At 40.2% G+C, this 62,102-nt stretch overlaps 2 protein-coding genes across 3 annotated transcripts; one reads left to right on the top strand and one right to left on the bottom strand.

Annotated features, from left to right (window-relative positions):
• Positions 1-9,222: 9,222 nt before the first annotated feature.
• cyp1b1 (cytochrome P450, family 1, subfamily B, polypeptide 1) lies at positions 9,223-15,039 on the top strand. Its single transcript, XM_084376057.1, has 3 exons — positions 9,223-9,606; positions 9,712-10,726; positions 11,611-15,039. Exons 2-3 carry the CDS (start codon positions 9,732-9,734, stop codon positions 12,197-12,199), a joined length of 1,584 nt encoding a protein of 527 aa, XP_084232183.1. The 5' UTR covers positions 9,223-9,606; positions 9,712-9,731; the 3' UTR covers positions 12,200-15,039.
• Positions 15,040-18,541: 3,502 nt separating this feature from the next.
• Positions 18,542-51,236, bottom strand: rmdn2 (regulator of microtubule dynamics 2). 2 transcript variants are annotated; one of them, XM_084375682.1, is made up of 11 exons: positions 51,187-51,236; positions 49,637-50,091; positions 39,178-39,355; positions 38,993-39,095; positions 37,155-37,215; positions 25,894-25,969; positions 25,242-25,319; positions 23,134-23,232; positions 22,001-22,054; positions 21,801-21,881; positions 18,542-20,973 (listed from the first exon to the last, which is right to left on the bottom strand). In XM_084375682.1, exons 2-11 carry the CDS (start codon positions 50,080-50,082, stop codon positions 20,920-20,922), a joined length of 1,230 nt encoding a protein of 409 aa, XP_084231808.1. In that variant the 5' UTR covers positions 50,083-50,091; positions 51,187-51,236; the 3' UTR covers positions 18,542-20,919. The 2 variants fall into 2 exon arrangements, with proteins under 2 accessions (XP_084231808.1, XP_084231809.1); XM_084375683.1 differs by having other exon boundaries at positions 51,192-51,236.
• Between the last annotated feature and the right edge of the window lie 10,866 nt (positions 51,237-62,102).

Here is a 62,102-nt window from a genome sequence, read left to right as displayed (position 1 = left end):
GTAAACAAACACGCTGCCTGCAACATTCACCTTCTTGGGCACTTGAATCAGATCATCCCTCTGTTGTAACTGGGCATTTTATACACCCTTTGTTTTCACATGACTGGCAAAATAAGTCACAGTTTAATGCTTCAGTTGACTGATGCTGGATTTGTTTGGGCTTTTCCAGCCATGAAGACACAAACATAAGACAACAATTTGTAACGTGATACAAAGACTGCGTGCTCCTGAATAACTGGGACATCTATTGAATGGCCTTTTATTTTTGGACCTTTTTTTCATATAAAGAGATTCTATTGAAACCACTTATCATCATTGTAAGTGCAGTTTTTAATGTTGTTTATACTTGAACTCGAAGGGGAACTGATTTTAAACATTAATGTGAGTTTACTTATTGCTCAGCCTGTGAAATCAGTTGTATAATGTCCTCTGGATCTTGAGGAAGCTTTCCAAAGTCAGAGAAAAATAGGCCTAATGATGTCATCAGGGTCATCTTGGCTTGGATTTTACATAAGACAAAGTCTATGCTACAAACTGAGGGGCTTGGAGTTTGAAAAAGAGGGCATTTACTAAGCAGGGAAGCAATTATTGCATAATTAAGCATTATGGGAAATGTATGATCCAGTGTTTTTGGAGCTTGATCCATAAAACGGACTAAGTTTGGCTATCTCAGCCTCTGCTGCTTTGATTGTGACCATTCTTTTTTAAAAATGCGTTTTTTGAATTCCCTAGTTTAATGGAAGTTCAATATATTAAATCAAGTGATATGCTGCTTTGTTGTTTTTTAGTATGAATTTGGCATGAATTCTTACATATAGCACCTTAAATCATTTCTTGAAAACGTTTTTTTAAAGTCTTTAATTGAGATCAAGGTTTTTTTGTATGACAGACAGGTTGTATATTCTAGGGAGTTCTCCATCCTGAGATCATTTGAAAGTGTTGCCCCTGAGCGCTCTGCTGGGCTAATTACTGCTCCTCATGGCTCCCTTCTTTTTTCAAACGTTGCTCCTTCTCTTCATATGCTAGACAGGAGCTTTGCCTGGGACGAGACGCAGCACCTCGCGTGACTTCCACCTCTGCAGGCCGCGGCCCAGCGTGCACGACTGTCCGTCATCATTACTTTCTTGTAAAAACACCAAAGACAGGCCCGAGGAGGGGGTCGCCGAGGAGAGGCCTAGCTCCCCTTTGAGCGCTGCTTCACCTCTGACCTCTCACAGGGGGGAAGAGATAAACACAAGGAGGTAGACAACTAAGCTTCAGTGACTTTTAATGACAGACTTGGTTTGGGTTAGAATAGCAACACTGTCGTCATGCAGAGACTAGATAAGATTAGGCCTCATCAGGCAAGGGAAGGAGACGTGGCAGGCTTTGGTGCAGAGGTTACTCGGTTCACCATTTCCTACAGGAATTGGCCATACGCACACCACTGCTAGGAGCAACATTTACTAGATGCAGTTTGATACAAAACCTCACAAAGAGCAAAAATATGTCCTCACCGATTTTCAAATCTGTGCTCCTGATCAAACTTGTCAGCAACAGCAACATTCAGCAACATTCATTTTCACATAATCCTCCGTTCATTCCTTTTACACAGCAATCTGCAAAAACAAAACACCACCGCCTTCATTAAAAGCTATTCACACTCTATTCATTGGGTATTTTCCATGGGCTTCTTGTCAGTCTCTTCAATTAGGCCAATAAAAACAATGAGTGACGTAAACAGTTACATAGATAGAAGCGGGCAGGACTTTTTTGGTTGGCGTCGATGTGAAAAGCGCAGTCATGCGGCTGAACACGTAATAAGCCTCCCATTCTTCCCAGAGAAGCACCGACAGTTCGACTGCACTCAACGAGCCCCTGAAAAGGTTTTCCTGCAGTCAGACAAAAAAATCGACACGCACGCCGATTCAGAATTCAGGGGGAAAATGCCCTTTTAGTGTGAGAATGGAGGGGAGACGCCTTCACGGGCTGCTGACTACGCTTTGGCAAGGGCCTCCGTAGCACTTGGCCGGACAAAAAAAAGACCATACAGATAGAGGTACCTCAATGAGCGCTCAGTTAATCTGCAAGGTCATTAGGATACTTGAAACACTCATTAGCATCATTCTTGTGAACTTAGATGGAGGGCTCTGGTTTTTTTTTTTCCAGCGTTGGTAAAGAAAGGAAAAATACAGGATTTGTGGACTTCTGGGAAATATCGGGGCGAGAGTCGTGCGGGTGGGGGGCGGGGGATTTGTTGTGGGACAGTTTGACATTTGGAGTCACCGGGGTCATTCAGTCGTAATGAGGCGCTCGCGGTCGGACCAAAGTAAAAGAGTTTGCCCCGGCGCTCAACTCTCCCTGATTCATCGCCAAGCCAGATGACAGTTTGGTTTGGTGGTGGTCAGACCAATCACACGGCGGCAAGTTGATTCATCTCTAATGGAAAGTAATTAACAAGACGGGGCCATACGAACAATCCTGATGTGTGTCTCTGTGTGTGTCTCTCTGTGTCTCTGCATGAGTGTGTATGCACTTGTCTATTTGTCCACACTGTATATTTTCCTGTCTGTTAAATCTTACAGATGGTAAAACTGGACAAAATACTGTAAACAGTTCATGAAAATTGACATCATCCTTGAAGAACAGACTGCTACAGTGGTGGGTTAAATTAAGTTGATACCAAGCAGCAGCATGTGTCTACTCATGATACATGTAGCCTTCTTGTCATGTCCCTGATGGTTCATCTTAACTGTAATGTATCTGTTTTTAGGATGTACTGCCACTTGGCGAAGCAGAACAAAGAAGTGTTTTTGCCATGAGCTGTCTAGGATGAGAGACTGTCCCAATTAGCATGGCATGCTAACCTTTGCTAGTTCAGGGGACCGATGGGCAGTGGAACAAACAAAACTGGCATATTGTCACTGTAAAGAAGACGAAGAATTATTTGATCACATCACACAATGTACAACATGGTGAAACTGGTACTCTGCATTTAACCCATCCTGAGGGAGCAGTGGCCACAGGTTAACCCCTCAAACCCAGGGAACAATTCCAGGTCTTAGCCAGTGCCTTTGGTCAAGGGTACCAACTGGAGAATCTATTTGTGCATGTTTTGATGGTGGGGGAAACCGGAGTACCCAGAGTAAACCCACACAAGCAGAGGGATATATATATATATATATATTATATTATATATGTATATTGTCTGCCGCTTGGTGCTGGGTAGGTAACGTACAAGTGGTTTATCACTCTGTTCACCCTGCTGCTGTCTGGAAAGAGATACATTAGTATCCGCTGCCGAACCACCAGACTACAAAACACCTTCTTTTCTCAGGCTGTGAGACTCCTTAACTCATCCTCTGCACTCCACCATACATCTTTTTTTTTTATGTCATTGTCTCTTAGGTTTGGGAGACAATGATCCACTGAGCCATTTTAACTCTTGCAGGTCCTCTCTGCAGCAGTGCAACTCAAGCACCAGACTGTACTGCTGCACGTCAGTGTTCGTTGATCGGTTTGTTCGAGTTGGTGGAGTTAAAAGCAGAGCTGTAGTTGACGACAGCATCCTTAGCTGTGGCCTTTAATGTGTTCCTTGGAAAAGCAGGACATTGCTCTTTCTGCAACAATGAAATTAAAAGGACCATAGACTTCTGTGATGATCTACAGGGATGTACGTCCGTGTGTGTGAGTCTGCTCATCTCAGAGCAACATAAAAACACAATCACCAACAGCTATGACAGCTATTTTTAATAGATTATCAGTGTGTTTTCTTGCCTGGTTAGCCCTTTGGCACGCACAATAAATAGAACCTTTCTTTTGCATCGCCAGCTGTGTCTCCTCTAGTGAACTCCACTTGACTCTCTGTGCAACAGTCTCTTAAACGGACAATCTCTGTTTTGTTTAGGTCATAATTTTCTTAATTTCGGGTATAAAGATGCTCAATGCTGGAGAGCGTGGGACCGCTGGGTCTGTGCATGCCGCCATCTTGGTTTATCATGACGGGATGTCATATGAGCAGTGAGACTGAACCAAAATGAGCAGCGGACTGTAAAATCAACTCAAACACAACTGAAAGACATTAAAATGCTTCGTAGAGCTGGGGGGAACTGCAGAGTTGATTCTTACCTCCACCAAGGAAGTTACGTTTTCCCATGTCTGTTTGTTGGTTGGTTTGTCAACAGGATTACACAAAAACTACTGAACAGATTTCTACGAAACTAACCCTTGGATAGAGGATTCGTCTCAGCCCGGAATAGACGACAATAACTTTTTGTGCGGATCCAGATAAAGGGATCACTTTCTTTAACATTGCGAGATAGGGTGTTTTTTTTCATATTTTCATTAATGTCTCACATGGATCTTGATGAAAACAATCAGGCGTATTTGGGTGGCTTGCATCCATGAGTGAGAACAAACAAGACTGGTGGGCCTAGGCGGAGGTATGCGCTCTACTGATTGCCATTCTAGTTCTTTGTGGGTTTTTCACTACAAGTAACCGCTCACACATTACACATATCCATTGTTAATATGAAATTATTGATGAGCGCAGCTTCAAATTATTCTATATTTCTCAAAAGAAAATATATAGTTTGAATACTTCCATATGATTTGATTTGAAAGACAAATTCTGCCAAATGTTTTTTTTTTTTCTTTTTTTAATTTTCCTAGTGTCTCTAACCGTGATAACATTCTTTCAGGGATATTTCCGAGAGGTGCTGCATTGTATTTGTTCTACTCCCTGCAGGTATCAAAGTCTCTAATGTTTTACAAGCCACTAAGATACGATAGCTGTTTCTTGTTACTTCTGGTTAAAAGCTGTTGATGAACTAATCCTGTGCAGTTGCACACATTAGCTTTGTTTGTCTCTCATGAAGCAATGCAATAAAAATCATTGTTATTTTATAAACCTTCTACATGATTAATAAAGCCTCATTGCACCTCATGTATTCCTGTTCTTTTTCGCATTGGGACTTAAGTGCATTGATAAATGAAAAGAGAACAAGAAACAAACCTCAACATGTTGAGCCAAGGCTCACATTTACTGTGGAATTAAAGGTTAAAATAAAATGAAAACTAAGATTTTGTATTTTAATTTTTGTTTTTGTTTGTCTTCAACATGCATTTGACCAAACTCTATTTGTTACTTGACACATTTCTCCGTGAATCTTCTCTGAGTCATGATAGCCATAGAAAAGTGTTGTTTAAACGCATGTATGTTTGAAAAGACCATCAGCATCTGGCTGCAAAGCACAGCTCTAATCTTAGTGGGTTAGCAGCTCTATTCTGTGCCTGTAACCCTGACAGACACAAGGAGGTAGACCTGTGTGTGGTGAAGTTGTCACCCCTATGATGAAGCACATGTGCGTGACTGCTCCGCACCTTCAGAAAAGCCTCGGGCACTCCCCTCTGTTCCTCTGTTTTCCCCAGCAGTTCACAGCATTGATTCAGGCGGTGAGATAAGCCCCGTAAGTGCTGTAAAAAGCGCGCAGCTCTTCCGAGGTCCTGTGCGTGCTTCCACTAATGACAGGCGTAAATCAAAGTAATGGCCCGTTTCGTTCCCCGTTCCTGTTTACAGGTGATGTAGCTTCCTGATCTGATTTCCCGCGTGCTAAACTATGCCCTGAATGTAAGAAATGCTGCTGGAATCAGACACGATCGCTGCCCTGCCAGGCCAGAGCCTCACAATGTTACTGTACCTCTACTGTCTGACACATCATCACCTGCACACACCCTCCAGAGCTCCGCCCTGACCTCCATGCTCACTCACACGCGATGAGCAATGGAGCTGTCAGTCACGCAGGAAGAGAAACCGGTGTTGAAAATGAACTTGTGAGCAGCGAGGAGCTTTGGGGGGCCACTGTGTGGGCCTGTCTGCCTGCAGCAGCTGAACTCACCTCACTGCACCTCTGAGGGGATTACCCAAACAATCGGCATCCAAACACAGGGTTAGATTGAGGAGTCAGAAGGGGAAAGACTTTAAAAAGAAGAAGAAAAGAAATAGAGAGACCCGCAAATCCATTGGATAGATCTCTGGATTTAAAGGCTACATTTAGTTTAAGTTAATTTTATTTTAAATGTAATAAAGATTACATAAAGGAAGTTTTATTATTAATATTAATGTAGTCAAATCTTTGATTTAGAAACATGATGTTCCACTTTTACTAGACAAACCAGCATTACTCCCATGTCTCTTAACAAAAATAGGCCTATTACATTATTATAAATAAAACTTTATTTCAATTGTCCCCAGTCGATGTGTTATCAATAGATACTCTTAATTTATGCAATTAAAGGGTTAGAAAAGGGCCATTATCTCTTCACATGACAGCAAATGCAGCGGTCTATTTTGAACCCATGTGGAGTTAAAAAGCAGGGGGACCTGCTGCCGGGGTTCGGTCTGATAACTGGGTCCCGCCAGTAAAGGAGGCTGGGACCAGTTGTTCATTCACTAGCTTGTCTCCACCCTCATGGATCCGTTTAGTAGCGCAAGATCACACACTGTCACCTTGTGAGAGACTCACCAGCCGGAGGGTCGGACACAGTAAGTGTGCTTTATATTCACATTTACTGTCTGATTAAGAATTTAAAACAGCAGGGAACTTTATTTATAAAGCTGTGAATTATCGTTTATTATAATGTGGTTACATTTAGATTAGAATTAAATGTGTTATAAATCATTTGCTGTTACCAATATTATTTAAAGGCCAATAATGCAACCGTTTCATCGATGCTTTGACAACATTTGGAGAAGAGCTGAATTATAGAAATCATATAATAAAGTTTAAACTGTTTGAAAATATCCCAAGAAGACCATGGCAGAACCTAAAGCAAATAGCCCAGTTAAAAAAAAGAATAAAGAAATAAACAAACAAACAAATAAATAAATAATTTCTGATGATAAATCTAAATGTTCTATTAAAGGAGCACTATGTAGTTTTGGGAAGACATAATGAATAAACTGAATAAACTGATTTTAAAGGACAACACACTTTCATACGGTTTTGCTTTGTTTATATGAGGCGGACCCTGCCACCTCTCTAGCTCCAAACAGTTATTTTCCTCTGAGAACAGCTTGTTTATTCAGTTATAGAAAAAATGTCTGAGTTTGTATTATTACCTCATTAATATCGTAAATATTAAAATTCTGAGCTTGAATTTCTTTTTCAGAACTACATAGTGATCCTTTAAGTACAAAAGGTAAAGATACTGTCTTTACTTTGGATGCTTCAATATAAAAGATTATTGTAGATTTTGTCTTTTGTTATCATTATTTTTAATTCTAAATAAATGTAATCTATTTGATTATTTTTATTAAACCTAAATTATAAATCGGTAGCATGTTGCTTTAGTTTGTATTGAGAGTGAAAGATGCCGGTCTGCAGCTCAGAGGAGCAGCTGCGGGTCAGAGGACATCAGCGGGTGTATCTGCGCCGCTGTCCGCGGTGCTGAAGCAGGATCCCCGAATCACATCACAGCCACACCAGACCTGAGCAGGAGGGCCGAGCAGAGGACAGAGAGCCAGATACCATCCGTACACTGACCCAGAAACTCATCCAAACAACGAGGAAAAACGCAAACAAACATTAATCAGTGTTTCTAAAATCACGCTGCGGGTCTGAACGCCTCAGATTCTGGTTTTGGAGGCGCACAGCACCAGAGTCAGGGCGAACAGAGGGGAGAGAGGTGTATCAACAATCTTCACCATCCCTCTCTCACCGGGGGCATCTAATCTATAAACACATAATGATCTGTCTGCCTTGATAACGATTTAGTTTCGCAAACTGCCTCCTCCATTCAGTAGCTTATTGTTAGACAGCATTTGAACAAGTCATTGAGATACACTGGGTGTAGTGTGGTGCAGGGCTGCCCTGGTGTTCACCATGATTGTTAATTAGGGGGAATTAATGAGTCAGAACACGGGGTTCGCCTCCTCCTGGTGGCTTGATGGGAAAGCGCACCCTCAATTGTAGCTTGATAAAAAAAAAAAAACATCAGACTGTGGCAACCACAGCATCAGAGGGAACACTGCAAACACTTCATGTGAGATAAATCAACGTGTGCAGGAGGGTGTTTCTTCTCTTTCCAGCAGATCACATGCTGCTCTGAGGGAGAGAGGCGTTGATTTATTTCTGTCACCGGTGTCTATACGATGTGATCAAACGGTCTGAGGAGCAGAAATATGCAGACGGACACGAGCCGAATCACCGCAGTCATAAAATGTGCAAAAATAAATAATAAATAAATAAAAAAATACAAATTGGAAAAGCATCACAAAGCTGTCCCCTCACACTGACGTCAAAGCAGCATTTATACATGATTGTTTACAATGGATCTGAGCTGTATAATTCATTCTAAACAGGTTGAACTCTGATGACTTGTGCTGGTATTACCTCGCCTGAGGCGGCGACGCACGTTGTTACAAGCGCTTTGACTTCAAGACTTGTTTTCTAACACTACTGAGGAAGTTATAAAGACAGATAGATAGATAGATAGATAGATAGAGCCTTGATATACTTTATGTTATTATTGTTATCATTATACATGTTTATTTTATCAACTGTAATAGTTATATATCACCAACACCTCCAGAAATGATGGTAATAATAATAATAATAATAATAATAATAATAATAATAATAATAATAATAATGCCATTTAATAAGTAGTAATTATTATTAAGTATTCAAGTTTAAATAACCACACATGTTAACATTGTTATATTCATATTATATTATATTATTAATATATATATTATTTATACATATATAATGTATATATATGTATATATTCCTATTATAATAATGAAAATAAATACTTGATAATTACTTCCTACAAACTACATTTAACTACATATAGCCTATATATAATGTATGTATATATATATAAATTATATATAATATGAATATACATATATACAGTGTTTTATACACAGACAGACACACACAAACATAGACTTTTAGGCAATGTATGAGGGTGGGGTCATGTGAGGTCAGAATAGATAACTGAGTGGGAATAAGTGGGAAAAAACTGCATAATGGCGCATCAAAGCTCATTAAATCTCATTCGTCAGTAAACATTTCTTAGTGTAAGCTTATTGTAAGGGAGGGAGGGGGAGAGAGAGAGGGGGGGGGGGGGAGAGAGAGAGAGAGAGAGGTGACACCCTTTGCAACAAACCTGCCCACTGTAACAAAGCTCGGGCACACAGACACACACACACACACACACACACACGGGCCGTGATGCTGTTCGGGGATAAATGACTTCAGCTGGTGCTGTAGGGCTTCAAAGCATGAGCAGGCTGCGGACAGAGAGCAGGCATCTCTCTCTCTCTCTCTCTCTCTCTCTCTCTCTCTCTCACACACACACACACACACCCACACACACACACACACACACGCACACGCACTGTCTGTGGATGCTCAACAGGCTGCACACTGTGTCAATGGTTGTTTATGTCCGGCTGCTGTGGTAGATGGTGGATGTTTTGTGTAGAGAAGATTGTTTCAGATTAATAATCAGAATATGTGTGATGGAGAAAATGCAGCCTTCTCATTCAGTTCATGGAGAAACAAGTTTGGGATTTAAAGTTTTCTCTTTTTCTCCATGATCCAAGGACATAACCAGGTATTTAATCAGCAGAATTGATTTGTCACACTTGATTTCACAGCCTACACTCACTACTGTCACACATATTTGAAACTTAAATTAATATGCTGATGTTAATGTCAGTCCCCTGCAGGATCCCCATCATGGATGTCACACCGAAGTGGATTAGCCTAGCGACTTCCAGAGCTCTGTTAGTGGGCTGTGCGACTCTGCTGCTGTCCCTCCACCTGTGGCGCTGGCTCCGGCAGCGGTCCACCGGCTGCCCGCCCGGTCCCATCGCCTGGCCGATCATCGGGAACGCTGCGCAAGTCGGCAGCTCCCCGCACTTGTATTTTATGCGCATGGCGCAGAAATACGGCAACGTGTTCCAGATCAAACTGGGCTCTCGGACCGTGGTGGTGCTGAACGGGGACTCCATCAAACAGGCGCTCGTCAAGCAGGGGCTTGACTTTGCCGGCAGACCGGACTTCACCTCCTTCAAGTACGTCTCCAACGGGGACAGCCTCGTGTTTAACACCATCACGGACTGGTGGAAAATGCACCGCAAAGTGGCTCAGTCCACCGTCCGCATGTTCTCCACGATCAACCTGCAGACCAAAAAGTCATTTGAGCGACACGTCGTCGGTGAGTTCAGAGAGCTGATGCAGCTGTTCCTGAGGAAATCTAAGACGGAGCACTACTTCCAGCCCCTGACTTATCTGGTGGTGTCCACGGCCAACATTATGAGCGCCGTGTGCTTTGGGAAGAGGTACTCCTATGAGGACGAGGAGTTTCGGCAGGTGGTGGGCAGGAACGATCAGTTCACCCAGACGGTGGGCGCAGGGAGCATAGTGGACGTGATGCCCTGGCTCCAGTACTTCCCAAACCCCATCAGAACCATATTTGACAACTTCAAGAAGCTCAACCTGGAGTTTGGCACGTTCATTCGAGATAAAGTCATCCAACACAGAAAGACAATCCAGTCGAGCACCATCAGGGATATGACGGATGCTTTCATAGTGGCGCTGGACCAGCTGAGCGAAAAAACAGGACTTGCTTTAGGGAAGGACTATGTGACCCCCACTGTTGGGGATGTGTTTGGAGCGAGCCAAGACACACTGTCAACCTCACTGCAGTGGATCGTCCTCATACTCATCAAGTAAGCCACTTCTCCTCTCTTTTACACACATAAAGGAAAGTAAATTATGACAGGAAATAACACTAGATAATAAATCAGTGTTGGCCCCCATCCTGCCGCCAAAGCTGCACAGACTTGAGGAAGTTCAGTAGCATTGGTGTTATGTAACAGCCAAGTGGGGGAACTGAGATGCAGGCAGGTACTGGCAGCATAACATAAAGAGCTGAAAGGACACACCAATATGAGAGAAAGAAGTGTCCTGTCAGCAATTTACAGGAAAAGAAGTAAAAAATTCAAACCTTACTTGACTGTTTAATCCAACCGCTGCCTGATACCTTGATCAGTAACAGGCAGGTGTCACACAGACACCCCGAGACACTATTTTTCAAAAGAAAAACATCCTTGAATTGCCAAAATAGAAAAATAAGGAGAGAGGGTCAGACCTCCTCTGACAAACACGTTCAATAACATCTGTTTTTAAGGCAAATTGTGTGTTTGGAACAGGCAATGTAAAAAAATAAATAAATAAAAAGAAAAAAACAAACTCAGAATATTTACAATATTAATGAGGCAGTAATACAAACTCAGAAATATCTATTTGTTTACTAACTGAGTAAACAAGCTGTTCTCAGAGGAAAATAAGGTCACCAGAACACTGTTTGAAGCTAGAAAGGTGGCAGGGTCCGCCAAATATAAACATATATAAAGTAACACAGTATGAAATTGTATTGTTCTATATAAGGTCAGTTTGTTTATTCAGTTTATTCAGTCATGAAAATGAAGAGTTTTTCTTATTTAGTTTGTTTAGGCATAAAAAAAAATCAGTCAATGAAGATCCTTTTCTCTTCTAAATAAAATGTCTGAGAAACTAATCACCTCAACGCTGGTTTCACCTGTTAATGCAGGTTTCCTAAGATACAGGTGCGTCTCCAGCAGGAGGTGGACAAGGTGGTGGACCGCAGCCGGCTCCCCTGCATCGAGGACCAGCTGCAGCTGCCTTACGTCATGGCCTTCATCTACGAGGTGATGCGCTACACGAGCTTTGTGCCGCTCACCATCCCCCACTCCACCACCATCGACACCTCCATCATGGGCTACAACATCCCAAAGAACACGGTCATCTTCATCAACCAGTGGTCCATCAACCACGACCCAGACATGTGGTCCAACCCAGAGACCTTTGACCCTGATCGTTTCATAGACCAGGACGGACTGCTGAACAAGGACCTGACCGGCAGTGTGCTCATCTTCTCACTGGGCAAGCGGCGGTGCATCGGTGAAGAGCTGTCCAAGCTGCAGCTGTTCCTCTTCACCACGCTGCTCGCCCACCAGTGCCACATCACTTCAGACCCAGCCAGGCCGCCCAAACTGGACTACAGCTATGGTCTGACTCTGAAGCCTCACAACTTCTACATAGCACTGTCTCTGCGTGAAGATATGAAGCTGCTGGATGCGGCTTCGAGTGAGGACGTCGAGCCGACATCAGACTCATGAACAAAAAGATAAATCAAAACTGTAACAAGCAAAGAAAATGAAGGCGGAAACACAAAAAGACGTATGAACTGAAGCTCACGTTTGTTGGCTGAAAACTGTATTTATAAGCTGAAATCTCAGGCTATCACTTATCACTGATTACTGACTCATTTTTAAGTGTTACATTGCCAGGCTGGAGCAGATGTGTCGTCTGTTTCACAGGGCATCTCACATGACCAGCGGTTCACCTCGGATGAATCGGGTCTCCTACAAACACAATCGGACACACTACTTTACGATTTATGTCGATGTCAGCTACACATCACTGGAGATCGGCTTCAACCGGACCTCAGTACAGGCAACATTGTGGTTGCGGGAGTTTTGAACAGCTGCTGTAACACACCATTGTAATTTTAGTGTGAATACCATTGCTTAAAGAATGTATTGAAAGAAACAATCAAGCTTACAGCGACATCATAGCGCTCTCATCTTGTCTATTAACATTGTTGGTATCAGATATAAAATGTTGCATTTCAAAATGTCCGCTTTTCAGGAATCCCCTTAAAACTTATTTTGTTTTATTAATGTTAAAACTTCAAACACACAAAACGTGATATTTAAAGGGGCTATATGTAAGAATTCTAGTTGAAAAAAATCAACATAATGACCAACAGAATGTGAATAAATACCAGTTTTGATGTTATGATGTCTATGTATTCAGTTGAAGAGATATCTACCTAAGTTACAGCTATCATCAGCCCAGTCCTAGTGGTGTAAACACTAACACTCCCCTTGTATCGGGTCCGAACCGCTAGCTGCACAGCTAATTGAGCTAACTAGCTAAAGGCAGCTCCCATTAGCAGTTACTCTGGTGATATGCTGCTCCTTATTTGTTTTGAGTACGAATTTGACAGTCGGTCAATTCTTACATATTGCACCTTTAAAGGTAAACAATCAAAGCAGGAGATTTTTATGTGACAACAGTAATGTCAGAGTCCGGACTGATGCAGTGACTCTGCACGAAGATGTAAATAAGCTCCATCAGCCCTTCATGCCTACTGTCTACTAAAACAAACTGTTCAGTACTAACATATAGTTTGTGATGTGTAGTGTAAAAGCTTAGTTACTCAGGAACCAGGCCTGTGATATGCCAAATATTATTAGGAAGCTTTTAAAAGTCATCTTACATCTTCTAAAACCTACTATAGACGTTTTTGTTTGAACGTACGAGGCAAAGGAGCGTACAGGGTACACCAAACAGACCTGCTGCATGCACTGTTTGTGTCTGTGAACTGCTGCCCCATGCATGTATGAAAAGAATAATATTAGATCAGTGTTATTTAGCCATCTCTCTCTCTCTCTCTCTGTTTTTGTTTGATATTGAATGTTGTGCAATGCTGCTCTGTGGAAAACCTTGGTGACACTATAAAAACAATCATTTATAAATGGTAAATGTATGGTTAATTAAACATTAGTTATTAGTTACAGTGAAATGCTTTTTAAACCATTTATTAGGCAATTGTTAATTGTATAGTTAATGTTTAGAATACCTTGTAAATGTCAGTAGTTCCTCTATAAACATTAGAGCAAGGCCACTGATGTTTATAAACATTTACAATTGCTTAATAAATGGTTTATAAGCATTTCATTGTTTGTCAACAGTGAAATAACTAATATAACTAATATTTAATTAACTATAATTCACTATTTATTTATGACTGTTGTTATAAAGTGTTACCAAAACCTTTCACGCTGTCATTTAATTTAATTTAATTCCTCAAGATGCCAGTAACCCAGTTATTTCTTCTTCATGTTGTTTTATTTACAGAAATATTCATGCTGTCAAATAAGAGTTGGGACACTGGGGGTGATGTTATTTCTGTAGACTCATCTAATTGCTGTCTCAGCATGGGGGACTAATGCACTGACTGTAAAGTCTTGGATTTGAGCATTTGTTGACTTCCTGTTGAAGCAATTTGGAGTAATTCAGGTTAATCTTTGAAATAACAGACAACTTCAAACACGTGTTAACAGACCTGGTATAAATTATTTGTATGGCTTAGTAACATTACAATTTATCCATCAATGGAGCCCTTTTATGATGCTTTATGACACATTTATGGCTGATAAAATGTTAACCTCCACATATTAGTCTTGTCATATATTACATACATATCATGTGACATATTTGGTGTAAAGTGCAGGAGAAGAAGAAAATACACTTTATAACAACCATCATTAATAAATGTGATTTTTATTGTTAATTAAACTTCAGTTAATGGTTATTTAACTGGTAACAAACAATGAAATGCTTTATAAACCATTTAGTAACCAATTTTATAAAGTATTATAAACATCAGTTGCAACTTCACAATAAACAAATGCTTATTAAACGCTTTATAAAAAAGCTTTTTGTTTGTTAATAGTGAAATAACTATTAACTAAGGTTTAATTAACTACAAATTTACCAATTATCAGTGATGGTTGTAATGAAGTGTTACTAATATCAAAACTGTAAGAAACAATTCAAGAAAACTTCCATTTGCTAAAAGTTCTTGTTAGCTGTTGCGAACAGTTAATATCCAGTTTAGTCAACATGACGGGTCAATAAATACCTAAAATCCAAACATTTACAGTGTCTTTACCTCATATGTGTCTTATATAGAACTATACTAAACTTTAATTAAACTAAAGATATTAATTACTGCTCACTTTAGCGACACAGTACTTTTAAAGCTTTTGACTACACATACTGTAACCGCAGCTGTGATGTTGCTCTTGTGAGTATTTCTTCAATCTGCTTGCCAGAAGTTGTCTGGAATGACATTATAGTTACATAATAAACGGACACTTGAACTATTCTTTTTGTTTTCACTGGTGAAGTTTTCTTTGTCGAACAATATCATTTTAATAATAACACATGTAAATTTGTTTTGGCAGCCTCCATACCTGATGCTGATTGACATTTCATACTGTCTCTGAACTCAAATGTGAACAATACCAAAAAAAAAAATGCTATGAAGTCTTGGCATGTTGCCATGTCAGGTGGGAACAAAAGGGAAGTGTTTGGGAGATCCCTTTCCCCGTGCAGCGTTTTATCTTGCCCTGCCAGAACATCCTGTACTTTTTGCAGCCAGCCAGCCAACTTTTCGAGTGCGTGACAATTTCAGATAAAGCTACAGTAGATGATACCGATATGGCTCTCTCTCCGTGCTCCCCTCTTCCTTTTTTTCAAGCACAAAATTAAATCTCAAGACTCAATCGTGCCAGTGAAGTCATGTGTGGCAACGCTCCAAGCATAATCTTTATGAATCGGAAGGAAAACACTGAATTTGCTTTTGCACCTACTCCTCTGAAATAAGGAGCCAAACTGAGCTGACAGATCGTCAAACCCAAATGAGCTAAAACATGCAGAGACACTCACAGAGTCACAGTTAATACGCCCGATTCAGTGTGATAATGACTTGAGTTATAATATCAGCCTTCAGGGGTCCTTGCCTTTGTTGCATTTCCCTTCTTGCATTACAGGAAGCTGCAGAAGGAAGCAAATCCTCCTAATATACAGCACAACCTGTCATATTCTGCAAATTATGGAGAAGTGTCATGCGTTGCATAGTACAGTAAAGCAGGTGTACGAGTTTGGCAGACGGGCAAAAGAAGAAGGACGGCTGTGGTGGAATGAGCCTGCTGAGAAAGATGAAATATCACATGAAGTCGTCGTAAGACACATCCTATGTCATTACAGCTTAGACCTGTCAAGACTGCATTAACAAGATTAGATTGAATCTCTGTATTTAAACTTGTATCCTGCATTGGCCGAGGAGCACGTACACACAAGATCCATCGCTGTAGACTGTAAGTTGTGTAACTTAGACATAGCTGAGCTTAGTCTGTGAATGGAGGGATATACAGAGATCTGAATGAATGTTAGCAAGACTGCAGAGACGTGACATTCAGAGAGTTCACTGACTGCTGAGTCCGACTGATAGCAGCTCAGGAATGAAGGAACAATCGCAGCGAAGTGCCGGCACATGGCTCAGGTCGACACTATCTGAGCTGAATCTGAGGGACTATCAAGACCAGGTCCAGGCCGGCTGGGGTCAAGACTACTCTGCTCGAACAGGTTGAGTTCAGGTCAAGACCAGTGCATGAAGCATGAAGATATACATTACACTTTTACATCTGAGTAATCAATGAATACACACAACGTTTAGTAAAGCAGGCAGCTGTTCTACAGCTGCAGAGCATCACTGGTTCACTGTGCGTCAACTAGTTTGTGGTAATTTGATTAAAGGATAAATAAATTCCTGTCATTATCTACTCACCCCTATGTCAGTGGAATGTGGGGTAAAGTTACGTAGTCTGTGAAACATTTCTGGAGCTTCACAGAAAAACAGCGTTACGGCATTCTCCTTAACAACTGGAGTAGATGGGGACTCATTTTAAAATGGAAAAAAAACTGGAAAAAAAAGGGTACCATACAACATGTCTGGTGTAATCCAAAATCTCAAATTGATTCAAAAAGACATTCTTTATGGCCCGGTTGAGCTCATGCGCCACTCCTGACATGGTGTGCGCTATCACTTTTAGCCTAGCAGCTAAAGTAAAGATTTTCGGCTTGAAAAAGGGTGTAAATAACATCTTTAAAGATCAATTCGGCATCTAGGGGTTTACAGAGACTTGGATTATGCTGGACAAGCTGTATAGAGGCATTTTATGTTTTTCCCCCCGCATTTTAAAACAAGTCCCCATCTACTTCAGTTGTTGAGGAAATTGCTGCAACATTTTTTTGCTTTAACCAAATTTCATCTGGATGCCCATCAGCATGAGGGTGAGTAGAGAATGACAACATTTACATTTTTGGTGAACTTATTATTTCAGGGTATATTTTGCTTACATTGCATGTATACCTTACATTTTTGGTAAACAAAGTTACCATAAACTACCAAATACTGTTATTTATGTATACAATGTACAGGGGTAAATCAACATTGTGTAACCATTTTACCTTAAAATATCTGAGTATAGTTGGTTAAGTTTAAAAATTACAATTAGCTAAATAACCCCAATAATTGTCTGGCACATAAACCCCAATACAATTAATTTCACACTTAACCCCTTTAATTAGAGAGCTTTAGAGGTGCTGATTGGCTTTTTTTTTATGTTGGTTTGTTTATTTAATTTGGAGGGAGCCAAGTTAGCCGTTACCCCAATTCCAGTCTTTGTGCTCTGCTAACCAGCTGCTGGCTGTGGCCTTATATTTAAAGGGTATATAAGAGTCGTATCAATCGTCTCATCTAAGCAACTTTCCCAAAAAATGTCAAGCTATTGTTTTAATCCAGCTTGTTTTGAAGTGTTTGCAGCACTGAGGACCAAAAAAACCCTCTTCAGTCCAGGAGCTCCAGAGACTGACACCAAATAGAAGCAACATACACAGAAGTCAGGAGAAAGAAAATCTGAAGGCTGCAGCCTCTAAATTCTTATACAACATAGGATCCTGTCTTTCAGGACGGCATGTACAGACATCAAGATTAGATGCAATCAGAGGCAGAAACATACATGATGCCTGTGAACAGCCCCGCCCGCAGAATGGAAATGCATCAACACATAGAACATCTGCGCTATTATTGACACCATCCTTTTTGTCACTGCTGGTGACTCCTTCACTGATGTTAGCTATGTCTTGGCTAGTTATATTCGTGGTAATGTGATGTGATTGATATCATTTTAGGTGAAGGGGTTTTCGATACAAAGCCATCTACATTTTACTAAGGCAATAAAAGGGTAAAATGATTATTTTAGTTGTTTTAAATGCACAATGTGCAACCTCTGCCCCTGGGAGTTTCTTTATCAAAACAAACAGCTCTGAAGAAGCAGCTGGGCCAAGAACAGCGTTCCCCCTTTTTTTGCCCCTGGTTTGTGGCTCTGCCTGCAAATAAATATAAACCATCAAAAGTTTCATTCATATTAAGGAAAAACAGCTGTCCAGTGAATTTTGAAGTTGTCTCAGCTGAGGTTTTTAATAAAGTGCAGACGAGGCTACTAAAAACAGTCAAGGAAAGGTGAAGTTTTCATGACTGTATAAACAAACACCTGTGCTCGTTTGGGAGGCACCCATTAGAAGTAGTCCTACCATAGAAAAAAAATGCTAAACATGACTAGACTGGTGGGAGGTTGGCCTGAATCTGATCCAGTAACAAATTCCCAATTGCCCTGGCACAAACTGTACAGTCTGGAGAAAAGGGAAGGTACCTAAAAACTCCACAACCATTGAAAGTCGTGCAAGAGCCTGCTTGTTACATCTTTAGTTGGTTTTGGATTTAGATCAGTCCACTTTTTATGACCAAAATAAAATTTAAAAAAAAATACTGAACATTTTAATAATAAGTTAGAGATTACAAAACTTTACGTGAGAGTGTATTGCTCATGAACAGCAATAAAACTAACAAGCACACAAACATGCTCAGGTACTTAAACAAGCAACACAGATGACAAACTGACAAATTATACCCTGATTGCACAGATTTAATTATAAACTCCAGTACCATTAATCATTCACAACTTATATCACACTGGCTATCAGAGCAATCAGACCTCTGAGAGAATGTCTGCTACACATACTGTAGATCGACTGGGAATACACAGTGTGTGTTATGATGAATCTAATCTAAATAATAGAAAATCCATCTCACAGATTTGATTATTTGACAGGGGAAGATTATAAATCTCACTTATTTTGTACAACCAGGTGTGAAAAGGGACAACTTCTATCACAATTGCACAGATTTAATTATAAACTTCAGTACCATTAAGCATTCAGTGCACACGGCATATGATACTGTACAGTATAATCTCTATGTAGTGTATCAGATATGATATTAAGGGAGGAGGGATGTTGTACTTGTTTTGGCATTGAAAAGAAATAATCAAATACATTCGTAGTGCTGGCACAAAAATCTGTAAAGTGACATAAAAACAAATCTTCTTGTTATTTTCACAATTCATGTAGCCTAAACAACATAAAATTAAATTAAAACTGATCACACTGTAAATCCAAAGGCTCTTCCCAAACAAACCTCAAGAGTAAACAAAATTAAACGCTCACAGTTTCGTTCGATATGCACGTCAGAAAAGCATCACACTTAACAAGAATGAGTGGAAACATTAACAAGTGTAATACAATTAGGAATGCATGAGACAGTAATAAAATGAAACATTTCTTCATTGTGATCAAATCACATTTTAGTGTCATTATAGTAACCTGGAATACAATCGTGTGCCCCATCACATCATGCCAAAGCTCTGCCATATTCATTATAGCTTTACTAGATGGCTGTCGGTCCAACAAGAGAAACACAGATGATGAAAAACCACAACTTGCTCTCCGGTTTCCCAGTCAATGACTCCATTTACATGCACACCAGTAAGGTCATTTTTAAACACCTCAATATAACTGTGTTATTAGTCCCGCAGTGAACTGATGAGGCCTGATGATGATGATCTTTTTTTTCATGTCTTTATGATGAAAAATTGGGTGGAATGTTTTTTTTACGTGAACTGAAACCTGACCAAAACCTTAATTGAACCTTAACCAGGATAATTAAGTGTAGTATATACAAAGTGTAATGGGACCCTTCTGTAAATATTAAAACCCTTTTTTAACTTGGCATGCTTCACATGCCTCTTTACTTTCTCTGACATTGGAAAAGTTCTTAATAAAACAGACGTCTGAATAAAACTGACTTCAGATTGAAAAACAATTTAAGACCAATAAAATGTAAGGGAGACAGAGCTCCATATAAATGTTCAAAAGGGACAATTAAAAAGGGGTCTTTGCTCCAAAACACTACGTGTCTACTACGTCTTCATGTTGGATCATTAGATTAACTGCAGTTATACTGGAGTGACATTACTGTCACAAGAGCGGAACGGAGGAGGTAAATAATGATCGTCTGCAATGGATAGACGCCAAAGTCAACAATCAGATGTCATAAAAGACATCATAAAAGATCATTTGTGCGTGTCAACCACATGATTAACTTTTACAAAGTCTGCATTTAAATGTAGTCAGAGAGCACTGACACTGTTTTGAATGGCGGCAGAGTGAAGAGGGCAGGAGTTCGTCCAGTGGTCACAGCATTCCAAGATCTTTGTTTGGGTGCACCATTGTCTGATGTGCTTTTGTGAGAGACGCAACAACAAAAAAAGAAAACAGGACGGAACAGGATGGAACAGCAAGTCCTGTGGGTCACTCTGCCAAAAAGTGACAAGTCTTTGTTGTCAAGGAAACTTGGTATCCTTGAGACTGTCGCTATCAGAGCAATCAGACCTCTGAGAGAATGTCTGCTACACACACATCGACTGGGAATATACAGTATTTATACTAACAGCAACACTGAATTTACCATAACTTATGATTAATCAAATTGCTGTCACAATTAAAATCAACAATTTACTTGATGAAGGGGAAATAACTCACTGATTTGGTACAACCAGGTAAGAACAGTTTTCCACTATTAAAAACAACCTTACAGTTAGTAAAATACAAGTCTGAATTAAAACTACATAGAACGGCTCTGACTGTGGTCGCCGATTGCTCCCATTGATGATATAATGCCACAGCACACCTCCCTCCACTCACAGAGTGAATTAATATGATGGCCACACACACACACACACACACACACGCTGTCCATAGCACATGGAAAACACATTTCCCAAATAATGTGCGACTGCTGTCGTCACATTCCAAGGGCCGGGCAGAGTATGTCCAGCTCCTTCTGTGCCTCTTCATCCTGAGGAAAAAAGGATTATTTGAAATCAAATAGTAATCAGCAGTGTATTATTTTGCCTTTACTTGGATATAAAAGGATAAATTCACCCAAAAATAATAATTCAATCATTATCTACTCACCCCCATACTAGTGGAAAGTCAGGTTTCCATTTCCATTTCTGGAGCTTCACAGCAAAACAGCCTTGCAGCGTTCTCTTAAAAAACTGAAGTAGATGGGGACTTGTTTGGAAACGTAAAAAAAACAACAGAAAACAAATAAACATAAAATGGTGCTATACAGCTTGTCTGGCATTATCCAACTATCTGGAAACCCAGAGATCCCAGACTGATCTGAAAAGACGCTATTTGCACCGTCAACACGCAGTCGAGCTTTGGCACCCACTTCAGACAGGTGTGCGCTTTTAGCTTAGCAGCAACAGTGAAGAGTTCAGCTTTAAAAATGTGTAAATATCGTCTTTTCAAATAAAATTAGGATTTCTGGCCTTCAGGAGAATTAGACTATGCTGGACAAGTCGTATGGAGCCATTCTATGGGTTTTTTCTTCTTGTTTTTTAACGTTTTAAAACAAGTCCCCATCTACGTCAGTTGTTTTGGAGAATGCTGCAACACTGTTTTGCTGTGAAGCTCAGGAAATGTTTTGTGGACTACAAAACTTAACCCAAGTTTCCTACAGCATTAGGGTGAATAGATAATGACTGAATTTCATTTCTTGCTGAAATTATTCTTTAACATTTCTTATTCTGGATGCATTTTATAAAGAGAGACAATAAAAGTCAGATGGAATATCCCAGTGAGATGGATATCAATACAGTTTGTGATGAGGTCTACCTCTTTGGACACAGCATTCATTGAACAAGCAGATTCACACATCTTCCTGGCGTTTTGACTCTGCCCCAGGTCTTTGTAGCACTGCCAAAGAAAAGGACAAAAACTGTTAATGGATTGTTTAGTCTCAGTATGATCCTGCAGAACATTGTGTCGTAACAAGAAAACAAAACAAACAAAAATTTAATTTGTCCGGTACTGACCTTAGCTAGAAACACATAGTTGAGTTTGGAATATCCTGGTTGGATTTCCTCAACCTGGATAAAGAAAAAAGTTTTCTTTCAGCTTTTGAAGACAGTTTATTTCTGTTCATAATGCATATACCACTATACTACTCTAGTGCTTATATCATAAAGAAAGAACAACAGCCTTTTTCTTCTGACTCATTTACTTGCTTCTCTTTCTCCTGCAGCTGCGACAACCAAAGCAGCTCCCCTACAGTTAGCCAGTTACAGATAACCACTGATTAGAGGCTGGGACCTTTATAATCTTGCAGGATGTTTTTTGTTAAAGCTTAACAGCCACACTGGAGGTTCTCCTTCAGGTCACAAGTGACATGTTGCAACAGGGACCACTTAGATCGAATTGATGGGTGAGATACACATAGACAAGAAGAAGAGGCATGCGCAGGAATATTGGCCAGAAGCTAAATGAATTTCTCTACTATATAAACATTTGAAATGTGGGAACACAGATTAAGCCTTTCTCAATATGGAGCGTTAGGTCTTTGAAGACTGGTACAGGAGCGACCTGGAGGCAAGTTGCTATTGAATGCTAGACAAACAAGAACACTGCACGACATGTTTCACTACTCAGGGCAGCTCAGGGGAGAATGTGCAATCAATTAAACAGTACTAGTACAGTAGTAAACAGCTCCTATTTTCGTGTAATTATTTTCTAGTTAATTTTGTTTTGTGGAAGCATTCCTAAGGCGTAACTATGCTTCAAATAAGGTGCTTGTTTGATCGTCAAACAGCATCTAAAACTCCCTCTGCTTTATCTTTCTAACATGGGAATCAGTTGGCTACGCATGTCAATTTCTGTAACTTTCTGAAACCAAAAGTTGCACTCAATCAATGCAGCGTTTGTCGCGGTGATAAAATAGGCATGACTTAAACGTCTCTTATTCTTCAGCACCATGGTTACCTTTGATTGACCCTCTTTGTGACAGCAGGCTGTTCACACTGAGTTTTTAATGTCGGGCAAAATGGCTACATTTTTTCACTTAAATGAGGAGACACTTGTAAGAACTAGTTCCTTTATAGCATAGTCTGGCCTTAAGGAATCGCACGTTAAAAAGTACAGAGGAGAATACCTGCAGAATGAATCACAGTACCTTTAGAAAATTCTTCAGTGCATCTTCAACCGTAGCACTTGGAGGCTCTCCAAATAATGTTGCAGCAACTTTTCTCTCAATCCATGATAACTGAGCCACCTGCAAAATAATAAGACAAATCTCAATTAGTTTAAGAGTAACTTAACACCAGGCTAAAATGCAGCGTCCACCTTCCCTCTTTGATCAAAGTTTCAAGCCTTTTTTAGATCACTCAGGTCAGCAACAACATTTTTCTGGGAATGTTAAATTACTCTTTCAGACATCAGAAGTAGCTGTTGGGGATATCGATGGCCATCACCAAGTTTTTTCTTCATACAAGTCCTTCCAAACAGGAAGTCCACTTGGCTTTCCAAAATAAAAACTTTTAAAATGACATGAAGTGCAAATTATGCTTAACTGTTAAATGTTAATCAGATTTTCTCATCAGCTCTCGCTTGAGTATATTGCTGCTATCTATCGACATATTAACGTAATGTGGAGGTTTTTTCTTTTTTGTATGTTAAATATTTGGTGTGTAGGATTTGAGGGATATATTGGCAGAAATGGAATATAATATTTATTATCAGAGTTTTCAATAGTGTATAATCACCTTAAACTAAGAATCGTTATGTTTTTGTTACGTTGAATGAGACTTGTACTGTATAGCTACAGAGGGAAGAGTTAGAAACAGTGTTAAAGGTACAATATGTAAGAATTTAGTTGAAAACATTCAAAAATGACCTAAATTTCCAACAGAATGTTTAGAAATAACAGTTAACAATGTGATATATTCTACTGAAGTAAGTGTGCTAACCACCGCCCTGCTGCTTCAAGCTCCCAGTCTGCACTGTTAGCTGCACAGCTAACTGAGCTAACTAGCTAATGGCAGCTACAGTGAGCAGCAGTTAGCAGCAGTTAGCTGTTAATCTTGTGATATACTGCCTATTTGTTGTGAGTATGAATCTGACAGGATCCCAATTCTTGCATATCGCACCTTTAAGTCAGTTGCAATCTGCCACCTCAGCGCTAGATGCCACTAAATCCTACACACTGGACCTTAAAAAGTAATTACTGTACGTCTCAGAGAAACTAATTGTAAAATTAAGTGTTTTAACAGCTAATGGAATCAAAGTTAATGAATTTTGTGGGTATATGTTCTCATAAGCGAGTACCCACAAAATTTCCTAGCTGGTTTGGATACATATCGTTTTTCAATTCCAGGCCAGAAAAACACACTCTCTCGACTGTGTCATTTCCAGTATTTCCATGACCACAGGTCCCCTCGTACACTGATACTTTTCTACTGACACTTTTCACAGAAGATGATAATGGCCAGGAGAAGCCTGGGTCAAACATGTAATGTTCCTGCCTCGCACCATTCATCATAGCAACGTCTAATTGCAGGTGTAGCATTGCGTTGGCGTCATCGCAGGACCTTTCAAACAGATCCGCTGGCTGAATGCAAACAGTAGATCATTGTTGAGTATGAACACACCACAGACAGCCCATAAAACTCAATCCCTGAAAAATATCAGGTGTTGCTGCTCCACTAAATTAGGACAGTCCTGCACTCATTCTCTGGTACCAAAGGTGGAGGTGAGTATATAAAATTTAAATCAGAGCACTCTGTAATAGCTTCCTTCCTTTAAGGCATTTAGCTTGACGACTGGCACTGAGTTACGTGATAAATAGCTCACAAAACAACAGAACGTCTGTAAACCTTTAAATCTAAATGAATGTAATAATCATCAAACATTACAATCTTAAAATCAGAGGTAATTAAATGACTGACAGACGAGACATGATAGTCAAAGAAACAATCATCGGCTGCATCAAAAACAGCTGCCGTTGCTGAAAGAACATGAGGTGAATAGAAACAGGATGAAAATATCTCTCAGGTACAATCTGATTCAAGGCAAACAATAGCTGGTGTTGACCTCCTGCAGCGCTTTCTGCGAATATCGCAGGGGGGAAAACAAACCTCAGGGAAACCTAAACAGTGGGAATGAATGAGGGGAAGCCGTGGGAGGGTGGGCAACATGTCAGCCTCCATAATTTCACTGTTTGCCTATGAGAGCAGAGATGGGAGAGATATGTGTGCTGTGCAGTGTGTCGGCAGGGTCACATACAGCGTAGCACCAGCGGCCCAGCAGGTAGTAGGACATGGGGTCTTGAGGCTTCAGCTCGATGGCTTTATCCAGATGATCCTGGGAGGGGAGGCAGGCAGACAGACAGGGAGAAGATTTTCACTGTTGATTCATGACACGGCTGCTATTTCCACTGCCTTCTGTTCTGACCTGATCTGTCCTGCTTCACCAACCCACAAGTATTTCACAAACACCTCTCACACACGCGATCTCGTAGAGCGACCACACACTCCCGGCTGTCACACACCCTCCCTAGTTCTTTTCCATTCTCCCTCTCTGTGATTCAGGGTTTTTTTTTTTTTTTCATATCTTCCCTCTTTGGCGCTCTATCTCTCCCTCGTTCACCTGTCAAGAGTTTTGAAGGTACACAGTGTTTGAGGGAAGCCGCTGACAGAAGATAAAATGCTACGTGCCGTTGTTCCACACTTCATCTTATGCAACTGACTGGCTGTATGAGGGGCCTACTGGCCTACTTAAGATACGAGTAGCCATTCCCCTTTACTATAAGTTCATGGGAGAAGCAATGCCCGATATATATATATGTGAAAAATGTATACATATAGATAGTGCAAACATTTCATTAGTCACATTAGGCTTCAGAGGACGAGAGTACTGTCGGTGTCAGACAACTTACCTTAAATATGTATCCGTTCTTTATCTTGTTCTGTACTGTGTCGTATTCTGCCATAATCCCGCACATGATGGCATACCTGTGGAGAGATAATATTCTGTTGATTGCTTGTATACAGGTCACTGCTCGGGGCTCATCGATTTGGGGTTTTAATGATTTTCACAGAGGGAAAAAAATTGACAGATTTATTAAAACTGAAGAAGAAAATGGTGTTCTGTTTTCTGCTTCATGAAGACAATTACCAGCATAACTGGCAGTAAAACTGCATCTTCTATCAGTATCTCTTGTATCATGACTTGTAACTACTAAAATAAACACAAACGAGACTCTTTTATACAAATACAACACAAACAGAAAGAGGAAATAATGACTTCTGATTATGGACTTTTGGGATCTATATGCTTGACTTGAACACAAAGCCATTTTTTTCTGTATTTATTCTGGCAAACTGAGTGGAGCATGCATTCGCTTCACATTCATTAGAAGATTAAAGGCGGCAGTTTGCTTCAACAGAAGCGCTTGTTGGACGGTTGAACAGCATCTGACATAAGAACTTTCCAAAACCTACAACAAACACACCCACTTCATGCAGTGATTGGCCAGCCGTGCAGAGGCGATAAAGTGGCAAGGTTTGAACAACATTGCTCTCAAAAATACAATAGTTGCTCAACAATATTTTTAAGAACAAGATTGTGCACTTTTATGCCAATATTTGAATTATTTTCACCTTGCCTTTGAGTTTGGCTGTTAACAACAGACTAACACCTTTGCCCTACAGGCCCTGACACACCAAGTCGACTGTCAGCCATTGCTACATCAGTGAGCGTCTATGGCCATAGTTTTTGTGGTGTGTCCCACACCATCGGCGGCTTTCTGTCTGAATGAGCATGTTAAATTTGCTGCAGAGCCGTCGGTAAGAAAAATCACTGGGATTGGCTATTCAGCTAAGCTAATCAGTGAACAATAATAGAAATGGAAAAAGAAAGTGATCCATGATTTCACCCATTTTGTCTGTAGAAGTGGGTATATAAGCTAGAGTGCTGTGAAAAAACACTTCATCATTTATCACTTAAATTTCTCTTTTTGAATGACGGTTTCAGATTACCGCAATCAGAAAGCAGGATGTACGAGCTAGTACGACATTGGCTCAAGTCTTTGCGGTTTGTTCAAATGCAGCTTTGCTGCCAAAACACAGGCAACGAGAGGCGACAAAACAGTCTGGCAGTTTTTTTTTTCAGTTGTGGATCGTGTGTCTCATACAGGGGCACCTCAACACCTACAATTAATCCCCCACATAGCTGATTCAGAAATTTGAACCACTGAACCACGTGCTTGACAAGATTACCTCTGTCCTTACTGTGCCTCTTCCTGGTGCAGATAGACTATCAGTGGGATTCACTGGACTGAAAGCAGAATGACTTGTTGAAGAAAGTAGCAGAAGACAGGAATGACTGTACCATTAGATCACAAAAAAACTTTAGTACCCTCAGTTTAAACTGTAGCTGTACGTTAGCTGAAAAGACCCAACTGGAAGAATCAAACATTTTAAACCTTGGAAATAATATGAAGTCTAAGAATTGCAATGATAGCAACAGTTTGGCATAGGTGGGGAGAAGTTGGGCATTACCTTTGAGTCACACCACCTTTTTTCTGGGTCACTACCACTAAGAACCCAAAGGGGAACGGACAAACCACCAAAACTCAACCTTCTTTGGCAAGACTCCTCATTAGACATCAGCAGAGATAAGCTGCTTCACCTTATTCCCTCACTCACTAATTAATAGACAGACTTGGACCAGTGGGCAGGTGGAGGGGAAACAAAGAGCGATTTCAGCTTCGGGATGTGTAAGTCAGCATGACGCTGTGGGTTTGGAGAGGAGAGGAGAGAGCTGATCAAAGTCTTTTCACCGCAAGGCTGCTTTAATCCTGCTGGTACTCTGTCAAACACCACAGAGCGACATAAACACCTTTTTACATGAAGGATCAGCGGGTACAGAGGTCATCTGACAGTGTCGTCTGACATGGTGGTGCTGATGGTAGGTGGAATCTGCAACTGTGCGTGTGTGTACTGAGGTGTCTGGTATGTGTGGACCGATTTTTTAACAGGGCATGATTTGGCGGTGGGCTACTTTTCTCTGTTCTGACTCTTTCTTGTCTCGATTTCTGGATTGTGATCAGGGGCAGCATGCCGACACAGATTACAACACTAGGACAAAAAAAACCAACTAATGTCAGATGTACTATATGATTAGAAGGTAATTACCAAATTACGATAAAGTAGGTACAATGACGTCAGTTAGTATGGAAGAAAGTGATTTGACTGACAAAGTTCCAAACATTAACTCATCAAAAAGTCCAATTAAAAAGATTATTCAGGTGGTTGTAATTGGGTGACACATCATGCAGACATCAATCTTTGTTCTAACCATCATCACTTCCAACAGCGTGTGGGCGAGGCGTAAAATTAACAATCATAAGACAAGTACTAACCACATCGCTTCTAAGTGCCCTAAATATTTGCTGGAAAGCAAACAAAGGCCGATGAATCGTGTGCAAGTGTAACCAAAAAGGTCTGTGTTTATTTTCTTAAAGTAGCACAGGGTGCGGCCACGCTGCCGCTGGTTGGCGCCCGATGAGTGGAGAGCTCCACAACATCACAAGAGCAGAGATGCTATCTGTCTGCAGTTGTGCTGCATAGCTTCCAATGAAAACAGACTGCTGGATGTAAAGGCTTTGAGCAAATCCATCACTGGAGACTAAATATCTGCTGTGAGGAAACACAGCCAGGACACAGTCAGTTTGTGGTTGGCCGCCTCATTTTAGTTGTTCACAGTATCCAGCGGCTTCATGATCTGGATGAATGAAAATCAAAGCAACAGTGGCTAAAAGGTTATTAGTGAGGAGTGTGAACAAGTCCCATGTGGAGCTGGTGTGTTGAAGGAGCATTTAATAAAAATACACTTAAAAGCCAAGGAACCATTTGCTTGAATAAACACTTTTAGCCACACTACAAGCAACAATGTTGGTTGTTCCACCACTTTGGTGGTATTGGATGGATTGCCATGAAATGGCTTTCACAGGTTGGAGACTGCTTACTTTGGCAATCCCCTGACTCTTCCTCTAGCACCACCAGGAGGTGTACAATTGTGGTCTGCAGTGAAATGACTCAACGACTATTCGGTGGATTATCATGAGGAATTGTAAAAACTTTCACTTTCCAATTAAGAAGTCAAACATTTGACTATTTGGGATTTTTTTTTGTTTTCAATTTCAAAGCATAAAGGTATCACACATACATATAAAAAATAGAAAAACAAATTTTTGCAATGAATAAACTGAACGCAAAAAGGGCCTACACATGAACAGAACAGAAAGACGCGAGGCGGGGCAGGATGGTGTGCACAATAAAAAGACTAGAAGTGGAAAGAGAACTGAGGGGAAAAGCAAGCTGAGCAGATTAAAGTAGTGATCACATGAAGCACCTTTAAAAAGCTGAAATAAGAAAAAACCTACTTGAGATCAGGTATTGTAGCCTTAGCTGGACCATATGTTTAGAGCTAACTAAAGGTTGACATGCTAACATGCTAAACTAAGACTGTGGTATTAGCATTGTCATTGTGAGCATGTTAGCAGACTGTCACTAGCATTTAGCTCAAAGCCTCACAGAGCTGCTAGCATGGCTGTAAACTCTAACTCTTGATAACACTATAGCTGAAATAATAGACAGTTGAATAAAGGATTTGCCAGTCAAAAGAAAAACTACTACAATGTTTTCACAATCAATGAATTAATACAATCAATATTTTTTTATATTTATAAAGTAAATTGAATATATTCATGTTTTGGGCTACTGATTAAACAAAACAAGCAATGTGCAGAAATCCCTGTGGCTGTGTGAAACTGTGACAACCATTTTACTGTAGTTCGGGACAAATAAATGAGAAATTATCCACAACCATCTGCAAATTCATAGCCAATGAAAATAAACTTTACTTGCAGCCTCACGCTATATGTTGATGACTTACCTTGATTAACAAACAAGGCAACCCTACTTCTCTTCATTCCTTGAAAATTGCCCCACAAGTCATTAGTCAAGATGTCAGCTAACTGCAATCTTCTTTCACTAGTTGCACTAACCAAGTAGTCATTCCTCTCTGTCTGTGAGCATGCTGTAATATGCTGATGTGATTAAATGCAATTAATCTTAATAGTGGTGAGGTGAGAAGAGCCGACCAGAGCAGCATACCAGAGGGTAATAGTAATCTATTTGAGGTTGAGCGATGCCCAGGTGTGGGAGAAGATTGCTCAACATCCAGGCTACTGCAACACATTGTTTTACTTCCCTCTGATGGGCCAACTCGAACATTATTCAACATGTAGCAATTCGGGCAGTGTTTACCGAGAGGTACGTTGGCCCACGCTGCTCATGATTCGGCCCGCATATAACAGTGTTTTATTTGTGATTGATCATCCTCAGCTGTGCTTCTGTCCTCTATTCAGAGATGTGCCGATAACATGTCTCCCTTCCCAAAACTGATTCCTGTACTGATCCAGTACCAGTGTGTTAAATAAGCACTGCTGGGAAGGAGCTGGGTCTCATTTCCAACAAATATATGATGTTGTATCAGATCAGTGCATAGACTTGTGTACCTCCCGATGCTGATTCCAGCATCTTAAGCTGTACTGGAGGCATTTCCGATACTAGTATCAGTATTGGGACAACCCTACTTCTATGTATAAATCCAAAAATAAATATCTAAAAATTCCGATTTTTATGTGTGTGTTGTTTTTGATGTTATGAAACGCATCTATTGTTATTGGGTAAAACAGCACCAGGCCTTCAGAGGACAGGCGGAGTGAGAGGAAGGGAGCGTATAAGGAGCTGGTATGTGGAGGTGTAGAGAGGTGTGTCAGGCCTCAGGGGCCAACGTGCTGTTGTTTATCCTTTCCTCTCTTCTCTGAAATGAAATACTATCTCCCCTTGCCTGTCTAAGGCAAGAAAAGGGAAATATCTAGACGAGGAGGAAAGGTGGGCGGTGGCAACACATGACATGGGGGGAAGATGAGAGGAGGACAGAACACTTAATTGCGCAAGGTCAGTCTGTGTTTTTATCGCAGCTCAGTGAAATCCCCCACTCTACTGGGCAAAAACAAAAGGGCCTAAGTGTCAGCTGCTTGGCGGAAACAGCAGATTGATTTCAGCCTTCAAATCCAAACATAGAGAGCTCATTCAAGAAAGAGAGGGCCAGGCAGGACTCCAGGCTAAAACTTGTACAGAAACAGGAGGAGGAACTCGAGGAATTCAAGGACAACCTGTGTGAGACAATGTGCGGGGGTGTGTGAAGTGCGCTGATAGCCCATGACAGAATGAGCTGATGCTGTTTTCTCTGTGGCCGTGAATCATGTGTTCCCACAGTGATGAACCTGAGCACAGTGAGGTCTGGAGTTTACGGACATCGGGTTTCTAGGGTTACTGGGAGAAGAGCACAATGCTGCCACGGTGACACCAACAGTGGCCGCAGCAAACACAGGCGTGTGTTTGAAATTAAAGTTGTCTTTGTGGAGGTCAAAGTGACCCCATCCTCCCCCCTCCTCTGACTGGCACTGCCACAGGCTCCGTGCTTAATCCGCGGGCCTTTGTACCATCAGAGAGGCCCTATAGTCGGGGATTTACATGGGCTGAATTCACACGCTGGGATCATTGAAAACGCACCTATAAACAAAGCCGGCGATACAAGAATGCAATCACATCAGCCTGCTGAGATTATACAAATAGGCTTCACACTTGCTGTCACGAAAGCACCATATGTAACCCAATGCATGCATATTGTGGGCTCACTCACACACACTCATACAACTACATACAAAAACATCATCTTACACTACATCCCATGCGGTCCACACATCAGCTCTCTTTTGCACACTGGTGTAATAGAAAGTTTTATGGCACACACACGCCACTAGAGTGTGTGGTAAAGAATGAAACACGAGAAGAGAGAGGAGGAGGCCTCTCACTCTGACATCCACAGAGAATCAAAAAAATTTAGGAGGTGACAGTGGGGAGAAGCTGATAGCGTCCATCTCAACGGTGCCTCAACACACATCCAGCTTCAAAGAGTCCTCCTTCACCTCTCCTGGGAAAAGTACAGAGATTTGGTGCATGACAGAGTGGGAAAGTATGCATAATCTCTTGTGAAGTGATGACTGTTACACGAACATCACATTCATTCATCACTTCAGGTCTTCAAACGGCCAGTGTGCGGGCTCAGAGAGGATGCTGCGTGTTCCTGACTGTGTGAGGCTCACAAACTGTAGCTGCACATCAACAGTTTTTAATGACTAAAAGCTTTTGGTTATTTAGTGTAATCCCTGGTTCTATGATAACAGTCTGAGATCTTTCACTACGGGCATCAACTTGAAGTTATACAGATAAAAACAAACAAAGACTGAGCTCCACAGTTTCTCAACTTGTAGTTAAATATACATTCTTGTGAATACGGACACAGTGCAGCTTTAAAATTACTAAACATTTGTTACATTTACATTAGATGTTTCCAACAATGTTAAAACCCAGAAGAATCCATGTTTTACTCAAGGTATCGGTGTGTTTCATTTGATCGCCTGTAGCTACAGTATAACTTCAGAGAGAGAGTCACAGAGGGAGGATGGAAGTCGATGAACAAGACTAAACATAATGTGAATAAAACTTTAAAGCATTACCCAATCCGTAAACGTTTCTGCTGAAGTCAAGTAGGGATATTTTGGCATTACACCAGTTGTTTACCAACGAAGTCAGCAACTCCCATGATCCCACACTACTTACTTATTCTGTTTCGTTTTGATTTAGTAGTGGCATAAATGACATTGCTACTTACTAGCCAACTTATGTGCTGATATAGATATATTTAAAGTATATTTCTAGTTAGCAGATATCGGTTCAAGCAACTGTTGCGCTGTTGAAGGCAATTACTCTTAGTATTATAGTGCGGCAGATAATACAAAGCTCTGACACAATAACATCATTATAATGATCATAATCGTATGTCTTCAGGATTAACAAGGGGCCATTGTGCAGCACACCTGTAATGTGGTATGAATTACAATCACTTTGTCAGTGCTGCGGTTTATGACCGAAACTAATCACATTCTCATCAGTCTCAGCAGTACTTTCTGTTTAGCGCTGACTAGCAAACAGTGTGATCAGTTATGGATTGTTATGCTTCACAGTATGCAATGGCTGTGTAAGTACATAAGTTGTGCCACAGGCTGGGTCCCATGAAAGAGGGTCCTTCAAGGGACCCAATGACCAGGCTGCACCTGCTCCCCCTCTCAAAGCAGGAACCCCAATGCACAATGAATTATGTGATGTGATTAGAGCCCGGCTGATATACGGTTGGCTGATATTATCAATCGATATTGAATCACAGATACATTGGTATTTGCCTGTATGTTGCCCGATATGTGCTGACATAAAAACTTTCTTTATTATTCAGAATGATTAAATTCCTAGTGAAGTTTACTGTTTCAGTGCACTGCTGTCATTTTAGACAGTACATTATATTGTTTAACTATAATATATCATGCTGTCATTTTGTTTTAAGTGTATGTAAATCTGTGCATATATCGATATCTGACATTTTTACCTCCTAATATTGAGTATCGGTCGGGCTCTAATACTAATGAGTACAAAGTATAAACTGTGTGTCCCTCAACACTTCATCAAAAATTTGGCAAGCTACATGAGCCTGTTAAAAAAAAATTGGTCCAAACTCAAACTTAATTGGCCCTTAAGCGGCTGTTCCTTTCACAGAGACACAGTGTATTCACCAACATCTACAACTCGCCCTGCAAGCTACAGATACAACAGAGCAGGTTTCAGAGCCTGTCCTCCTCACCCTACCTGTAAAGCTGTCAGTCAAAGATGTCTGAATGAATATGCATCAGTTCATTGTGGTTTACCAGCTACAATGCCTGAATATGAATATGTATATGTATATATATATATATATATATATATATATATATATATATATATATATATATATATATTATATATATAAGATTTTGCAAATTTCCACAAGTTAAAAACAACTAAAATCATTTCACCACTCATTTGGTGGGAATTAATATTAATTTGCTGTGATTTGACACTGTAATTGGAGATGTGTAAAACTGGTTTACAACAACAGCGTTTGAGTGTTGTGTAACTTTGATTTAAAGGTTTTAGTAAACATCCAATTATACCTGCTTTGCTAGGACTGTAGCCAGCTTTGTGGTAATGCACCATGAAGACTGAGAATGAATCAGCAGTGCAGGTCTTGTTTTGGTAACATAATACTGACGATATATAAACAAATTTGATTAGGTGTGTAAAAAATTGACACATTAAAACAATTGTATTGTTAGTTACAGTGCATCCGGCAGCAGGTCTCTTCATGCAGGGACAGATCAGGACACTGTGGTCTCATTTTTTATTGTCTCATCAAGCTGGAAGATTGAGAAGAATGAAAGCTCTGCATTTCTCTGTAACTTACAGTACACAGCATACAGTAGTTATAGTATGTGTGGGTGATAAAACGTATCGGCATATATTTTTGATACTAAAATAATTTTTTGTTGGGCCAATTATTTATTAAAATGCTCTTGCGTGCACATTTCAGTTGTGCAGGCTTTATTTTTATTTTTGTAGATCTAGAAAAAGCTGTTACAGAAATTCATTTAAACCCTTTCCAAACTCTACATAGTTAAAATTAGGGTAGATGGCAAAGCAAAGTAAAAAAAAAAAAAGCCATCTATTCACTTGGGCGATGCAAAGTAGTCTCAGTTAATGCAGTAATTTCAGTGGCAGAGCAGGAAGTGACTGGCAGTGCGTCTAAACATCTGCCAAATTGTGACAAGCGGGGCGGGATTCAGGAAAACAGGTGACAAGTTTTCTCACGGCATCGGTGCACTAAGTAAACAGTTACCTCAGACATAAACTTCCTTGCAGCACTGCCTGGCTCCGTCCCCAGTCCCTGCCTCCTCCCTTCTCAAAGTGCGGCTTTACCTACTTTGCCCTGTCCATTCAATTTAGACAGCATTTCTGCTCGGTTTAAGAATCTTACAAATTCCATTAGTGGATATAGGATTAGGCATTAAGCTTTTTTAAAGCTGTTGCTCTTAATTAACTAAACAAACACGGCCTTCTATTTCACTTGACGTCTCGAGTGCTGTGGTATGTGCATGAGCTAATGCTAATTATTCCCTAACGAAGAGAGCAAACAGGGCTGCTGGCTCGAGCAGGTTGTTTGGGTCTGTTTTCCATGAGAAAACTTCATACGCGTGTCTACAGAGTAACCACATGATCTCAATTACACTGGACACTCATTTAGGGAATGCAATAAAGGGTTACAAATATGTACACTGGGGAAACTATAAGCAATTGCAGTTTACTGTATGGAATACACATGCTCAGTGTTGAACATGACTCAAAAAGAGTTCAATAAAAGGGGCTTTGTAAAGTTTTATTGTGGCTGCATCTGAAGCAGATGTTACAGTTGTTTCTTAACCCCCAGAAGTTGCAAGCTGATCCCCGAGTTGCATCTGGTGCAATCTTCATCTCTCTATTCCAGCCATGGATTCCATGTATGATCAGCAGTCAAGTTTTGACATGAGCAGTGTTTCAGATGAGGAATGCACCACTGGGGCCTGCACAAATACAAACGGGACTCGTGCCATCAAGCCCACTATGAACAACTAATTAAAAGCAAGGGGATTTTTCCCTGAGTCACAGAGCAGCCAGGGAGGTATACACGGGGAGAGGAGGCTCGCCTGATTTCCTTTGTCTGAGAATGACCTACATCGGAAAAAATCCCCTTAACCGAAGGACCAATCAGAGAGAGAATTATGCGCCATTTTGAAATGTCCACTAGAAACAGATCGATGCAACAAAAACACCATGAACATTTGTTTTTGTAAATTCTGGGGAACAAGTCAGAAAATAAACCACAGCCACAAGAACACAGTAATGCAGACAAATGTTATGAGTTGGACGACAATGCCTTGGCGCCACATGTATCAGTATCATAACCCCAACCACAAAATATGTACAGCTCGTGCTGTGCAGCAACAACCAACATACAGGGACGGCAACTGCAACAACATAAGGCCATATATCACATGAGTTATTTCAGTGTAGCCGTCAGTCTATCTGAGCAAAGTTAACCCAGGTTGTGTTTACATTCCTCAAACTGGATGTGAAGCTATCAGGGGGGTGAAGGGGTGATATGCAGGAAGGAGATGCTTGTGAAGGTAAGCTACTATTAGCTGACAAACATGCATGTTTGCAAAGCACTGCTGAAAACCACAGATGTTCCAGCTTGTTACCCTGACGTTTAAAGTGAGACAACTAGGCTAGTCTAAAGGTAAGGAAACACTCAGGAAAACAGTCAAAATTGAGCGCAAAGTCGTGCATAAGGTAAAACATGGTCCATAAACACTTTGACATTTGAAGCTCACATTCTGCAATAAACAAAGGTGATTTTAACTCCCACTGAATTGTGTGGCATTGCAGTATGCATTATGAATAGTGCACATTATCCTACAAATCTTGACAACTCACTAAATATTAGTTAACAAATAACATGGATAGGTAACAACACTCAACGTACCTAAAAAATTCATTGGGTAATATGCCCGATTATTATAACAGCATTGTCATTAGGTGATTGCAATTGCATGGCAAATCTGTGAATACGAAGAAAAATGTGCTACTTTGGCACAGATGCAGCATCCTCTCCCTGTCTGTTGTAACCACTCTGTATTATATGTATATAATTGTATAGTGAGTAAGTTGCGTAATTGAGTAAATTGCACCAAGTTATTCTAGATTTTGAAACCAAGATTTCCATTATTACTGCAAATGTATATTGGTTCCAACTATGTGTCTTCTTGATTACCATTGCTCAGTATCAGTATCGGCCCTAAAGTGTACTTTTAAGTCACAGTGTTTTAATTTCTGGATTCATTCAAGTTACATTTGCTAAACTAACAAAGTCAAACATCCACTCAAACAGCTGCTTCAGGCCGACACATCACTCAAAACACCACTCATCTGGGGAAAGTCCCTGTTTTTATGCTTTCACTCTGTCTCATTGAATTCACTGATAGTTGGATTATAATTCAACCATATGGGATTCACATACTGGAACACAATAACTGAACAGACCGAAAAGTAACTTTTAAACCACGACATGTGAAAGGAGGGAAAAACAACTCAAACCTACCACTGATGACTCTCAGCACATGTCGGGTTCAGGGTCACTGCCTCCTCACCAACTTTCTTCCCTAGGAGGAAAGAGAAGATAAACAAGATGATGCTCTAGTGAAACACAAACTCAACATACGCAATTCACCTCAGATGCTTTTGTTCACACGACAAAAGAAGAGATTAGTGGAGTGTGTGTTGACTGAGAAAACATAACAGGATACACATAAATCAAGAAACATCAGCGGGCAACGGATTAAAGCGGTGAAAACAGAAGTTATATGAAACACAATCCAAGAAGGGAGCTCAGTTTTAAATCCTTCATCACTCAGTGGAAAGTGTCACATTCCACCCTCTCTATTAATAACTAAATGAATGTTAAATATGATGCCCTGATGCTTTAAATATCCATGTTGCTAATACTGCAAATGCTTTGACACAGGTGTCTTTGTAGGAAGCACCTGGCCACCTCTGATGAGAGGCACATGGATGAGGAAGGAATACAAAGAAACAGGTCAATCCAGTCTGAACTTCAGCACAATCACAAACAGCCTCTGTCTGAGGGAAAAAAGCATAATGAACCTCTGCTTTTAAAGAGAAAAAGGCGTCTTCAGACTGTGTGAGATGGATATCAATTTTTGTAAGATTCTGGTCCTCAACTTCTGACGCTTTGATGCTCTGGTTGCTGAAGCTCTAAATCTGCTGGTCAGTGGACTTCTTGTCTCACAGTGCAATCGAGGAACACTGTTTATGATCGACCACCAAAGATTTCACTACCTGTCTCTCATGACTGTCAATTTTGGTCTGGGAATTTTTTTTACATCAATTCATCATACAGTCTAGAAAACGTCATAAAAATTAGGATCTGTTGAGGCAGACCGGGTGATCACATTCAAGGACTTCACCTGTAACTTGACAGTAAATATTAGTGTCTTCTATCCACAATTAATAATCAGTGGGCATAATGAGATGGTTAATGTGGGGCTTTTCTACAGTTGTTGTACATTTAGCATCTGCACTGTGTTTTTACAAACAAATCTGCCATCTGGTGTCACTGCCATTACTGCTGTGGAAACTTAATGTCTGCTGCTGCCTGCTGACAGTGACAGCAGCATGTGTAGTTGGATTTAAGATGTTAGTAGTGACCCCCAATTACCAATGAAGGTACCTTAAATGGATAGCAATCTTAACATCAGTCAGTTTTGACATATTAGGTTTTGGTTATGAGAATAGTCGGAATAAATAATGGAGATATAGAGAAAAAACTTGACCATCCGCACATGAAATGTACAGATAACAATGTTATGTGATGAGAACTTGTATCTTGAAGTGAACATGTATGTAACGCTGTGATCCTACCCTCTCACTGAAGTTACATAGTGCAGAAACAAGTGATAGGGGGGCGGAGAGGCTGAGACAGAGACACCATTCACCCTCTTACAAGACACTTGTATCATCAACATGATTTTAAAGCTGTTATTTTAAAGGTAAAAAGTTGCATAGTGTTGCTTTAATAACGTGAATTACTCAAATATAATTATAATATTCTTGATCCACTTCTAGTGAACATCTGCACGGACAGGGAATCTATGTAAAGTGAAATCATCTCATGCATGTAGACTGTTACCACAGGCAATTTGTTAGTTGCCAAACATAATCTCTGTTACGGTCATTCATTTGTGGGCCGACAACTGAAACTAAGTGATCTCATTGCAGGATTACAGACTTGCATGGATCTGGGTTTTCCAGATGAGACACTGACATTTTGGGGCTTTGGCCAGTATACCCGCTGTGGTTATGACGATATAGACAGGGATGCCTTGTAAATGAGGTATAATATGAGGTTTAGTCTATTACCAGTTTCTGCGTGGGTCTTCTTCTCCTCCAGAGTGGAGCTGATGTCATGAACGTCACAGTACGCTCGGGTTAGCCGCCAAAGAAATGTTGAGTTCTGTCCAAACTACAGAAGTACATCAAAGTGTTAAGACATGATACGGGATTACTAGCATCTTTCATCTGAATGTATCAAAGGAGTTACACACCTCCTCTCTCTGCTCCATAAGCACGTTGAGACTTTCCCTTTTGTCAGATTCAGAGCCCTGATGCAAACGGTCGATCCTCTCCAGGAGGTCGGACAACTTGTCTGCTGGTTGTTCTTCATCCCTCTGTTCTACATTGCCTAGCTCTTCTTCCTCAGAGTCTGTCAGCGCAGTTATGTACCTGAAAGCAAACACAGGGCACAACGTGTAGTTTCAGTCAGCTGTCAGCATGTGCAATTAAACTTCACTGATGTGGATTAGAAAGCAGAACTGAAAAGCTAGGTGGTTTCTATTATCAGGCCAGACTGTCTCCATCCTGCCATCAGCAAGATGTGCAACATGGCCTCAGGAAGCATCAATAAACAGCCTAAATGTTGGCAGTAACAAGATGATGGAGTCTGTCCCACTTACTCAGCATAAAACCATCCTCTACTTGTGAGGCAGAGTGAAAACACCTCAGCTGAGAAGATTTTCAGATAAATCAAAATCCTGTCTTAACGAGAACTTTTTAAAATCAGTTTGCTGCCAGGTGATGATTATACAGGAACAATCTTCACTGTTTACACACAAATGGCACAGAGTTTGTTTACATATGTGGGTCACTTAATTGTTTATAAACACTAGCTGTTAAGAAATGCTTGACGTCTTAACGTGGCTACCTGAAGGCTTTTCAGGGAACACAGGCAGACTTGTTTGTCAGGGCGAGGCACGCAACACTCGCATTAGATGTTTTATGGTGTCTTTTCAACCAGTGTAAGTATCTACAAACACCTTAAGCTAACACTTAAAAAGCAGCAATAAAAAAACAGCTATACTAACAGTATGGGTAAAAATGAAAGACACAGACGAGGGTGAAAATATGAAAAGCCTCTATTAAGTGTTGGCAGCCGCTGCATGTGCGTCATTGGCGGTTAGTGGAATATTTTGGGCTGCGAGCCATGATTCTGGAGGGATGTGTCAGAGCGGGCCACAGATAGAAACACTGTGGACCCAACAGGTGCCTCGTGCCGGAGGCTGCTTCCTGACCCCACCCACAACACACACCTTCAACCCTGAGTGCTGTGATTACAGGAGGAATATGAGAGTGTTTGAGCTGCAGTCAATAAGGGAACTGTCAAGAATAACGTACCACAGTTGACAAAGTCAACAACTCAATTGAAGCCGCAACCGTGTGTCAGATGAAGGAATTATGTCCCATTTTACAGAACATAGTGTATCATTGCAATTCCAATTGCATTCTAATGCCAATGAAAATAAACATACTTTAAAGCTGCTAGATTAGATACTGTCATATAAACAATGGATCACATGACTTTGTGAATGTGGAACATTTGGCTCACAATGACAAACCAAAAGAGAAATAAACCCATCATTCATGTCATTTTCAGCAGCAAGCAGCTGTTTTCAGCAGAATACTGCACGCTACCCGCTCAGCACTTAAGGCAGATGGACTGAGTTAGCGACACACAAGGTGGACAAAGTGGAGTATTTAGCAGCTAAACAGCCATATATTTCCCTCCAGGGTGGATGGAGAGCAAAACAGAGCTAAAAGAAGAGTGAATATGATGTTGCTTGTTGTGTGCTTGGTGTGTAAATAAGCAAGTTAAAGGTGATTTTATGCCAGGGTTGTGTGGTTTAAATGAAAATAAATCTGCTTTAAAGCTGTTCTAGTATAAATAATGCATCAAATGACTTGTTTTTTCTGCTCCATCGTGGCCAAAACATTAGTTAATGCTACTACCCCCGACTATCAAACTGAACAAATGGCGCATTTTATTGCTTTAGTATTTAACCTTTTATTGTAAAAAGTAAGACTGTGTTAAGTAAAAGATTTGATAAAAGTCAGTTCAAAACTGCCATTTTTAAGACCAACTAATGCGAGCTTGACAAGACATCTAGTGATATAAATATAAGAACTCAAAGGACTGTACATCATGCAAATCCAGTAGCTTTGTAGGAAAATGGAGAATCACTGCAACTGTGAGAGAAACTAGACTTTACACTATCTTAATTTTAATCTCCATCTGTTTTTTTACCATCATTTGGAGATAGTGTGCAAAGCCTTTCTACAATCCTGCTCTCTGCACTAACTCCTGAGTAAACCCTAAAACCTGAAGGCAAGGCTCAAACCATTTATTGGTCAATACACCCCAGCTTAAAGAAATCTGAATGGACATGCTTTCGTGTTTACTCTGACTGTTGTGGTCTTCCTTTTTTGTCTGCTCGCACCATAGTCTCAAGCGCTGCTTGCAACAACCAGACCTGGCTTTTAACTTTGTCAAGACAGATGCATTATTGGACTTGGTGTCATTCATTCATTCATTCCCTAATTCATTCATCCTTTTGTCCTTTTATTCATTCAGCAGTCCATTTTCCCTCCCTCCCTGCAGTTATTTACCCAGTAGAGCTGGAGAGACAGGCAGCAGAGTACTGAGTGATCAGCGCATTCCTGTCACGCCATTCCACGGCTGATGAATCAATTGAGTTGAAAGAATAAAGAAGCCAAGGATCTATTGGTATTACTGTTCATGTTCATGTAGTGTATATACAGTTGTGCAGGAGCCATCATTATCCTTGCAATTTTACAAGCAGTGCATGAGCGCCCATCTTCAAAAGAACAAGTCTAAATATTGTCATTAGCACTTGAACACTGACTGGGTACATAATATACCTACTGTGTTTGACTCACACATGACGAGAAATGATCTTATTTTCTGCCAGCTAATTCAGTTTCTTCAGGCATCGACTCTGTTGTATTGAAAGGTGTAGCCAAAGCATTTGTCAGATACTCCGCCAACAATCTGTTCAACAAATGAGAGGAGTTGCTTTTCTCTATTTAATATCGCTGTAAATCTTATTTTTCACAACTGATCAAACAAAATAAGAAATTTGGAGAAGGGATGCAACTAACTATTTTCATTATCAAATAATTTGTCAGTTATTTTTTCAATGTATTGATCGGCCCTGTTTAGTCAATAGATTCTGTAAGAATTGCCCCATGTGATGTCTTCAATTGTTCTGTTTTGTTCCAACAGAGAGTCTAAGGCCCAAATGACTTTTTTTAAAAACTCCAGCCAGTTACAGCAAATTTTGGCATTTTAGCGTAATGCATTTCTTATAGAGCCACTCCAGACATGTATTAAGACATACAGTAAACAGATGCTCTGCTTGGAACGATAACGTGTCTGATAAGTTTTCTTCACAAAGTGACAAAAGAATTTCCACATTAAAACACTTAACCCTTTGAACTCTGCAATAGAAATAATCTGCCAGTGCCTACATTGGTATATTTGTCCTTTATCATGTCATTTCATGGAGTATTTTGTGGTATTTTACTGGTAATTGATAATGAATATAATAGTTAGATGCAGTATTTAACTCTGCAGACACTTCCAGTAATATAGCCGTTCTTACATACTACAGGTATTTCAGCACTGGCAGTTGGAAGAAACCCCTAAAGAATAAGCAAAACTCAGTTAGTGACAGAATAAATAATTGTGTCACTTGTCGAAAACACTGCCACAGTAACAGTATAATACATCGACCCATGCTGTGTCCAACCTTGTAACACTCTACGCGTTATGTAAAGCTGGAAAGTTTTAACCTTCATTTTCATCAGCCTGTGTGCTCACTTGAGGAGATCAGCCATTCAGACCCCAAGGGGCAATGAAGGGATCTCTCAATAGAGCTTAGCAATGGCTGTCTCCGCGGTTACACCGTTCAAAACAAACCCGAGTTACCATCCCAACATCAGAGGGCCTTGAAACATGCAGTGCAGCTTATTCAGTCTGTGTAGCTGTGGTGACGGTACTAATGAAAGCCTGCTCTACAACAATGGCTGACTGACTGGAGAGAGTCCAGTTATTTATTCTCTATCCCTCCCAAAAGGCTGGGCAGGGACGAACTCTTCAGATGTTAACTGATCAGCCGCTTAACCACCACCACTGAAACACCACCACTAAACCACCACCCGTGAACCACCGAGCTGACAACGACTCTGCGTTCCTAACAACGCCAAACTTTATGGAATTTACTGCAGTTGATAATACGGGTGTGGAAGACAATAACCTGTTATTCCTTCGTCACTGACGCATGACGACACACAAATTCAAAAATGAATGCATGAATTCATCTCACATCTTCATCTATAAATAGCACTTCTCTTAGGATGTTGTAACACTTTGTTCCTGAAATAGCAAGAGGAAGAAACAAGTTTGGAAACTTTTTTGGGTTTGTCCACAACTGTACACAAGTTACGTTAGGCTTGGTATTTTGCCAAAAGTAAAAAAAAAACAAAAAACACATGAACAGGAGATGGGATGACACCTGCTCAGAAATGTCATGGCTGTCATGGCTGGTGAGTGTGACCTAAAGACATGTTTACACCTCTATCAATGGTAATGATATTATATCATTGTGTGTCAAAATAGCCAAACATCCAAGGACACAAAAGCTCATAATTTTCATGCAGCAGCAGGTGAAAACAACACTCACTGAAAGTGAACCAAAACAGTAAAGTTGTGAACCAGAAAACCAAAACAATGAGCTAATAGGTGCTAAAGAGCTCCGTAGAGCTGAAAGCAACTGCAGACTCAGATAACAATTCTCACTGTCTCATCATTAAAGGTGTATTTGTAAAATATGGACAAAATTGGAACTAATCAACACCTGCTGCTCTTTGCTAGCTTTCCTTGGCGGTAGCTTGCTACCATTAGCTAATTAGCTCATGGCTCAGTTTGAAGACAGCGGATACAGTACAGAGGCGATTAACAGAGGCTCTGACAAGGACTGTGAATCCTGGGATGAGAAGAAATGGCAGGCTGGGACAGGAGAGGCATGAAGCAGCAGAGGAGAAAGAGATTTGGACATCAGCAGCTGGTGACAATGCCGTGTAGACCCGGAATATTTTCACATCTTACTCTATTAATTGAGGATTTATTTGGACAAAACCAGTAGTGATGTGGACACCAAAATAAGACTGTTTTGCTTAGTTTTATTTAGTTTTACAATGAGTTAATGAGGCAATTTAACTCATCTTAATTTGGTAAAAAAAAGAAACTTGATTTCAGAAGGTAACAAAGAAATGAAAATAGAAGTACGTTAATTTTTTTGTTGTTGACATTTTGTGAGTTTTTTTGTGAGTTTATTACACCAATAGTGGTCATATATCTCCCAGCTGAAACTACAGGTGCTATCAGACTATCACGCCTTGCCTGTACAAAGTGATTATGACAGGATGGGCTGAGGCTCGCTGGTTAGCATGTTTACTTCGGTAAACTTCTCTGCAACACACTACATAGATGTCTTCAATATAACATCATCACAGCTGTTTCTTCACAGTCTGTTGACAATGTTAGCTTATCTTTTGAATGTTTTAAACTGTACAAAACTTCTGGCTATATCTTAAAAATCACTCCATTAAGAGTGACCCATTACACATTACGCATGTAGGCATGTGATCCATTGCTAAAAAATATTGATTATAGCTGCTTTAATGTATCACAGAAAATAGAAAACATTTCAGGGGGGCATTATCAACAAGTCATTGACGCCAATACTTAGACGAGGGATCCTTTTGCACTTGAGGTTGTGGTTGGGAGGTGTGGGTGGTCAGACTCAAACTGACTCATCAGACAGCTGAACATGGCTGCTATGCACGGTATACATTGTGTGCAGTTAAATAAATGTGTTTGTTTGGCTCAAAGCCTTTCAGTAAAGTTTGAATCTGAGGATATAGACGTGAATGTCTTGGATACAGACAGCTGTGGAGCAACATGTACCATGACGTCACAGGGAAGTTAGACTAAAGCTTTTAATCGCAAATCAGACAATGAGCTCCTTTCTCTCTTTCTAAACATTTCACAGTGTGTTTGATCAGGCTTGCCCGTCTCTAAACAAGACTCCCGCTTAAATCTACTTAAATCAACAACTACCCAATAACATACATTTTGTTGGAAATAGAAAAAACAAGTGGTAATGTCCTTGAGCTACGGCGACGTGATGTGAATAAACTCAGTGGGAACTGTTCTAGGAATTACAAGTTCCTACAAGACACTTTTAAATGAGGCCTCTGACAGCTTGGCGCACAGACAGGATGATTGATGGGTCTCCTTAGTTGCAGAGAGGTAGCTCTGAGGAAGCCGTTGTGACACATGAAGAGTGAATAAACAGCTGGAACTTTCAACCTCTCAGTGCGTGGGGTGACATGTTCTTCCGTTTTGATCGACGCCACCCTGCTCAATAATTTTGCCATTATGTCACACTAATTGTTCTGTTGCTTGTGAACATTTCTGCAGAAGTTACATAAACTCAGGTAGAAGAGTGTCATCTTAGAAAATGTGGTCACACTTGAAATGTCTAACAAATAAACAGGATACAGCTGATTTATAAAAATAATAAATTGTGTTATTATATGTCATTAATCAACTGCAATTATGCAACTACAAAAACATTTCAACACAAATGTTAGAAAACCATTAAGCTTGCAAAAGAAATCAGCTCCAGAAGGGTTTAAACACAAGCCTTTGCCTATTCGTGATGTGCATCTATCATGTTCTGCAGCAGAGCTTGCATTAGGATTTGTTGAAGGCTCTGTTCATACTTGCATGATGCCCCCTGTTGGCACTCTGCTGCCCCACTAAAGCCTCTCTTTACCCAAGTTCAGATTTTTCTCTAATTTATCAATTTATAGCTTGCTGATTATTATAAGAACTGACTGTATGCAACACCTAAACATGGCTTCTTCTTCTTTTTCAACATGTTTGCAAACTTGCATTTAGCATCAAGCCACAAATACACTAATCTCGCTAATCTTAAATGTATTCCTAAGGCTTTAGATTTCAACAAACACGCAATGACTATTACCCAACCCTCAGCATCTGAGTTCTTATGGAGATATTGTGCTCCGAACACTTCACAGCCAGCAGAGCAGACATGAAGAGCCCTTTAAATGGATGTGAGGATTAGGGGTGTAACTGGCTCCTCTGGGGAGTGCTACACATTCCCTAGGGGCCTGAAATTTTTTCACTGCAGCCATTCCCACTATCCCCCCACACCCACTGCTCTTACAAATAACAGAGCGGCAGGAAGGGCTCTTTAATTATGGGAGGTGTGTGCGTGATGTGATTTCTTCTAAAGCTTAATAACCTGGGCTGTAATTAAAAGCATTTGATGTGGCCGACGGCTGTCATTCAAAACCTGTGAACCACATCTGCTAGAGGGCAGTCTTACACTTCCATCGGCTCCTCGAGCCAATGAGGAGGCTGATGGTAACATAAGTAGAGGTAGGTCGACCTGAAATGAAAGACGACTCATGTGATATGGTTGCATTACCTGTCTGCGAGCTGTCTTACCTCCAATGCCAACAAACGTACGTGACTTGAAATACCGGATATTCAGTTCAATGTCACTATGTCACGCGTTTTGCTAAGTCAGCAGTACTGAGGGAAGTTTTCAATTCATCTTTTTCAAACAATATATGTTTCTGGACACATGTATAACAGCTGACGTTTAAATAGTTAAAATGCTAAAAACAAACAAAAAACAACTCTGACTCGACCCAACCTTTGCGTGGAATGTGATTCTTAGACGAAACAGACTGTAAAACACAAGACTGATTAATAATCCTGGTTGCACTGGATGTTCAGGTGGCCTACGTGATGTTGGTGTAGTTGAAAAAAATGGCTCCAAGGCAACTGATTAATCATTGCGAGGACAGTAACAGAGATGGGGAGGAGCTGTACAACTCTGATCTAAGGCTCACTGCACACCTAAAAACTGTGTGGTTAGGATTTGAAAGCGGCTGCACGCATTGTTTTGATGTCTTCTTGGCACTTCACACACTCTACTACTTCCTACACAAACAAAGTATAGATTAATGCAGGTTAATTAAGATGAAATGTCCAACCAAATGTTGCAAAGTGCTGCAGTATCCAATCTCAGCAGTCTCCGATCTGGAACAATTTTTGAATCGCGTGTTTAAAATACATTCAGTCACGTCCAAGAACAACATTAAAGCCTCAGCTTAATCATCATCATTTAACCATTGATATTTGCTTTTATGACATGAGATTCAAAATGATAGTCCATTCAAAAGAAACACATCTGTTGTTTATGTTATTCCAGGCTGGCATCAGTTCAAGGCATTTGGCTGAGGATGGAGGTGGATGACTGGGCATGTGGTGCTTGATTAGTCTGCTGCTCTCTGCAGCACCTAAGGCAAATGTACATTCTGCCAGAGCTGTAATTTAGCACATAAAATGAGCAAGCGAGTTTAGCTGGTAAAGTAGGAGGGCCACAGGATTTTTGACGCACATACCGCTCAAAAGATAATATTGTTATAGAGGGAATTAACGAGCTCAATTTACAGTTTACCACCGCTTGAGATAGTCATCTGTGGTTCTTCTATCTTGTGTTTATCTTGAGAAACGTATGGAGCCTGCTGAAGTTTTGTGGCTGATGCTCATATTGATAAATCACAGAAGAAGAAAAAGATTCAGAATACTGATCTAAATCTATAGGAGTTTTGTTTTCAAAAGAATGTAACAAAAATACACCAGAGGTAGATATATAGAGCTATTTTAAAACCCTTTACAACATCTGCTCAGCTGTTACGCTGCCAAATCACAAGCAGCAGCTTAGTACCGTAAACCGTGAAGTCTGCTGGACAGACTGTGTAACGATGACAAGTACATTATTACGAGCTCTGTTTCTGCAAAATGACCTAAAAATGTATTTATTTAAAGCAACATTATGTAACTTTTTCACCTTAAAATAACAGCTTCAAAATCATGTTGATGGTAAAGTGTTGTTATGTTGTTATATGTTGTAATATGGTGAATGGTGTCTCTGTCACAGCCACTCCGCCCTCTGCTCACTTGTTTCTGCGTTACATACATGTTTACTTCAAAAAACAAGTTTTCAAGACCTAACATTATGATGATGAAATGAGTAATGTTTGTAGTTAGCACCTATACTACGTCTGACAAATTGTTAGAGACATGGGATTTGTATTTACGACAGTGGTGTTGCACTCTGGAGGGTGCCAAATCCCACAAAATGCCAATTTCTACTGAATGTTGCTTGTATTTGCAAGTATTACAAGCTCTGTTTGGCAAAATGGCCAAAAAATTGCATTTACTTAATATGAGCATCTACTTGCTAATATAACATGTGACAGGCCCGACTCTAAACTTGATCAAAGTAAAAATCTTAAGCATGTGAAATGGTGCATTTGATGAATCTTCACACTTTGATCTGACATCCTTCTGATCGGAGTTCAAATCTTAAGACTTACAGGACCAAAGAAAACCACAGGCTGCATTTTGTCTTGTAAAATGTGTCTTTGTAAAGCAATAAACACCTTTTACCAACATATTATCATCACGGTTCCTTTGGCTGACTGACTGGCTTTAACACACCCTCAATTACTTACTTATTTTCCCCTTGACGTTCACATCTGGGTATGAACTACTCATTAGTTAGAGTTTAGAGAAACTGGTAAGTGGATTACCTACAGTACAAGCAGTCATGCGCAGCAAATCCACCTCTATGATAACTTTTTCTTAATCGCACAGACTCTCTGTATCCTCACTATATAGATGTGTAAGTATCATTCATGATAGTAAAAGGAAAACAAATTCATTCCGAAGTGTATTGTGAAGATTGGAGCTATAAAGGTGCATTTCGCCACCTACTGTACTGTATGTAGATGCTGTGCTTATTAAGTCAATCAAAGCAATGTGACTTCATCAGCTATAATTTCACGATACAAATAAATAGCAGGTTTTTTTTCCCCCCAATACGTGGCAGACACTAGTGAAAACGTTACCTCCTTGACGAATGTAATAACAGTTCATATTACCAGGAGATATGAAATGTTGATCACATACAGTATGTATCTGATCTGGCACAGTGAAATAACAGCAGCTTATTGACTTGATGTCCTGACTCTGTACTGCTCAGCCGATAACCTTACACAAATGATCAGCATGAGCATTATACTAGAGAAGACATATCCCTCTGTGTTGTGGAAACTGCAGAAACTTGCGATAACAGTGACACAGGGTGAAGGTTCTTCTTTTTGGCTGACAAAGCACTTTAACCAGACAACAGACAGTTTTTAAAAATTTAGCACAGGAGTTTAGTGAATCTGTGTATTTTGCAAATCCAAGTATCAGAACTCAGAGTTACTCATATCCAGCAGGTCAAAATAATTTTTTACAATGTGCACTCCATTTTAATACTATACAGCCATGTTATTTCTAATATACTCTATATCTAATAACCACCAAAGGTATAATTTTCTTGTCATTCAAGTGTATAGGCAGTGGACCGGCTCAGAATCGAAGTTACATGTTGAAATGGGAAAAAATTCATATCCATGTGTGTAAAAATTAATGTGTGAATAATGTACAAATAGACTGCAGTTGGCATGGAGATACTGAACTTTTAAGGTACTCACCCTCCCTCACTCTCTGCTTCCTCTGAGCTCCGACCCCCGGCTCTGGGTCCAGCCAGGCTTCCTGCAGCTCTTTTCCTTCGTGTCGGTGTGGTCCTGTGGAGAGGGCTGACTCGACGCCCCTCATCCTGTCCCCTGAGCTCCTCCCTGACGTGGTCCTGCAGTGTTGGCAGAGCGTTCTTCAACGACTTCATCTCATCCTTCAGCTCCGACACGCACTGGATCAGGGCCTCAAGGCGCTCCAGCACCTCGACCTGACCCCTCGGCAGACCTGGACCATCCACCATCATGAGTCCAGTCCCATGGCCATTAGAGCGGTTGAGGTAGACCCCTGGACACGAAGCTCTTCGTCTTGACCTAAAGCCCTGGTAACACACTACTGCCAAACTAATGCCAGCCACTCCAGCCAACGCTCCCAGAACCAGCACCTTGCTGTCTGCCTGGGCCATCCTGCAGGCCTGTAGGAAATGGACAGAAATTACAAGTTTTAAGTTAATGATTTCATAAACATTTTGCGTTGGAGTTAAATATTACAGTGCTCTCATCATGGTTCCTAAGTAGCACAACTATGACCAGCAACAAGAAACAATCAGATGATACTGAGTAAAATATTAACACTAACTCAGTTACGAAATGTAGCTCATAATAAGCTGACACCAGTCCAAATATGAAAACTTGGCAAAAAAAATTGACATCTTTTGTGTTTTATTTCAAAAACAATTAGTTAGTGACAGAAACAGCTGGTAAAAAAAATCAGATAGGAACTTCTCAATGGCAGACTGGAGCAGTTGGTGAGTACAGACTTCACTGGTTTCAAAAACGTACTAAGAGAAAATACAGATTGTAAAGAGTCTGGTGACTCAATGTGAAGTACAAGGACACAGCGAAGACTGGCTTCTCTAAAAAGAAAACATTCTCTAATCAATGTTTGGACATGCTCCCTGTGTGTCCTCGAAACGTGTGAATCGAGAACACCTTGTGCTGTGTGTACAGTGACCATAGCCTTTAACTCAGCATTTCACCTCTGTCCTGCTTCTAGTTTTGGGTCACTGTTGCTTAAGCAAACGCTATTATAAAGGATGGCTAACATAATGGATTGCTTGATAAGAGAAGGAGTGTCTGTCTGCAAAGTCAACTATCTGCTGCATGCTGTTTACCAGGAACTACGTTAAGACTGGCTGACCAGCTAGCTTAGATAATTGGATCAACATAGTAATCACTAAGCGAGGGTGTTAGCCAACAGTCACAGAGTAACAGCAGCTCCATGAAACCAAAACACATCATCACATCAGTCGGGGTCTAAAGCATGCACCATTCTTAAATATACCACGTTTTCATGATCAAGATGAATTACGTTAATTAGCTGCCAATGACAAAGTCCTGCTGCTAGCCGAAAGTCGCCCCAACGACGTGCTAACACTCAAAACAAAGTTACTCGTCAAGGTTAAACGGTTAAAACACATTTCATTGTTCAGTCTAAGCATTACGGTATCACCACAACCCGTAACATAAACATTTTCTTTCCAAATAAACACAAAATTGTTCATAGAGACCTTACTGCACAGGTAAGAAGCAAGGGAGCCACTTCTGCTGGCTTGACAGCTCGCTGGTGTAACCGTCAAAACATACCGTGCGGGCTCAGTCTCCGCAGTGAAAAGGGTTCCGGGTTTCAAACGCGTCAAACTCAAAATACACTGTAAATACGTCTGATTTGTTATTCTGGCGCAAGTGAAACCTTAAAAATCTTTTTTTCATTACAATGAAATTCTGTGACCTAAGTTTGCATTTCCCCCTGGTGACCTCCTCCAAAACTGATGGATGTCAAATGACAAAACAACTCTAAATTTCCATTAGGTGTGTTTCGTCTGCCTTTGTGCTTTAACTTTTTTGACAGATTTCTGACCTATAACTTGAGTAAAAGTAGCAATACCACAATGTATAAACAAATAAAAGGCCTGCATTCAAAATCTTACTTATGTAAAATCAAGTCAAAGTGCAGAATGTTATATTTCATAATAACATTATTTTACAAAGCCAAATTATTGATGCATTAATGTGTTCATCACTTTTTAAATTTTAATTCTAAATTGTATGAACTAGTGACTGAAGTTATCAGATAAATGTCTTGGAGTACAAAGTAAAATATTTGCCTCGAAAATGTAGTGAAATAGTAAACCTATAAAGCAGCAGAAAATGGAAGTAAGTACCTTAAATTTGTACTTGAGTAAATGGACTGAGTTACATTTCACTGGTGGATCTGTCCATAGCTTTCAGACTGTTACTGGGTTCAGGCCCCAGCATCCTGAAAAGTCTAGTTCATCTAGAAGAATGAAAGCCAGTTTCTGAGCTTGTGCTTACTGTATGAATTTTTACATTACATTGATCACTGATTCTGCATTAACAGTACAGAACTGTTTGCATACAGTGTGTTGCACAGGATGTTTGCCTCCATCTAACCAACAAATACTGGCAGTAAATGTAGATTTTACATTATAACATCTAAAATTAATCTTGTCTTCTTATCTTGATAAACTAATGTTGTTATCTGATAGCAATATTAAATCTCAGAATATATTATTGACTCTAAGCTGAAATGATAAACAGACATGTCCTTAAGACTGTTTAGGTTGTACACTTTGTTATGAAATCATGTGTCTTCATTCCTGTTTTCCATTATCAATCACAGTATGATAAGCAGTCATAGAGCATCGGTTTATTGCACACATAAAGTTTGGTTTGTACTGGTTGATAATTACCTTGTTATCTGACATTAAGTACCTACATGTTGCGTTCTTTTTAAGTTTTAGTAAAAAAGAAGGGGATAACATCTCCTGGCAGACTTAATCATTAAACATCTCTGGAGAAGAGTTCTCTTTCATCGACCTTATTGTCACGACATGTGAGTGAATAATCAGTGAGCAAAGTCCAATACACAGCTGCAGCAGAGGAAGCAGTGTGTGACATAAAACTAGGTGTATGGACGGATAACAACTGCCTCTAAAGGAAATCAACAATCGTCATAAATTACTGTACGAATTTAACTTCAGATAGAATGTTTCCATTCTCATTTGCATGTGGTGCATTTATGCCTACCTCTCTCTTAAAGAATATCAAAATATCGTGTTCTTGCATATTATAATAAAACATAAATGAATGATTTGCAGCTTATAGTCATTATTCTATAATAGGAAGCTCAAACAGGGACCTACCTCTATGATTCAGTCCTCTCCTCTGAGTGTGTCTCTGCTGTGAGCTTGAACAGATTGTGCACCAGGATTAAAAAAGTTACTACACACGCGTATTATCACATCAACCTTGGACCCGTAGACCTTACTGGTTTTATTCAAGCGTTACACATCATGAAATTTTCTGTGGAGAAGAGTTAGAATGGTTAACTAGTGATTTATTTCATGTTTTCCTTTTTGTACAGTTGCATAACCTCAGTCAAAGGTGCACTATGTAGTTTTGGGGAAGAAATTTTAAAGAGAAGAGAAAGATCTTCATTGTTTTATGTTTAAACAAACTAAATGAACAAACTCTCATCGTTTATATTGGCATTATTGCCTCATTAATATTGTAAATACTAAAATTCTGACTTTGAATTTCTTCTCCAAAAGTACATAGTAAGCAACAAGTAAAGATATTCAGTAAATCAGGATACTACAATATAATACAGATTATTGTAGATTTTTTTTTTCTTTTATTATCATTATTTCTTCTCCAAAACCACATAGTGTCCCTTTAAAATGCAACATCACCATTTTTAACTGATTTTTCTTTCCTTATTTTTTACGTAATTTTGTCCGACACTTGTCTACTTTTTGTACTCATGGAGACAAGTTCATGATTAACAGTTTGAATAAACTTTCCGACTGACGAAAAAAGAAAACAACAACAATGACCTGGATGACCTGAAGAGTCAGTTCATTACATAAATGCTGTCGTTTATTTGATTTGGCAGAGGCACGTGAACTCTGAGTGGTTGTTTCTTTTTGCCGACATGTATACAGAGGTAGACATCCACACTTGGTTGGAAACAGAGAGGTAACATGTAGTTCCCTTGCATAATGCGATGGGAAGCTCGCTACGTGCAGTTTCTTCCCTGCTCTGTGAACACAGTATTGTTCCTTAGCCCACAGCCTGCATTCTGCCTGCACAAGGAACAAAAAGCCCACCTGAAACCCGGAGCCATGGTGGTGCAAAAAAAAAAAAAAAAAAAAAAAGCTTGGCCAGCGGTCCTGGGTTGGCCCCCGCAGACGTAGATATGGTGATAAGGGAGGCGCATCCAGCCATGGCCTTGCTCCCGTCGGGTCAAAGCCAGCAGATAAGCAGATATTGTCAACACTGTTGTTTCATCTGCCCACCACACATCAGCTCAGGCTCTCATACCACAGGGGGAGGGAGAAAAGCAGCCTCAGATTTGCCTTTGTGCACATAACATTACACTTGTCAAACAATACATGGGAGAAGAATCAGGGTGAAATAAGGCATCACTATCAGGACACTACTGACAGACCACAGAGTGTGAAGCTCAGTGGTTCCCTGTCAGTATGGCAGGGGTGTTTCCTTGCGTGCATGAGGAAATCCAACTTCTGTATCAGTTGCGTGTCGCGTTTACAGATAGTTTAGAGATTCATTCGACTGTGAAGATGTGGCAACTGTTGAGGACACAGTATCGCTCAGCTGGTGAGGAATTGGGGAAGTCCGACTCATAGGCCTACACTTGCTTCACTGATGTCTATCTCAGCTGCAAGCACTCAGTGTGCTTATCCCTAGGAGACCCAGCTAGTTGCAGAATTAGGGTGTGTCACCAAGGTAACGAAACTGTAACAAAAATCAACATATAATTTTGAGAGGCCTTTCACAGAAGCAGTTATTAGTAAAAAGTCATGACTGATGAGGCTGTTGCATTTGAGCTCTGCCTTCAAGCAACTTCCATTCGCAAGGGTGATTTATGTATTTCCTTCAGAAACTGTCGAGTACATCCTCTGGCACTACAGTGATGATTCACTGCCTCGCCTCTTTGATTAATAATTCAAAATGTTTTGTTTACATGTACAGGTCGGGCTACAGAGATGAAGGCTCAGTCTCCACAAACAAGAAATCTAAATGGATCTATTGAAGTGAAATTCAGGAAATGCTGTTTTCAAAAACGGGGCTGACAGAAAGTCTCCCCTTCTAAAAACCAGTTTCACCGAAAGTCTGGGTCCTGGGTTTGAACTGCAACTGACGCCCTGAAAATAACTTGCTGTATGGCGGGTTTACTTGATATTCTGGTCCCAGGTGATTGTATTTTTGTCAGCTGGTAACCATACTGGGGAATGAAAAGAGCCCAAAAGAATAAGACTGAAATAAGGACATGAAGAGTATGTTTCTTTTCCTTCATTTTATGTTATAAGCCATCTTCTTTCTTTATCATTGCCAAATGAATCAGATTTATAGCCCTTTGTCATAGCAGACAACATCTGGCAATTCAATTCAATTCAATTCAATTCAATTTAAAATACTTTATTTGTCCCCGGGGGCCAATTTAAGGCACATGGAGTAGTTGTACACAGACACAAAACAAGTAAGCATGTTAAAACAAGTCAGCATGTTAAAACAAGTCAGTAATAGGAAAAGATAAATACGAACCAAATAAAGCTAGAGTAAAAGGCAGGGGTGGATGGGAGTTTACATGAAAAGCACATATGGGACAATAGATTAGTTGAAATGCAGCAATTAATAGTGTTATTAGTTTCACCTCTGTGCTGTGAAAAAGTTCTGTCCAGTTACTGTAAGGGCTCTGTGGCACCCCGAAGATGGGAACCACATGTCTAATATAGCTGTCTGTCTGAAATCTTCCTTATCAAATGATGATCTGTGCTTTGTATCTCAAGCTTTATTCTTTATTCGGATCCACATTGGCTTCCACAAAGTCGGGTCCACACAAAAACAACCAACAATAAGACCAGAACATATGTGAACCAAGTCTACATATTAATAGTTAGGTGGTAGAAACTTATAGTGAAAACAACAACACAATTGTCTGACAACAACAAACACTTTGTGTTTTTGTTTAGCGACCATACGCGAGCCATTATGAGACCATTAGCGAGTCTATTTTTGGTCTGTCTTGTGTAGATACAGTCTACAGAGAACACTTTCTGTCATATATTTGTTCACCAACACCACAAGATGACCTGTTCTCAACTGAAATGTACATAGGACTAAAACTATATATGCATAGAAACCGATTTTAGATGTCCAGTAAGAGTTTAAACCAGGATTGAATGAGTCTGATCATGTAAGCTGCATGTAGGCTTTGTGCAGCAGCTTAAAGTATCGTAGTAATAATCTTCTAGCACAGACAATTTGGCATTGCATTCATCCACATTCACTTTTGCCCTCTCAGTACACCCCTGCAGTAGCTCAGGTATCTACCTGGGTGGTGAGTTACCATTGTTATTTAATTGAGACAAGTTCAGTTTCCACTGTTGAGTGTCGATTTTCCACTTGAAAACAAGGTCTTTAAAGTGAAAGAGGCAAGAACTGGATCCAGAGAATACAGCTCATTAGCATGTAGACAATGTGTTCACTCACACACACACAAAGATACGCATCCACCTCACAGAGTTCATTACAGCAGAATCCAGTTCCCCCTGTCTGACAGTCTCTGCACCCTGCTGTGGCAGACAGAAATACAGATGTATCTCCTGAAACAAGAACAGTCACAAAAACCATGTAATAATTAATAAATCATATATTTAGTCCTACTATAACATGCAAATTCTTCGACAGCTGAGACTTTGAACATTTTTTTGTTTCAGCTGGAACATATTTGTATCTGTATGCGGAGATGATTATATGTTAGATAACCTGCCACTTAGGACATGGTGCTGCATGTGTAAAGACATCAAGGTGACACAATACTGTGAAGATATTTTGGGCAAAGCATTAGTAAAAAAAAATGTTGTATCAGTCCCATTAATCCCAGATTAGTATCTTTAACTAGTTACATCACTTATAATACAGCAGTCACATAGGCCTCATAATTCTACACGAATATTTATGCATGTGATATAGTACATGATTCTGACTCGATGGGCATTTTGGTAAAATAAGGATTTCGTTGTTTTTTTTCCAAAGCGCAACCCTCAGGATCTAAAAGAGTGATTAAGGTTGTGACTTGATGTTTTTAATCTAACACGTGATGAATGCTGGGAAAATCTAAAGCAGCCACATTATGTCAGAGACCTCTGTGTGACTTTTGACTTTGTGGTCTAATGATTTCTTCCTTCCTTTCTGTCCTCCTCGGCAGTGAATCAGGCACACAATCAGTCATGCTATCAGACAGTTTGCATTCCTCCCAGAGAAGATACACATCACTTCACCATCACTAACAAATGTGGCAGATTGTTTTTAGAGAGAAGAATTAAGATTTTTTTTCCCCAAAAGGACAGAATAGCTGGTAAGCACACATGTTTCCCTAACATTAAATAGTGCAACACATTCCTTGAACTTTGATCCAATGTCCTTTCCTCCACAAAGTAAACACTCAAACTTAAAACATTTAGCTCTTCTACAAGATATATGAACTTCACCTACAAAATGTAGTTTGAGCATAAAACGGTCACAAAGTTAACCCTAATTTGTGTTTAAATGTGACCACTTATCTCATTAAAATGATTCAGCATTACATAATGTTGTATAAATCACTGAATTAGCCACTTTTTAGCTGCAGGCAAAACATGGCCAGCAGGTGGCGCCTAAAGTACTAGTATTCAGATCCTCCTGAGGGGATGAGGTGGGTGATGAGCACAAGTAGGACTTCTGACAGGATACAATAAAAACTAAAGCAGAGATGTTGCTCATTGTTATCCTCAGCAGACTCTGTACTGTGCTACAGACCAGATGAGTTTCATCACCAGTCTGCCTTGTCCAAGACACAACAGCTCTTTGTGGTTGAGGCCGGAATAAGCCACAGATCAAGATAATCTGCTCCTAAACACAGTCTGTGCTTAATGTTGACAGCTCCAGACACATTATCCAGTCTGCATCTGAGTGTGTGGAGGTGAGGAAAGCCTGAGTCATGTCTATATGTGTCGTTACATTATGTCTGCTCCCCTCAGGTAGACCAGAACAAGATAATTAGATGTTACCAAATGCCAAAAAAAGACTCCACATATGTTCAAAACATATACAATGAAGGACAATTTGCAAAGTTTGTTGAAACAAGTATAACGAGTATATTTAGCTCTGATATAAAAGCTTCCAAAAATCAGAAGGTGGAAGGGTTTAGAGTTTAAGCATTTAAAAAAAAAAAAAAACTGTCTACAAATGCTAATAAAGCAAGCTAAAACATGCTAGTTTAGCCTCTGTAGGCTGTACTTTGGCTTTGAGCTTAATGCTAATGTCATCATGCTAAAACGCTCACAATGACAATGCTAATATGTTGATGTTTAGCAGGTACAATTTTCACCATGACTATCCTAGTTTAGCGTATTAGCACGCAAACATAAAACAAGCCTAAACATGCTAGTGGCTCTATGAGGCTGTTCTTAAGCACAGAAATAGTGCTTCGAGCTAAATGGTAAGGTCATCATGCTAACTTTCTCCATTTTCTAAGTTGCACACCTGAAGGCTTTCATTATGGAATAATGAAATATAAAAATAGATAGCCTATAACCTGCCTCTTGACATCAATCAGTCAGACCTTTTCAACCAAGATATATAAAATAAGCCAGAGAGAAACAACAATTCGGTGTCTGTAGTCCCAGGAGACACGTCTGTAGAACATCCAGCAGCTTCAAAGAGCAGCTGATTAGTTGTCTCTTTCTTCATTTTTCTTTTGATCAATGTTTAATGATTTCTCAAAGGGGGAACAGCGAGTGTAGGACAGCATATAAAAGTGAATTCACAACAAGGGAGGAATATACCTAAGAGTGTGTATGGTGCCATCCTTTTAAAAACAGGCCATAATATGTCACAGAATTCATTGCTATGAGTGCAGTCCCCGATGGGAAACGCAGGTCCAGTTCAGATGGTGAATTATTGTGAACTTGTCTGTAAGCAGAGCTGATCAGCCTCTTCAGAACAGACAAAGATGAAGTCATGATAACGAGGCAAACTGCAGAGGGCTTGTGTCACCAAGTTACAAAAAGACCTGTGGGAGGTTGAGAAGATGCTTTATTGTCCGTGACACAATGAACTGCTCCAGCACAGGCTTGTATTGTCTGAAGCCAGTGAGGCCTTACAGGGGAAAGGAGGAAATCTTTGTGTTATTTCCAAAACGTGAGATAGTGAAAGTTGCTTGAAGAACACATGAGGGTACTTTGTAGTTATGAGGGTTTTACTCTGGTTCAGAAGTGGCTATATATTACATATATATGATATTTTTTTATATATATATATATATATGATATATAATAGAATGAATCCATTAATTGTTTTAGGCTGTCTTTTCCTTTCCTTTTGTCGCCACAACAATAAAATAAAATCCCTGAAGCGTTTCCACTGTTTCTGTTTCTCTCCTGCTGCTCAGCAGGTGGCTGTGTGCCCGTGGAAGGTAAACCCACCTTCTCTAAAGGGGCTGTTCTCATTGTTGGAGGGCCCACTCTCTCTGTGGCCCATGCTACACTCCACGGGCCCCACCGTAACCACACTGCCTGCGCTGTCTATATTTACGCCCCTGACACTGGCAGCAAGGATGCTGAAAAACTTGAACTTCAGTCAGCCATTGTGTGTCCTTTATAACAAAGAATACAAAAGCATGACAACAAAGGTCAGAGGTTTACTTTTTAATCTAAATTGAGATTGTTGTTGTGACTGAAACACCAGAAGAAATGGTCATGTCATACTAATAATTCCAGCCTACCAATACATAATTCGGCCCCCAACCAGCCTTAGCAGGAAAAAAATTCTGGTGCTGCCCTTAAAACGATGAAAACATTCCCGACTACTCTGACATGGCTCTTTGTTTCATCAGGATTTGACTCACACTGCGCAAAAAAGACATAAAAGTCTTAGATAACGGCACCAGTGGATTATTTTTTTTATATCATTCATGTTTCAAACTGTGATATATCTTTTTGCGCCAAATCAAACTTTTTATCATGCTGTCTCGATTTATCTCGTAGATGTATGGCTTGGTTCCAAGCTTAATTATCTGATACGTAAATGGAGCCATTCAAAAGGTGGGCAGTCGAGTCTCATGTCTGTAGAAAGGTCAGACCATACCACACACTAGAGTATCAGTTGTGTTGCTTTAATGTTTAATGTCCTCACTGTGTGTGAATTAAAATTCAAAATCTTCCTCAATGTAGTTTTTACTTGGGCGGTGCTTCCTTAATGGATCATTCTGGATTATTACATCTTGGGTCTTATTTGCATTGGTTTGGCCACCTTAACCTGACCTTATAATAACATTGCTCACATTGTTGAGATCTGGGAATGTTACAGTACTAAAAACGAACAAGTTTTAAAGGACACCTATTTTGCTTTTTTGTTTCTTTTCTTTCCTACAGTGTGTTATATTGGTTGTTGTGCAAGTGAAGGATTTTGAAAGTTGAAAAGCCCAAAATCCAAGCTAATGGGAGCTCCCACAGAAAACACTGCTCCTGAAATGCCCGAAGTGCCACATCAGTAGCCCCGCCTTTAATTCCTTTACTTCTTGACATCACACTACGTCACCATGTCACATACATTTGCATAATTTATGCCTATATTCACAGTAAAAGTGAAACTAACTGGAAGCTGAAAACATGCCTTAATTTTGCACACAGATTTCCAAATAGGCTCATGCTTGATTTAATCCCTAAATGAAGTGGATTAGAAACAGTAATCTGGCCAAACTATTGATTTGCTTATAACCTGCCTGATTGTCTGAAAAATCATGTTTCATGCCCTCTTCCCTGACACTTACTTTGGTAAGTATGTTATCATTACTGATAGCAAACGCGGCAAAAAGAAAACCCACGTTATAATAAACTACATTTATCTTTTTAACAGGAGCGCTGGTGATTCGATGGCCAACATATTGTAAACTGCAGCCGGATGTCTTTGTTTCGGTGATGCCGCAGTCCTATAAATCAGCTCACAAACCATATGATGGCAAGACGTAATAAAAAAACAAGACAAACAGTAAACAATGCATCTCCTCCTCTCCTCGCCTCAAGCTCCAATTTCTCATGTTTTTCTCTTTCAGGCTTTATTTGTGTGGTTGCTGAGTGAAAGCCACCACAGTGGCAGAGAGAGGCCCAGAATAGCCGAGGGTGTGGAAGGCCAGCGGGACTTGCATGTGGGCTGCTGAGCTGTGCGCTCTGTAGTGTCTCTAAACCATCCGCTGGCCTGTGGAATGGAGGCTGCTTCCTCATGCATGCCAGTGGTCAGAGCCCGGCCTACACACCCTCAACTATTTCTGTCCTATACTCTTACTCTTTTTCATTTTCTCGCTCTCTGTCTCTCCCTCGTTCCCTCTCTTTTTTTCACATACAGCTGCCTTTCAGAGTTATAAAATATTTGGAAATGCAGTGGACGCATACACAGAAATTAAATTGAGTTTGAGAATGAAAATATTCCACATGATCACCACCAAAACAGTAAAAATATATCTTATTCTACTCCACTATTCCCAGTATTCCTATTCTACAATTGCTATTATGAGCTAAATAACTCTTAGTTTAAGTATTTGACTTATTCAGTCCACATACTTTCTGCTTTGAACCGTGCACGTCCTATTTTTGGCCTGTTTGCTGTAATACAATACTGGTGACACAAGAATATTTATCTATTTTTCCCCTCTGTCGTAAACTGCTCTGGAGAAGGAAATGTTTACATGTAAATGGAGGTAATAAGATATGCAATGAATTAAATGTGTGATGCTATTTCTGGATGTGAAAAAATACAAGCAGTACGGGAAAACGGATAAACACACCCCGTGGAATTGTTAATCACAGCGTCAGTCATCGGAGTGAAATGCACTTTTAATGATAACACCGACATTCCTCGGGCGTTACTGTTGCTGATCACACAATTATGCTGGGTTAATCGTGTCTAATTCAATGACTAATGAATGTTTAGCTAGCCAGAGGCAGGGACGTTTAATCTGAAAGAAATGTGAAATATTCCTTTTGTTCCCGTATCTGAATGTGTCAGCGAACTGCCCTGCTGGGGAATATAAATTCAAAACAATGTAATGACTGGCTGCTGGGGAATTCTTCAGCTGTACGGGGAACGGTATTGTTTTACGGAGGCCTTGAGTTAACATTTGTGACTCTCTAAATGTGCAGTGTTCAGCAACACAAAGGGCCATATGGGTGAAATATTGCCTGTTTGTGCAGATGCATTCCAGGCACCTGGTGAAGCACAAACACAGACGCTCGCTGTGGAAGAATGCGTCCGCTGAACACTGTATTGAACTTAAACTGCTGCTGTATCTCCCACTCAAACACTCCTACCCCCTCTGTTCCCTCCCACCGTTACACTTACT

Source organism: Pagrus pagrus, assembly GCF_965226575.1.
Source record: "Pagrus pagrus genome assembly, chromosome: 15".
NCBI classification, from domain to species: Eukaryota; Metazoa; Chordata; class Actinopteri; order Spariformes; family Sparidae; genus Pagrus; species Pagrus pagrus.
This window is presented reverse-complemented; position numbering and strand designations above follow the sequence as displayed.

Coding starts and splice junctions, on each gene's coding strand:
- cyp1b1 (XM_084376057.1), top strand. CDS start 9,732: ATGGATGTCACACCGAAGTGGATTAGCCTAGCGACTTCCAGAGCTCTG. Junction 10,727..11,610: donor ATCGTCCTCATACTCATCAA/GTAAGCCACTTC, acceptor CTGTTAATGCAG/GTTTCCTAAGATACAGGTGC.
- rmdn2 (XM_084375682.1), bottom strand. CDS start 50,082: ATGGCCCAGGCAGACAGCAAGGTGCTGGTTCTGGGAGCGTTGGCTGGA. Junction 39,096..39,177: donor TTATGGAGCAGAGAGAGGAG/GTGTGTAACTCC, acceptor GTACTTCTGTAG/TTTGGACAGAACTCAACATT. Junction 25,320..25,893: donor AGAACGGATACATATTTAAG/GTAAGTTGTCTG, acceptor CTCCCCTCCCAG/GATCATCTGGATAAAGCCAT.